The sequence below is a fragment of the Rutilus rutilus genome, assembly GCF_951802725.1.
Source record: "Rutilus rutilus genome assembly, chromosome: 2".
Taxonomy (NCBI): Eukaryota; Metazoa; Chordata; class Actinopteri; order Cypriniformes; family Leuciscidae; genus Rutilus; species Rutilus rutilus.
Window position 1 is genome coordinate 50,606,771 of NC_140210.1, and position 56,360 is coordinate 50,663,130.

The 56,360-nt window shown below is 37.3% G+C and overlaps 1 protein-coding gene and 1 long non-coding RNA gene across 3 annotated transcripts; one reads left to right on the forward strand and one right to left on the reverse strand.

Annotated features, from left to right (window-relative positions):
- Nucleotides 1-16,569: 16,569 nt before the first annotated feature.
- LOC311283704 (cadherin-related family member 2-like) lies at nucleotides 16,570-23,707 on the reverse strand. The gene is made up of 11 exons (XM_084398305.1): nucleotides 21,679-23,707; nucleotides 21,525-21,593; nucleotides 20,903-21,066; nucleotides 20,765-20,806; nucleotides 20,563-20,652; nucleotides 20,383-20,472; nucleotides 19,984-20,088; nucleotides 18,054-18,167; nucleotides 17,875-17,968; nucleotides 17,645-17,757; nucleotides 16,570-17,531 (listed from the first exon to the last, which is right to left on the reverse strand). The coding sequence occupies exons 1-11, from the start codon at nucleotides 21,752-21,754 to the stop codon at nucleotides 17,412-17,414; spliced, it is 1,077 nt and encodes a 358-aa protein (XP_084254431.1). The 5' UTR covers nucleotides 21,755-23,707; the 3' UTR covers nucleotides 16,570-17,411.
- A 13,079-nt stretch (nucleotides 23,708-36,786) lies between these two features.
- Nucleotides 36,787-40,199, forward strand: LOC311283870. Of its 2 annotated transcripts, none has more exons than XR_014626130.1 (3): nucleotides 36,787-36,845; nucleotides 36,913-37,276; nucleotides 39,877-40,199. It is a non-coding gene; the product is annotated as an uncharacterized lncRNA (long non-coding RNA). The 2 variants fall into 2 exon arrangements; XR_014626131.1 differs by lacking the exon at nucleotides 36,787-36,845 and having other exon boundaries at nucleotides 36,856-37,047; nucleotides 37,174-37,276.
- Nucleotides 40,200-56,360: the final 16,161 nt, after the last annotated feature.

Sequence of the window (56,360 nt, forward strand, 5' to 3'; positions counted from 1 at the left end):
CACAGAGTCCAAATTAAAACATCGTCCAAATTAAACAATTCCCCATCGTAAGTACACATTGATGGCCTAAGACACGAAACGAGCGGTTTGTGTGAGAAAACGAACAGTATTTATATCGTTTTTTACCTCTTATACACAGCCACGTCCAAGTGATCTGAGGGCAGGAGCGCATCCTGGTGTGTGACGTGTGCGCAGACTGGTGCATAGATATATACACTAGATGTCGCCTTGGCTACGGCAGTTCATTGGAACGAATGCCGTAGGCAAGGCGACATCTATTCTAGTATATATACATCTATGCCCTCAGATCACTTGGACGTGGCTGTGTACAAGAGTTAAAAACGATAGAAATACTGGTCGTTTTCTCACACAAACCGCTCGTTTCGTGTCTTAGGCCATCAATGTGTACTTACAATGGGGAATTGTTTCATTTGGACGATGGGGAATTGTTTAATTTGAACGATGGGAAATTGTTTAATTTGGACGATGGGAAATTGTTTAATTTGGACTCTGTGCATGCTCTTTGAGACAGTGACCACAGACCTGCATTCATAGGACTATCAGACAAGAACGGTTTGACCTAAAAATATAAAAATTCAAACTACTGCGGAAAAAAAGACACCTACATCTTGGATGGCCTTGAGGTAAGCTAAAACATACCAAAATTTAGTTTCAAAGTGAGCTATCCCTTTAAGGGATAATTCCAGTATTTAGCACTTTGAGTCTCTTTTCTGGTTCGTTTTGGATGAACTAGAGTGGTGGACAAATCGCCTTTGACAGCTTCAGAGTCGCTGGCTACCGGCATGCACGAACATGTCCTTAAAACAACCCTCAACGCTCATTTCCAAAACTGTGCAACTCACCGAGTGGCTATGGTGTTCGTTGATGTTCCAAAACAAGTAGCGTAGCGAAATACAGTTTCTGTCGTGTTTTATTTGACATTTTGTAAAATCCCATTGATTTCTGTTGGAGGACTCATTGCTCGTTGATATTACTGTGCTTCAGACTCAAATATCGAGCGGAAGTTTATACGCAGTCGTGAGTTATCTGAATAAATAGTTCCACTATAGCAAATAACACGGATTGAAATCATACATTGTGCCGATATATTTGTTTTTAATCATCAACGAACACCACTCTGTGAGTTGCACAGTTTTGAAAACTAACGTTAAAGGTTGTTTTAAGGACATGTTCGTGCATGCCCGTAGCCAGCCACTCTGAAGCGGACAAAGGCGATTCTAAACGAGTCAAAAAGTCGAGACAGGACCCATCGTCAACATTTCTGTGTCCACCACTCTAGTTCATCCAAAACAAACCAGAAAAGAGACTCAAAAGTGCTAAATACCGGAATTATCCTTTAAAAGGATTAGTTCACCCCTAAATGAAAATTTCCCAATAATTTACTCACCCCAATGCCTTCCAAGATATCTATGTCTTTCTATCCTCAGTGGGAGAGAAATTATGTTTTTCGAGGAAAACATTTCTGGATTTTTCTTCTAACAACAGACTTCATTGGTGACCATCGTTTTTAAGTCCAAATCAATGCAGTTTCAAAAGTCTTTGAAGTGTTTAAACGGGCTGTACGCGATCACAGCTGAAGAAGAGGTTGTTATCTAGCGAAACGATAGGGCGTTTTCAATTTTTTTTTATAATTTATAGACTTTTTACCTTCAATAGTTCGGATTGAGCTGATCAACAAACGGACAGGGAACTACGTCATCACGTTGAAAGGTCACGCCGGCACCGGCAGAAGTATCGCCCCACTGTTTACAATGCGACCGTACGTAGGAGGATAGTTCAAATAGTATTGTTTGCAATTATATATAGTAATAGTATTCACTGAATATGAATAGTATATGAATAACATTCTGCTGAATATGAAAAGTAGTTCAAATAGTATTGCCGGCGTGACCTTTCAACGTGATGACGTAGTTCCCTGTCCGTTTGTTGATCATCTCAATCCGAACTATTGAAGGTAAAAAGTCTATAAATTATAAAAAAAAATTGAAAACGCCCTATCGTTTCGCTAGATAACAACCTCTTCTTCAGCTGTGATCGCGTACAGCCCGTTTAAACACTTAAAAGACTTTTGAAACTGCATTGATTTGGACTTAAAAACGATGGTAACCAATGAAGTCTGTTGTTAGAAGAAAAATCCAGAAATGTTTTCCTCGAAATACATAATTTCTCTCCCACTGAGGATAGAAAGACATAGATATCTTGGAAGGCATTGGGGTGAGTAAATTATTAGGAAATTTTCATTTAGGGGTGAACTAATCCTTTAAGGGGTTGGAACAACATGAGGGTGTATAATTACTGACAGAATATACATTTTTGGGTGAACTAACCCTTAAATATAAGTAGTGTGGGGGTGCCAAACTAGCACTGTGGTCCAGTCTCTTCATGCTGTGGTCCAGTCTCTTCATGCCCCGTCTATAAAGTGAACAGATTGACTGATGTTACTAATGGTGATTTATTGTTTCATAAACATTTAATAATAACATTGTGACTACTCAATAAATGTTAACCCTTAAGTTATTTAGGCTGTGCTTTGAGTCCTATAAATATTAAACCACACAAGATTAAAATGTAGCTTACAAATGTTATACAATGGAAAGGTTCAATAACACATTGTAAAGGATTAGCTACACCTGAAAATGAAAACTATCATTGAGGGGAAAATAAGATAACGTGCATCAAAATTCTGTACCTGCTAAACTTTTCTAATTTGTACTAATTTGCCATACTATATGGAAGTAGGAATATAATACTTTCATTGTATGACAATAGCAGCATTGAGAAAGGTCTTCTGAAGCTAACGTTATTATAATAAAATTATAAAAATGTATAAACCAGGGGTCAGTTGCATAAACATAACCACTATGTTAAGACTGTGTCTTAAGAACTAGTATGATCAACTAGAAGTTAATTAGGGGTAATAATCAGTCTTACTGTTCGGTGTCAAATTAGACCAATCTATTATGTTACTGACTTTAAAAAGTTATTAACAGTTTTAAAGAATAAAATTGGATGACTAACTTGTAAGACTAGTCTTAACAGTTTATGCAACTGGCCACAGGGCTTGGCATTAACCCTGGTCTTGTAAGTTACTTGTCCTTTGGACAAATAAATCGTTCATTCACTTGTAAAAAAAAAAAAGTAGCTTGTCCAGGAATATATCTTTTTTTTTTAAGTAAGGTTATTAATCTGTGTGTAACGTATGTGTGTGTGTGCGGCTGTATGCTTAAATTAAAAGAGCACATTAATAATATAAAACGGTGATTCAACTGACTTGAAACTTGACTTGAAACGGTTGCATGTTAATACTAGGGATAAATGGCATTATAAAACCCCAATTTGCCCTCCAGGTGGGCATTCCGTCACGTGAAAACTATGAATTAACGGTCCAGTGAATACTTTTAAGTTAATTACTTTTAAGATAATTTAGTTTACTTCCATTCACATTGAAAAAATGCCAGCAAAACCTTTACAAAACCTCTGATTAAAAGCCTAAAGCCTAAACTTAGCAGCTAAAGTCTAATCAACCTAACCTTACCTTGACGTTAGCCTAAAAGTTGAGATGCTAACGGACTTTTCCCGAAGACACTAAAACCATTTCTATAAAGTAAATATTCAACGGAAGCGTATCATTTACATGAAAGAATGTGTCAGAAACATTTTTATGTACAATTTGTTTAATTTTGGTGACTAAACTTACCTGAAATTAGCGAAGAGACAACAGTGAGAGACGGAGTTGCTGCTTGTCGTCAGCATAGACTGTGGTGTGGTCGTCAGTTGAGCTCCCCGCCCGTTTCCATGGTAACTCCAGTTCAAATCTGGTTCAAATCCAACTCGAGTGCGCGCGCTAATTAAAAGACGTAGAAGTCACGCTCACGCAGCATTTAATATAAAAGAAGAATTGATGGAGGGAATTATTTGATAATCATATAAAATATCCTGAAATGTGAGGTTAACATTATTAAGTGTATGGCTAGTGGCCATCACCAAACTGTAAACGGAATGAGTATATGAAGTATGAGTGTAAAACAATGTTTACAAAATCATTTATATAATAGGTTAATAGGCTATATATAGTTATATATTATAATATAATGTAATATATTATATAGCTTTATAAATGGTTAACGTGGTGTAGAAATAAAATTGCAAAAACATTTATTAAAAACTAAACATGATAAAAGGCATGAATATATTTTGTGAAATATACACAATATGTACACATATTTAAAGATGTAACATGAGGAACAATTTAAAAGGTTTATGTTCAATGTATTTTTGAAATAATATATTTTCAAAATGTATTTCAATATATTTAACAGTGCTTCACATATTTGAATAGCATATCTATCTATCTATCTGTACATCTATCCAAATTATAGGAAGGTCTGTCTGTCTGTCTGTTAACAACATTTTCAAACTTGACAGGTTTTTTGCTACGGGCACAAGTAAGTGCAGTCAGTGTAAAGTTTGACGTTGTTTGGATTAGAAATGCAAAAGATATTGTTAAATATATCGGTAAAAGAAGGTAATTGTCTAAAAATTAACATTCTGGCATAAACACTCTGTCAGCTACACTGTTTACTTCTGAATATTGTATTTTATTCACAGCTTTTCTCAGAGTTCACTGTAGCCTGCTCCCTGAATCGTATATAGTCAAATTTTACTTGGTGCTTTCTTCCATGCATAAATAAAAATGTCACTGAACTTTTGCTGTGTAATTGTAACAATGAGCACTCAAACACACCAAAACAACAATTATTAAAAACACACAAAAAAACTGATTTTGCACGGGCACTTTCCCATCATTTGTAGTAGCTATTCACACACTGTTTGCTCAAGGGTAGCGTTTCCTCTGAGTTCACTGTGTAGCCAGCTCCCTGAATCATCACGCTTACTCATTAGTGGATGTTAACTGAATCTGTAAGTCAGCTATGCTGTTAACTTCTGAATATTTTATTTCATTCTGGTGTGCTTAACGTTATCACTACTATGTAATAGTAGCTTATGCTATTAACCAACAAAACATATCCTATTCAATGCATTCACAATCTCTTTCATGGGCATCATTTGTAGTAGCCTATTCACAAACTGTTTTTACTCAAGCGTAGCGTTTTCTCTGAGTTCACTGTGTAGTCTGCTCCCTGCATCATGTAGTTCAATTTTTTACCTTTATTTATGTCATTATTTCAGGATCAGTACTTGCTTTCTACCATTCACAAATAAAAATGTCACTGAACTTTTGCTGTGTAATTGTAACATCAATGAGCACTCAAACACACCAAAACAACAATTACTAAAAACACTCAAAATATGATAGCCTATGATAGCCTATGATAGCCTAAATATAACATTCAGAAAATACTAATAACATTATAAGGACGTTCTGAGAATGTTGTTCTAAGAACGTTTTCTATCAACGTTATGAGAACTTTCATCAATCACAAATAACGTCATAAAGACGTTCCAAGAACCTTGTTCTAAGAACGTTTTCTATCAACGTTATGAGAACTTTCATCAATCACAAATAATGTCAAAAAGATGTTCCAAGAACTTTGTTCTAAGAACGTTTTCTATCAACATTATGAGAATGTTCATCCATCACAAATAACGTCATAAAGACGTTCCAAGAACCTTGTTCTAAGAGCGTTTTCTATCAACGTTATGAGAACTTTCATCAATCACAAATAATGTCAAAAAGACGTTCCAAGAACCTTGTTCTAAGAACGTTTTCTATCAACATTATGAGAATGTTCATCCATCACAATATAACGTCAAAAAGACGTTCCAAGAACCTTGTTCTAAGAACGTTTTCTATCAACGTTATGAGAACTTTCATCAATCACAAATAATGTCAAAAAAACGTTCCAAGAACCTTGTTCTAAGAACGTTTTCTATCAACATTATGAGAACGTTCATCCATCACAACATAACGTCAAAAAGACGTTCCAAGAACCTTGTTCTAAGAATGTTTTCTAACAACGTTATGAGAACGTTCATCAATCACAAATAACGTCAAAAAGACGTTCCAAGAACCTTGTTCTAAGAACGTTTTCTATCAACATTATGAGAACTTTCATCCATCACAACATAACGTCATAAAGACGTTCCAAGAACCTTGTTCTAAGAACGTTTCCTATCAACATTATGAGAACTTTCATCAATCACAAATAACGTCAAAAAGACGTTCCAAGAACCTTGTTCTAAGAATGTTTTCTATCAACATTATGAGAACTTTCATCAATCACAAATAACGTCAAAAAGACGTTCCAAGAACCTTGTTCTAAGAACGTTTTCTATCAACATTATGAGAACGTTCATCAATCACAAATAACGTCAAAAAGATGTTCCAAGAACCTTGTTCTAAGAACGTTTTCTATCAACATTATGAGAACTTTCATCCATCACAACATAACGTCATAAAGACGTTCCAAGAACCTTGTTCTAAGAACGTTTCCTATCAACATTATGAGAACTTTCATCAATCACAAATAACGTCAAAAAGACGTTCCAAGAACCTTGTTCTAAGAACGTTTTCTATCAACATTATGAGAACTTTCATCAATCACAAATAATGTCAAAAAGACGTTCCAAGAACCTTGTTCTAAGAACGTTTTCTATCAACATTATGAGAACGTTCATCAATCACAACATAACGTCATAAAGACGTTCCAAGAACCTTGTTCTAAGAACGTTTTCTATCAACTTTATGAGAACTTTCATCAATCACAAATAACGTCAAAAAGACGTTCCAAGAACCTTGTTCTAAGAACGTTTTCTATCAACGTTATGAGAACGTTCATCAATCACAAATAACGTCAAAAAGACATTCCAAGAACCTTGTTCTAAGAACGTTTTCTATCAACGTTATGAGAACGTTCATCAATCACAACATAACGTCATAAAGACGTTCCAAGAACCTTGTTCTAAGAACGTTTTCTATCAACTTTATGAGAACTTTCATCAATCACAAATAACGTCAAAAAGACGTTCCAAGAACCTTGTTCTAAGAACGTTTTCTATCAACGTTATGAGAACGTTCATCAATCACAAATAACGTCAAAAAGACATTCCAAGAACCTTGTTCTAAGAACGTTTTCTATCAACATTATGAGAACTTTCATCAATCACAAATAACGTCAAAAAGACATTCCAAGAACCTTGTTCTAAGAACGTTTTCTATCAACGTTATGAGAACGTTCATCCATCACAACATAATGTCATAAAGACGTTCCAAGAACCTTGTTCTAAGAATGTTTTATATCAACATTATGATAATGTTCATCCATCACAACATAACGTCTTAAAGACGTTCCAAGAACCTTGTTCTAAGAACGTTTTCTATCAACGTTATGAGAACGTTCATCCATCACAACATAATGTCATAAAGACGTTCCAAAAACCTTGTTCTAAGAACGTTTTCTATCAACATTATGAGAACTTTCATCAATCATAAATAACGTCATAAAGACGTTCCAAGAACCTTGTTCTAAGAATGTTTTCTATCAACGTTATGAGAACGTTCATCCATCACAACATAATGTCATAAAGATGTTCCAAGAACCTTGTTCTAAGAACGTTTTCTATCAACGTTATGAGAACTTTCATCAATCATAAATAACGTCATAAAGACGTTCCAAGAACCTTGTTCTAAGAACGTTTTCTATCAACGTTATGAGAACGTTCATCAATCACAAATAACGTCAAAAAGACGTTCCAAGAACCTTGTTCTAAGAACGTTTTCTATCAACATTATGAGAACGTTCATCCATCACAACATAACGTCATAAAGACGTTCCAAGAACCTTGTTCTAAGAACATTTTCTATCAACATTATGAGACCGTTCATCAATCACAAATAACGTCAAAAAGACGTTCCAAGAACCTTGTTCTAAGAACGTTTTCTATCAACGTTATGAGAACGTTAATCAAATCAAAAATAACATCAAAAAGACGTTCCAAGAACCTTGTTCTAAGAACGTTTTCTATCAACGTTATGAGAACTTTCATCAATCACAAATAACGTCATAAAAACGTTCCAAGAACCTTGTTCTAAGAACGTTTTCTATCAATGTTATGAGAACGTTCATCAATCACAAATAACGTCAAAAAGACATTCCAAGAACCTTGTTCTAAGAACGTTTTCTATCAACGTTATGAGAACTTTCATCAATCATAAATAACGTCATAAAGACGTTCCAAGAACCTTGTTCTAAGAACGTTTTCTATCAACGTTATGAGAACTTTCATCAATCATAAATAACGTCATAAAGACGTTCCAAGAACCTTGTTCTAAGAACGTTTTCTATCAACATTATGAGAACGTTCATCCATCACAACATAACGTCATAAAGACGTTCCAAGAACCTTGTTCTAAGAACATTTTCTATCAACATTATGAGAACGTTCATCAAATCAAAAATAACATCAAAAAGACGTTCCAAGAACCTTGTTCTAAGAACGTTTTCTATCAACGTTATGAGAACGTTAATCAAATCAAAAATAACATCAAAAAGACGTTCCAAGAACCTTGTTCTAAGAACGTTTTCTATCAACGTTATGAGAACTTTCATCAATCACAAATAACGTCATAAAGACGTTCCAAGAACCTTGTTCTAAGAACGTTTTCTATCAACGTTTTCTGCTTCTGCCAAGGGCTGGGGGGCCACGTACAAAGGGCATGCAGTCTCGGGTCTGTGGACGGGGCCCCAGCTGCATTGGCACATCAATTGCTTAGAGTTGCAAGCAGTACGCTTAGCCTTGTGTCGCCTCAAGGGCCATCTCAAACACAAGCACGTACTGGTCCGTACGGACAGCACTGCGACCGTTGCGTACATCAACCGACAAGGTGGTCTACGCTCCCGTCGTATGTCGCGACTCGCCTCCCACCTCCTCCTGTGGAGTCAGAAGCATCTGAGGTCGCTTCGTGCCGTTCATGTCCCCGGGGAGCTCAATCGTGTGGCCGACGAGCTTTCGCGTCAGCCCCCCCCTTCCGGGAGAGTGGCGACTCCATCCCCAGGTGATCCAGCTGATTTGGCGAATCTTCGGAGCTGCACAGGTAGACCTGTTTGCCTCTCCGGACACGACCCATTGCCAGTGGTTTTACTCCCTGACCGAGGGAACTCTCGGAACGGATGCCCTGGCACACAGCTGGCCCCGGGATCTACGCAAATATGCGTTTCCCCCAGTGAGCCTTCTTGCACAGACCCTGTGCAAGGTCAGGGAGGACGAGGAGCAGGTCCTTTTGGTGGCCCCGTATTGGCCAACCCGGACTTGGTTCCCAGAACTCATGCTCCTCGCGACAGCCCCTCCTTGGCCGATTCCTCTGAGGAAGGACCTACTTTCTCAGAGAAGGGGCACCCTAGTGCACCCGCGTCCAGACCTTTGGAAACTCCATGTCTGGTCCCTGGACGGGACGCGGAGTTTCTAGATGGCCTGCCACAGGCAGTGGTAGATACCATCTCTTCAGCTAGAGCCCCCTCTACGAGGCGCCTCTATGTTCTGAAGTGGAACCTGTTCGTCGGCTGGTGTTCTTCCCACGGGGAGAACCCATGAACTTGCCCGATCAGAGTCGTGCTCTCCTTCCTACAGGAGGGGTTGGAGCGAAGGCTGTCTCCCTCCACCCTCAAAGTGTATGTTGCCGCAATAGCCGCACATCACGATGTAGTTGAAGGTAAGTCCGTGGGGAAGCACGACCTGGTCGTCAGATTCCTCAAGGGTGCCAGGAGGCTAAATCCACCTCGCAATTTGCACCCTGTACCCTCTTGGGACTTAACTTTAGTGCTTAGAGCACTCCAAAGTCCTCTTTTTGAGCCTTTGACGACAGTTGAGCTTAATATCCTGTCCATTAAGACAGCGCTCCTGTTAGCATTGGCTTCCTTCAAGAGGGTAGGGGATCTGCAGGCTTTTTCGGTCGACGAATCGTGCCTAGAGTTCGGGCCTGGCCTGTTTCATGTTATATTGAGACCCCGGCTCGGATATGTGCCCAAGGTTCCTACCACTCCCTTCGCGGACCAGGTAGTGAATCTGCAAGCGCTGCCCCAGGAGGAGGCAGACCCAGCCCTAGCTTTTCTCTGTCCCGTCCGGGCCCTCCGGGTTTATATAGACAGAACGCAAAGCTTCAGGACCTCAGATCAGCTCTTTGTTTGTTATGGAGGCCAGCGGAAGGGGAAGGCTGTCTCCAAGCAGAGGTTAGCCCACTGGCTAGTGGATGCTATCACCAGGGCTTATGAGTCCCAGGGTGAGCCCTGCCCACCCAGGTTACGGGCTCACTCCACTAGGAGTGTTGCCGCTTCCTGGGCTCTGGCACAAGGCGCCTCGCTAACAGACATTTGTAGAGCTGCGGGCTGGGCGACACCGAACACGTTCGCTAGGTTTTATAGCCTACGTGTGGAACCTGTTTCCTCCCGAGTACTTGCTACGGCCAGTAATTAGAGGGAATAGGTGTGTCGGCTTGCGACGCCATTCTGTGACCGGATACGTGCGTCTTTTTGCTCCGTTGGTTACCCAACAAACGGCTAACCTCGTGAGTTCCTCCATCACCCCCTCCGGTGCCAGGCGTTGCGGACCGCCCGGCACCAGGTCTGCTACCTTCAGTAAGGAGTTGCTAGTAGACTGAGTGCCTTTTCCAGTGGTCCCTGCGGCGACCCATGATTGCCACGTGCAGTTCAGCCGTGTCTTCCCCTTGACAGACTCGTTCTGTCGTCCCTGTTGAGTACGCTCCTCACTCCTCCGGATTGGGACTACCTTCAAGGACTGACATATGTTTCACTACCCTACGTGGTTAGTATATGTGTTTATTGAGGGCCTTCCTCTAAGCTGCCTCAGCTTCCGCAGCGTCCCCCCCCCCCCCCCCCCCCCCCCTTATTATTTTCCTTGGGGTCGGGCACGCTTTCCCAGTGTTATCCACTGATTGGGTCTTGCGGAACAGCAGTGTGATTCCCTAGCTAGCTCCCGCAAATTTTCTGGAAACTGCTGCAGGGTAGCTTAGCTGGGCGCTGGAAGGGGCCAGCACCATGGCGTTTTGGTAGGGATCCCAATTCGTCAGGGGAACTCCCCCGACGAGGCGTTACGTATGGTAACCCTCGTTCCCTGAGTCCAGGGAACGGAGACGCCTCGTCCCGTCGCCATGTTGCTGTACCTTCGCGGAGGACTGGACACTGTTCGGCTCCTCAGCGAAAAGTATTGCGCAATGTTTACTTCCGCCTTTTATACCCGCGCTGGTAGGCGGGCCGCGGAATGCAAATATTGCATGCCAATTCAGTTTCTCTTTCATTGGCTCGTTGTTAACTCTCTCGAAGGCAATTGGCTCCCTAGCGTGATCCCAATTTGTCAGGGGAACTCCCCCGACGAGGTGTCTCCGTTCCCTGGACTCAGGGAACGAGGGTTACCATACGTAACCGAGACGTTTTATAAACACATAGTTAGAATAGAATAGAATAGAATAGAATAGAATAGAATAGAATAGAATAGAATAGAATAAATCTTTATTGTCCACCGAGGTGGAAATTTTTCTTTGGCTCACAGCAGCGTACAAGACAGATAAACATACAAATAATGTGTCAGACATAATAATAAAAACGATATATCTAGCTAAACAGAACAAGATACAATATAAAATATCATATTGAGAATAAATATACTTAAATACAATAAAATAGCAGCTCATTTATGGTAGTTACTTTGTTTGGTTAAGGATACTAATGGCGTTTGGAATGAAAGATTTTTTAAAATAACTTTTTGCCAGAGGCACTCTGAAGCGCCTCCCAGACTTCAGTAGTTAAAACTCACTAGAGAGAGGGTGAGTACTATCTACAGTGATTTTCCTAGCCTTATTCTTCGTTCTATCAATGTATATTTGGCACAGTGGTTTTTGTGGTTTTCCCACTATTTTGCTGGCCATCAAGACTATCCTATTGAGCTTTTTCTTAAGCTTGCAGTTTAGATAATCAAACCAAGCAGAGAGATGAAAAGTTAAAACACTTTCAATATGTGTAATATACACTAGCTCGATAATCTGAGCACTGACACCCAGGCAACTCAGTCTTCTAAGAAGACTGAGTCGTTGTGAGCATTTCTTGAAGATAAGTTCTGTATTATCGGTAAAACTCAGGTGGATATCCAGAACCGTACCTAGATATTTAAAAGTTTCCACAGTTTCAACTACTTGATTATTAATTAAAGCTGGCTCTGTTATGTCCTGTTTTTTGCAAAAAATTAGCTCATTTGTCTTTGCCACATTAATTTCTAGCTCGCTATCTTTGCACCATGCTTCAAGGGCCTTTACATGTGCAAGATAAGAGGCTTCATCCAAGGAATTCTTTTTTTGTAAAAGTCCTACTAAGGCCATATCATCTGCATATTTTATCAATTTAAAATTGCTATTATTTATATTAAAATCATTTGTAAATAAGGAAAAAAGCATAGGTGAAAGAACGCTGCCTTGTGGACAGCCTGTACTGATGGTACGCACTCCAGACAAAAAACTATTTACACTTACCCTCTGAGGGCGACAGGAGAGAAAGTCTCTGATCCAGAGAATCAGGCTGTTATCTATATTAATGTTAACTAGTCTTTGCAGGAGAATGTGTAACTTCATAGAATTAAATGCTGCACTAAAATCTATAAATAAAACTCTAGCATACCCTTTAGAGAGTGCAAGCTGTTTTGAAATGGAGCCTAAAAGGACCAACACAGCATCATCGGTCCCTCTATTACTTCTATAAGCAAATTGCAGCGGATCTATCACACTGGTTACTTGGGAGGTCAAGAGATCTACCAGAACTCTCTCCATTGTTTTGCATAATATGGAGGTGATGGCTATAGGTCGAAAATCTTCAGGCTTACTTGCACCAGGCTTTTTAGGTATCGGCCTTATTAGAGAAAATTTCCAAGATGTGGGTACACCTGCAACTAGAAGAAAGTTAAAAAGCCTTGAGAGAACACCTTTTAATTGTGGGGCACAGTCTTTAAGTAAGCGGGCTTTTAGGCCATCAGGGCCGGTGGCCTTATTCGGTTTTAATTTAATGAGGCTTTTAGCAACATCATCTTCTGTGATAAGTATTGGTGAGCCTATGGAAAGATTTTTACAGATGTCATCACACTCATCCTTATCATCCACGGTGTCAAACCGGCAGAAGAACATATTCATTTCATCTACAAGACTTTGACTACAAACTACAGAACTGTTGCTTTTATTGCAACTTTTTCCCATTAAAATGTTTAAGCCTTCCCAAGCCTGTTTTATATTCCCGCTAAAAAATTTACTCTCTATTGTGTTTTTATATTCAATTTTTGCCTTAAGGATATCTGCCCTTAATTGTTTCCTTTTTTCCTGCACTAATTCCATGTTGCCTGAACAAAAGGCAATTTTTCTTTCATTAAGGCAGGTTTTTAATTGTTTGGAAACCCAGGGTTTGTTATTTGGGAATATTCTAATAGTCTTTGTTTCAGATACACAATCCTCACAAAACTTAATGTATGATGTTAAAGTGTCTGTAAGTTCGTTCCCATCCTGGCAGGATTCAAAGAAGGTGTCCCAGTTTGTGTTGTCAAAACAGTCCCTGAGTTGATCTTTATTTGTTCCAGACCACGTCTTTATCTGCTTGATAACTGGTTTCGTCCTTTTTAGCATAGCTTTATATTTAGGCAAAAGGTGAATTATATTGTGATCGGAATTGCCCAGGGGTGGTCTACACACTGCTTTATATGCCTCAGGGATATTTCCATAACAGCGGTCAAGGGTCCGATTTAACCGTGTAGGACAGTCAACATATTGATGAACAGTGGGCAGATGTGTAGACAAGTTACATGAGTTGAAATCCCTAAGGACAAAGACAGGCTGATCTGTAGAGCGGGCGAGTGCATCATTATAGCTCTCTGTTATTTTTTCACCCGCTGCTGCGTCATTCGGTCCGGGCACATACACAAGAATAATAGTAATTTGACCGAACTCTCGCGGGAGATAGAATGGTCGGAAAGTTACAGTCAGTAATTCATAGTCCGGTGTGCACACTTGCTCCCGAACGCAATACTGTGTAGCCCAGCGATTGTCAACAAATAAACACAGCCCTCCTCCAATTGACTTGCGTGAGCTACGCTCATTTCTGTCTGCTCTTATGGTAGTGTACCCGGGCAGGGTTGGAGTGTCATGATAGTCTTTAAGCCATGATTCGGTCAGACACACAAGGTTGCTCTGCCTAAATTCACAATCATGTTCTGCTCTCAATGCCAGTTCATCAAGTTTGTTGCTTACCGATCGGACGTTGGTCAGAGTAATGACGGGCAATGGGAATCTATTGCCGCGTCTCCAAAGTCTGTGCCTCACACCTCCTCTTGAGCCTCGCTTTTTCTTTACTTTCTTCCTCCTCTCTGGCCATTTGGCAGGCCAACAGATTTCCATACAGTCGACAGGAAGAGTTGGTGGAGCTTCACCGATTGCTCGTAGAGAGAGCAGGTGCTCACGGGTGTAAGTGAGATAGTATTGACGGCCTGATAAACAATCCCCAGTTCCAAATGCCCATAAGCAAAGTAGTATCCATAGTAAAGCGATTTTCATGACGATAATATCCATAGCGAGATGCTATTTCGAGATTATATTTAAGATACCGTTCAAGATGCTATTCTAGCATGTAAAAAACTAGTCACAGACAGACAAACAAACAAACGGTGAGCACAGGGTCGACAGCAGGCCGCGCCCCCGGAAGCCGTTAAAGCAGTCAGAGAAAATCTAAAGTTAGAAAGTCAAGAGCCCAATTAAAGCAAACACTGATCTCCATAATGGTGACTTCAAACTCTATTATTTTCAATAAAACATCAACTTCTAAACCTCTGCTAATTCTATATAATAACTTTTATGACAAATTGGTTTGTAATACAATATTTTTAAATTACAGGAAACCACTTTTTTATTTTTTTTTTAAGTTTTTTTATGAGATCTAATATTGCTGGATCTCATGCTGCAGTAACACAGGGTTTGTGATGTGAATATATTAATGGATCAACACAATTGTTATATTCCAAAGACATCAGTGAATCAGGTTATTTTATGATGATTATAAGACCATCAACAGGTAACCATCATCACCTGATCTCATTTCACTTCAGCTTTCTTTGCTGCAGCAAATTATTTTGACAAACACACAGTCACAGCAGCCAGACAAAGACAATAGATATAACAATAGTTAAGAGCCCAACTAATGGAAACACTAATCACTGTTATGGTGACTTCAAATGAGTTAAACCTCTGTTAATTCTCAATAAAACTTCTGTAGACGTCTGACAGAAATAAAGTCAGTCTGGTTAGTAATAACTTAAACAAATACAACATCAAAACTCATCGGCTTAGACTGCATTTGAAGAAAAATAAACACAACAGTTTTCTGTAGCCTTGTGCGAACTTATTCAATAGAATTAGACTTCTAGAATGTTCTTTCCAGTGCAAAAAATAATATTTTTAGTTTAATTAGACAACATTTTAAGGAAGTGTAGTGCAAAAATCTTTATATAATTATACTTCCCTTATAGTTAACTTTCTTTCTAGTGCAAAACAAAAATACATAAAAAAACAGCTAATAAAGAAAATAGAAAATATTGCACTCAAATACTGCATTCAAGCAATACAACACCTCTATGTATGCACATACAATGGAAATCTCCTTTTCTCGAGAATATTGAAGCCTTTATTTTAAAACGCATTGCAGCTGCACAGCGAGAGCATCATAGCTCGTCTGAGCGAGCTGATTGGCTGTGCTGCGGCAACTGCATGAACCTATGGCGAGTTAGCAGTGGCGTGCGGTCCTATGGGAGCGCTTTGGTGCCCTGCCAACCTCGAGCGCGCCAATTTGGACGCGGCTGGAGAGTATAAATTCAGAGAAAACTCGCCAAAGGACTTTAGGTAATTGACTGAAGCGAAGTACCTGATATGAGGGAAATAGCAAATGTCTTCGTTCATAGTCTGACATATATTAGAAGCTATGTGTCTGTCATGGATTTGCACTGAATTGATTCTCAAAAATACGGAACAAAGTGCATTCCGTATCAGTTCAATACGGAACAAGACTTTTATGTGTCAAATACGGGACGATTCCGTATTATACGGAACGGTTGGCAACCCTAGTTGTAGTTCTTGTGTTGCTGCTTGTCTCTTTTTCTGTTCTCTTCTTTCTTCAGTGATTCTGCTTGTTAACTTATTAAGGCTGAGATTACTCCATATTTACTATACACAGACTTTGTGGCTCAGATAAGGTCCAGTTCTGGTTTATTTCTTTGCTCTTGGCTGACATGTGACATTGCTATGGCCTGCTTGTGGCCCAGATCTGGCAAACAGGAGTGAGCCGCCCAAGTGCCATCATTCCACGCTGCATGTGGGCCAGATCATCTTTCCATGGGTTCCAGATGTGGGCCGGATCTGGGCCGAAACAATGTTGCTATATTGCTCTATGGTGAAGTTACCCTGACGAAGGCACAAAGGCGAACTCCTGGGTCCATGGTTTAGCTTTCTTTCTGAAAGTAAATCCAATGATGGCAAGTTTGAAGATATCAAGTGTAGTTTTATTGGCATGTAGTATACAGGGAACAAAGTAAACATGAGGTCTATTTATACACAGAATAATGACTAAAAAGACACACGTGAACAATCAAGACAATAAACCAATGACAAAACAGAACTGAGAACACATGACTAAAACAACCAATCAGAACATGACATTCACAAGACAAGCACATGGCAAGATACATGAGGGCAAGGGAATCACATGACAAACAGGAAGCAAGACTATTAAAATTACACAATAAAAGACATGAAAACAAGAACATAAAACATAAACCAAAACCATGTGACATATTTATTTGTGAAGGAATAATTATCTCCTCATTTTATTGCAGTCAAACACACATGACATATAGTTTGTCTGAGCTGTGCATTAATTTTAACTTTAAGCTTTTATGCATAGCAAGAGAAGCAGACTCGCTTCTCAAATCTCAAAATACTTTTATGATGCACAATTAATTAAATTTATACACAGCTATGTCTTAAAGGATTTATAAACTTGAATTAATGCTGTCAAATTAAATGAACTGATAATTACAACACTTTTGACATGCAAAAATGCAAAATGTAAAAATACTAAAAATGGTGGTAATCGGTAAATGGTTACACATTTTATTTGTCTATTATAACTTGATCTTAATTATATGATGTTATTATGTTGCTGTCTGGCTGCCAGCCAATCACTGCATTACTGATCATGGTTTCTAGTATCGATATATATATATATATATATATATATAGTAATCTCAGACAACTTAATCCAGATATTTTAATTAAGATATAAATTGTTTGAAGAACCAAATTAGCCATAAAACATCTGTCATCTGTCAAATAATCTCATGTATTAAGCCAGGTGCGAAGAACTGACCCCCTGGTCAAATTCCGGCAGGTTGTCTTTCACATCCACAATGGTGACGAGGACCACAGCACCAGCTGTCTTACTGGCATCATCCTGCTGAGTTGCCTGTTTTAACAAGGAAACACTTTTTAGAAAATATATACAAAGTACATGATTTATTTTAGATTGATAAGATCAGCCTAATGGTTTTCATTTATGTCTTGAGAGGCTTCTGCTACCTGAACGAAAACAGCAATCTTCTCCATTCCCTCTCTGTCTAGAGCTGTCGTCACAGAGATGACCCCACTGTTTCGGTCAATTTTAAAGTTGTTCTGAAATTCATTTGGAATGACTGGAACAAAAATGACAATATATGCTTTGTTATTATCAGAAACTTACCAGATTGTGAGTGTATTTCATTATTATTTATTGTTTAGATTAGGACGTATAAGTGTGTCGTTGAGGGTACCGTTTGTTATGCTGTAAACTACAGGCTCGTTGATGCCTGTGTCTCCATCTTGAGCTTTTATGGCCTTAGGAGTGATGTCTGAGAAGCGTCCTACCTGTGCATGGACAGAAAGAGGGTTTTATGGCTGTGTGTCCTCAGACATGCGTTTAAAGTATCAATCTTGTCCTGACGTCATTTACCTGTTTTTCCTCAATTAATGCCTTGTAGAGACGGTGATCAAAGTAAGGGTTTAGGTTGTCAAAATCCTCAATTGTTATTGTAACTGTTGCTGTGTCATTGAGTCCTCCTATATCCTGCAAGAAAACAAACTCACTTACATTACTTATTTTGTAAAACAAATAGATACTTTGTATATACCAAATCTTTTTTGATATAAAAATAATAACATATATATATATATATATGGTCCCACTCTACAGAGTGTTAAAGTAACACTGAAGCAGTGGTTAATGAGCTAATTAAGTGACAATTGGGCATTAGTGATGAACACCTGCTATTAACAAGCAGAATCTCTGAAGGAAAGAGAAACACACGAACTACAACTGACTTCAGCCACAGCCTTAAGGCGGGCATACACTGTGCGATGACTGTGCGATTTCAGCAAGGTACCTACTCACACTGAACAACTAGATCGCATGCGATGTAAAGCCAAAGTAAAGGGTTTCTGTGCTCACAATATACGGTCCGAACGTCGAGCTGCGACTTCACTGCTCACACTATACGTGTGAAATATTCACGAATCAGCGCGATAAACCCCAGTGCCGGGTTGTGCCTATAGACGATATCATGTATCCAGAGATATTGTCAAAACAAGCATCAGTTATCAATATCAAGATGATTTATCATTTCCAATTTATGTATTAAATTATTATTAGTATTATTGTATTATTATTATTAATATTAGGGAAGGTCTAGGCTACTTTTATAATTAAATTGATAGGCTATTATAATTAAATTGCCACGCAATAATTTCATAGCGCATCACGGCATAACCAACACGCTGTGAGGATAATAAAATATTACATAGAAGCTTACTCCTCCTCATTGAAAATTGTCTAAAACATTTAGGTCAATTACAATAAATTATAGGCATATACCTAATTATTAACAGTCTATATGTCCGAACACTGCAATAATTCATCAATGCAAATTAAAAACAGCTTTATTCAAAAACATTGTTTAACAAATTAATAAAAGAGGCAAAGTGTACATCGCAGGTGGAAGAAGTGGGTAATGGTTAATCCATTTTGCAACACGAACTGGAGGTAAGCAACCGAAATTTGTATCTAGTTTGAACTACAGAACTTAAAGATCTCCCTCTTTTCATTTTTTATATATATTTTTTTGCTGCAGATGAAACTTCTATTTTCGCGCAGGAGCAGTGAGGGAAAAAAACACTGAGTTTAGGGCAATCGGTTCGTAGCTCTGCTTCAACTGTGCGATATAGTCACGAGGAGCGACCAAAATTTCTAACATGCCAGAAATTCATCCGACCATCCGATTGCGGGTCGGGAGAGGTTTATCGCCTCTCGTTTCCCCCTGTATACTTCACGAACACTGCACGACAAACGACGCACGACAAAGCTATAAATCGGCCCGACCCGAAAAAGAGTCGCATGAGTCAGAATTCAGCTCAAAATCGGATGAAAATCGCAGTGTATGCCCGCCTTTAGGGGCTGTTAACACAACACTGTTTTCAACCAAAAACATAAACCTTTTATGTGTTTTGGCCATTCTTTTACACAACAATGGCGTTTTGGGTGCCTGAAAACGCAAACTTCATCATAAAGTAGAATCATAAAGTAGAGTAGTTCATTAATTTTATCCCTGATTAAAACAGGTTATTTGTTATTAATATAATATATTTGCCAACAATACTTTCTTGCTACAGATCATCCAAAATTTAGATTTTTAAATACATTGTGGGAGAATAAAAAAATCTTAAAACAAACACAGCCATCAAGAGTCAGCAAATTAATACTAACAATGTTGACATGCTTCAACTTCCCACAATGTATTTAAAGTTGACATTAACATTGATTTAACATTATTTCAATGGTTTTTGCTATCTGGGGTATACTGGTAGGATGTCAGAGGGTTTGTATTTACTCTAGCTAACACAGTGAAGATATACTGTGTAGCATTGTAGTTCAGATGTTTGATCAATATGATGCCCCCGTTCCCTACAATTGTGAAGACAGCTGGTACCGGAGGCTGTTAACAGAGAAGAAGGAAGGAATTAAAATGGGACATGCATAAATTCATATAGACAAACTGAATTTTTTTTGTAAAAATAAACTTTAGGTTTTTTGTTTATAATCAAAGTGCAGAATTTCCAACACAAGAACCCTCTAGCATCTGTAAGGTACAACAGTTGGGGCTTGAACATTGTCAATTCAAATGTAGGAAGCCATTTCACACATTTAGTCTATGTAGGACTTTCGCATTCAACAGTTTTGTGGAAGCTTATTGTGTATATAAAATATTTAAAAATTGTTCATGACTCACCAGTATAGAATATGAAACTCTATTGTTTCCTTCAGTAATATCTTTATCAATAGCCGTCACCTTGAGCACTTCTGAACCCTGAATCGTCGACTAGAATGAAAGACACAGTTTACTAGAGATGTGAGGGCCTTCAGAGGCCAAACACACTACATCTGTATAAAGATGTGACATTATACACACCTTTAACAGTGTGATGTTGTATGTTTTGCTCTGGAAGATTGGAGGGTTGTCATTGACATCCATAACATTTACTATACGGGAGTTTTTCGGCTGAAATGGAAAATGAAGACTTTATAGAAAAGGTTTATTTGCTGAATCCTTATTTCTATAATACTTTGTCTTATTAATTTATTTTATGATGTTATTGTTTAAATAAACATACCCCATTGAAGCAGGTGACATGATAAGTCAAATATGTGTAATCCTAGAAGGAACAAAACATACAAAGAGACACTATATGAAAAAATCAAATGCAATAATATCTATCTATCGACAGTGGATCAGTGAGGGTGGAACAGACCATCTTTATTTCTTCAGCATCCAGTGGTCTGATGGTGCGTACAGTAGCGTTCGAGTCTCCCGCAGAGTAAACCAGCTCTAACATTGACAGAACATTGAAAGACATATGTGGCTCCAGATACAGACGATCATAGGGTCCGATATTAGTGATAATCTCTACATCTCCTGTAAACCAGATCAAATACACATTAAAATACATTTTCTAACACACAATCTAAAACATAAATACTCGATAATGCCAGTATTATTTCGCATTACTTGTGATACTCTTTAATTACCAAGGTCCATTTAAGGTCCTTTATCTAAATATTTACAACAAATTAAAATTAATAAAACATTATTTTTATATGAATTATTGTAATTAAAAACAAATAATTATATTCAGAGGTGGAGAGTCCAGGGGTCAGAAAGTAAAAGTCCTGCCATATATTTATTCCACCCATGAACTCGTTCATGGGTGGAATAAACATATGGCAGGACTTTTACTTTCTGACCCCTGGAATCTCCACCTCTGATTATATTATATGATGTTGTATTATATTATATTATATTATATTATATTATATTATATTATATTATATTATATTATATTATATTATATTATAAATGTGGGCATATCTCACCTTCATATCCCTCCGAGATCAATCCTACAACGATATTACTTCCACTTGCACAGTTTATCTCTGTGGAACCTTGAACAACAAGCCATTAGTTTCAGGATTAAATGATTAAATGTAATAGATAGATAGATAGATAGATCGAATAAATTTGACTTACCAATAGCGCTCCTAACACTGTGGACATGCAGACAAGCTAAAATAATTAAAACAGAGAATAAGGCCATCTTTTCCATAATTCACTGACGGTGCAGCTTGTATTTTGAAGCCTGGCAATGAAGAGAATGACTATATATTCTCTGTTATTTATTGTATACCATAAACAGTTATGGCCTCTGCTGTAAGCACGTATCAAAGGTGCTTCATATAGGCCGATAATGCAAGATTGACAGCAAATGGGACGGAGTGACTGGAAAGAGTATCAGATTACAAGTTCATTTATGGATATCTGACATTTTAAACCTTTGTAACTATTGGGACATTCTACCAGAAATGTACATTATCTGTCCTTGAATTGTTACAGTGAATAAAAAAGTATTTCATCCAAAAATTTCTAAAACGGGCTCATAGTTGATTTCTGTTAGGTTCTCAGATATTTTTTTCTTTATTAAAAACACTTTTGAAAATTACAAATCCTGTCCATGTCCTTGTCCTCAGCCAAATTGGAGCTACAGCTTTCATAGTTTTGTTATGCTAAAAACTGTTATTTAGAAAAAAAAACTCATCAATAACAAGTTTAAGCTGTTATCATTCACATCAACTGATCAAAAACATAAAATTATATATAAATTCTACAAATAAATTCTATTTTACAACTGTCCCCATGTTTTGGTCAGTCCTGTCACGTTTACATAAAACTCTACATAAAATGTGTGAAATACACCTTTAAGGGAATCACTCAGAGGAAGTGACATCATTTGACCCAGGTGAAGCTTACATTGATTAAGGCTGAATTCTTGCATTGAATTGTATGATTTTAAGCTTGTTTTTGTATGTTTTTTTTTTAGGAAGACGAGCTAAAGGGTCAGGCCCTGTCACGGTTAAACATTCCAGAAAATAATGAAAATGTTTTAAATCCAAAACATGTCTAAAAAGGTTATTGAAATTCCTTGCTTGCATGTTAACAGTTTTTATGCTAGCATGCTAGCAGGCTGAGTAATGGCAGTTTACAATAGGGCTGGGCGATTTAAATCGCGATATTGTTATGCGCATCTCGTCAGTAAAGCCGGTTCCTTGATTTAGTAGTAAATCTCCATCACCTGCTTTCAGATGGAGCGGCATTTAGGGCTTAGAAGATAATTAAGTGATTCATTTAGTGATGATTGAGCATTATTGAAGACACCTGATGTTAACAAGCAGAATCACTGAAGAAGAAAAGCACAAATTGTAAGTTACCATTAAGGTGATGGGTGTTTGCTTTAGTTGGGCTCTAGACCATTATATGTTTACTTTAATATTTACTGTTGTTTGTCTGCTGTTATTGATTTATAACAGTTAAATGAACAAAGTAAAATGTTATCTTATAGTGTTGGTTATGTTTTGACATAATCATACTGTGATCTGAAAAGTGAAACATATTAAGATAGTTTGGTTTAACTTGTTAGCAGCAGTTTTGTGATTCTTCAGCCTATGATTATCAGGACTTTACTTATAATTCAAAATATTTAATAAACATTGCTCTAATCAAAAAGACGTTCAGACATCAATAATCAGCCTGTGAATCTCAACAATGGTGGTGACAATAATAAAGCATGTTGCAGTGGTTGCCACCAATCACAACTCATTAATGGCTCCCATCATGCATTGCGGTATGAATAAATTATGATCTGAATTGTCTATGTAATTTACTTTTCCTAATTGAATATTCTGCTCCTCACCATTGTTGAGATGCATAGACTGAATCTTGACATCTGTGTGTGCCTAAAAGAATGATTTTTTTTTTTTTAAACAAGTTTTAAGAAATCCTTTATATCAAAAATTCTGGCCATTTATTCAGATTCACAGTTATGGTGTAACCAACAACATAAATCGAAGTCAGAAAGAAGGATCTTAATGAGCTCAGTGATCAAGTTCAAATGATGATTGTCATAATATAACCAACAAAGATCACTTTTTTTTCTTTGTTCAACTGGCAGTTTTAACTCAGATACAACCGCCAAACAAAATCTATAGTGCACATGAAAGGGTCAGAGCCCAACTAAAGCAACTACCCATCACAATAATGGTAACTTACAATTTGTGATTTTCTCCTTCAGCGATTCTACTTGTTAACATCAGGTGTCTTCAATAATGCTCAATCATCACTAAATTAATCACTTAGTTATCTCATTAAAGGAGAACTCCGGTCAATTTTAACATTGAGCTCATTTTTTTGTACATTTGGAGTGCTGTCAATACAGAGAACAACGACAAAAATCGGTGTTGCCTACACCGAGTTATTCTATTTTTAAAATTTGCACCCTATTGACTTCAATGGGGCAAGTAGTAAGCCTGCTTTTTAGCCTCTTAACATCCTTTAAGTGTCATTACAAGTGCACAGAAAATGTGAGTGATTCCTTCCGAGTGAACACGAGTGGATCTGACTGCAGTAGATGTTAGAGATATTAATAAAAATGAAGTTAATTCAGCCAGCGCTCATACCTTTGTTTACGTCCTGTTTTCGGTGGAAGGCCATAGTAATCGATTGTCGAGTTCACGCGCGTGATCATAGGTACTAAACCTATGCGCGTGAACTCGACAATCGATTACTATGGCCTTCCACCGAAAACAGGACGTAAACAAAGGTATGAGCGCTGGCTGAATTAACTTCATTTTTATTAATATCTCTAACATCTACTGCAGTCAGATCCACTCGTGTTCACTCGGAAGGAATCACTCACATTTTCTGTGCACTTGTAATGACACTTAAAGGATGTTAAGAGGCTAAAAAGCAGGCTTACTACTTGCCCCATTGAAGTCAATAGGGTGCAAATTTTAAAAATAGAATAACTCGGTGTAGGCAACACCGATTTTTGTCGTTGTTCTCTGTATTGACAGCACTCCAAATGTACAAAAAAATTAGCTCAATGTTAAAATTGACCGGAGTTCTCCTTTAACGTAAACACTCTTGAGTGTGGACTCATACTCTCCCAGGGGTGTTAATTTAACACTGGAGATTTTGCTGTATACAAAGAGCCGTAGTTAACTGACAAGCTGAGCCATATCGCATTAAATATCGTTGGCGATACGTCCGCGATATTGATGTGATTTGGCTCAGCTTGTCAGTTAACTACGGCTCTTTGTAGTAAATGCCGCTTCATCTGAAAGCAGGTGATGGCGATTTACTACTAATCAAGGAACCGGCATTACTGATGAGATGCGCATAACAATATCGCGATTTAAATCGTCCAGCCCTAGTTTACAATGGCCAACCGCCAGGCCCTGTCACATCAGGCCCTGTCACATTCCTGTGTGACACGGCCTTACAAATTAATGTTATTGTTCTTTTTTATTACATTTATTGCATATGTTATGTATTTAACGCATGCAATAGTAAAATGAAGGCCCAGGTGCTTGATTTTTATACAACTGTGGCCATGGAAGTGATTTAAACACCTGAATTCAATTATTTGGAGGGCTGTCCCAATACTTTTGGCAATATTATGTATGTCCTTGGCTGAATTTTACCATAGTCTAATAATACTTTAACATTAAAATTATAATAATAATTTAAAAAAGAAATGCCAATCAAAACCTAAATAAAGAACACAAAACATAACTTTTTCTGCATCATCAAAATCCATAAAGTCAGTCCTGTCACAGTACCGTCAGTCCTGTCACGCCATGGTCAGTCCTGTCACACAGGAAATATGACAAAAGTGTACTATTTGAGGAAATATTAATTAATTAATCTCTTTAACTGTGTAGATGAAGGTGGGGGTATATATCCACTACTATGTTTTTATAAAAATCTCCTATGTAAAGGTAGTTATTTTACAACTATATGAGTGCCTGGCGGGTATTCTGTGATTTTGTGTACTACAGTTGACCGAAAAGTTACTTATATTTCTTAAAGGAATTATAAAACCATGTTAGATACAATCAGGGACATGTGATCAATAAGAAAATGCTATCTGTATCAAAGAAATTCATTAGGAAACCATTCTAACATATACAAATTTGTCTGTGACAGGGCCTGACATTTTAGGGGTGAAATGCGTATAAAAATGTATTTTATTTAATCATAAAAACATGCTGAGATGGCATGATATGTGTTTCTCATAGTTTAACATGTCCTCCATATGTCTCAACGTTCAGATTTAAGAAAAATATATTTTTTTCCCCAAGATTTTTTAAAGTGGAAATGTACGTTTCTGGTAGAATGTCCCCTTTACTTAATCTTCTTCTGTTACTCATTAAATGGTTTTAATAGCTATGTTTCCATCCAAAGTTGCAAATTTAACTTATGCACAAAATTGAAATATCGCATAAAACATTTGCAAAAAGTAGGAGAAGCCGCTGTATATAATAATTTCCGTGTATGATAAATTACTTGCACCTCAACACAATAAACGTGTTATCTTGGTTTCGGAGGCGGATGCTGCTGTTTTTCGTGTAAGAGAGTTCTGGGAGGTGATTATACTAAACCACTTTGACGACAGACTTTGCAAGTCGCACGGGTATATTTGTGGCAATAGCCAACAATACGTTGTTTGGGTAAAAATTATCGATTTTTTTTTTATGCCAAAAATGATTGGGATATTAATTCTTAACCAGCAGCGGCCCGCCGGCGGGCCGGATGGGGCGTGGCTAAACTTTTATTAATTTTTTATGCTTTGTTTTATAACAAATATTCAACTGACAATCATAAACTATGCATCATTTGAAAGCTAAAACACTCAAGAATCATGTTCTAAACTTGTTTTTGCAATCAATACACCAGAGAGGAAAGGGTTAAATTAAATGCAAGAGGACTGGTTATGAAAAAATAAGCAAAATGAACCGCTATACTCATCTTTCATCTCGTATGGTTCATATCAGTTCGGACGAATCCAAGAAACAACAGCATACATTACACTGTAAGGGTCCACTCTTCAAAATGCATCCCACTTTTTAATCCAAAACAATGACAAAATAGGGAAAAAAATGAAATATCCTCCTTTGTTTGCATGAGCGTTTTCGAGATAGAGTTCGCATCACGTTCATTTTCAAAGAAATATCGATTCTAATCCGTATTCCAACACTCAAAAGCCATCTCACCCCCGTACTTTACACTCTTCCGGATAAAATGAGACATTCCACAGGTCTCTCCTTCAATCACAGGCTTTGTTACTGACCAAAACAGTAAGAGACCGACTGACAGGCTGAGCGCGCTGTCAATCTCGCACCTGGGGTTTCGACTGGATAAAAGCCTGGATAAAGCCGGCCAATGTCCAGTCGGCAAAGTTTTGATTGATGGGAGTATTAGCCAACTAAAATCGATTGCAGTGATAGTCAGTTTATGCAAGCATATTCGTCAAATTCAAGTGCTCAATGTTTTCATTCACATGCGCGCTTTCGCCACACGCGCGGCTCGCAGACACGCACACACATAATGCACCGACCATAGACTGTAAACAAACACACACACGCAACGTTTTGACACATGAAGCTTGCATAAATGCACGGATTTACTCCAAAGCATGTTTCTGATCATCTCGATCATGGATCGTCGACTACAGAAGAGATTTGAACGTGTTATTGATGAAGATGAAGATGAAGAGGAGCCGCGACGAAGAGCAGCAGAAAGTAATAGGATATTCATTATAATTATCAGTTTATTGCAATTTATTTGAGTAAAAACCACGTTTGTAATTACAAAATATTCTAAAACATTTATTGTTTTCTTTTTATGTATGTTATACATTAGTTTGAAAACGATCACTGCTGGAATGTCTATAGATGTAGTGAGAAATCACTGTTTTTGCTATTAGAATTGTTCAAAATAAAGGGAATTTTGTTCAAATGTTCAAATGTTGTGCTGAAATCGTTTTTTTTCTTGTGTGGTTTGAAGGGCAGAACAGTTCTGAATTGATATACATGTATGTAGTAGGCCTATGTAGTGTTTACTCCTTATGTCAAGGTGTTGGGTGCCAGGTGTACATTTGGAGTCTCCAAATTGCATTTTGGAAAGGACGCCTATACTTTTCTTGAATAAAAGCTTACAGAAACTACATTTTTGGGAGTATCATCCTCAAATTTGAATCTAAACATGGTCAGACATTCAGTTTTATCTGTATGGTGTTTTCAGGCCCTTAACATAAAAGTCTGATACATTTTTCCCTAAGTGAAGTTAATTCAAAGAAATCGTGAGTCACTTTCATGTAAATTTGACCTTGTTTTATTCTGTTCCTATGCTAATTTGAGTTATAATGACTCTTGAGTAACTAAGTTTCAAGTGTCTAGATTAAAAAAAGATCAGAGTTATGAATGTGGACCATAGGGTTTAAGAGCTACAGACATTTGTATTTGGGTATGTCATTTTCTGAAAATTCTCAAAAATAGGGGCGCTGGTTAAGAGGTTTTAAGTAAAGATCATGTTCCATGAAGATATTTTGTAAATTTCCTACCATAAATATATAAAACATTTTTTTTTTTTTTGTGAATAAATGCAGCACAATCGCAAACATAAATGTACAACTTTAAAGGTGATTTTCTTAATGTTTCGATTTTTTTTTGCACCCTCAGATTCCAGATATTCAAATAGTTATATCTCGGCCAAATACTGTCATATCCCAACAAACCATACATCAATGGAAAGAATTTTTATACAGCTTTCAGAGGATGTAGAAATCAATAATAAAAAAATAAATAAAAAAATACTCATGTGACTGGTTTTGTGGTTCAGGATCATAATTGTTAGATTCCCAATGCAGCCAAAAATGACTAATGCACAATAAGAGTTAACAGTCCAACTAATGGAAATACTAGTCACTGTTATGGTGACTTCAAATGAAACACATTAGAGTTAAAACTCTAGAGTTATAGAGTTAACTAGAGTTATAACAGAAATAAAGTCAGTCTGGTTAGTAATAAGTGAAGCTGGTAATGCTGTTTGTGGAGTTGTTTAATCCTCCTCTGCTGAGATCTTCACAGATTTAATGTCTTCTTTTCTCTTCAGTTGATTTCATCTAAGACTGTGTCTGAAGTCAGTTGTACACTGTAAAATTAAATGCAAAAAAAAAATTATGCAAATCGATTGCCATAAAAAACACAAGTGAAATAGGAATAGAATGTTGTACTGACAAATGCTTAGTAAATATTGTTCACTTACACATGAGTTCTAGTAACTAAAAAATAACTGAGTACTTGATAATGTACTGTAGATTTACTCTTGATTTACTATAGCTAGCATTGTTGTGTTTCACATGCTGAATGTTGAAGTCTGTGTGTCACTCAAGCTGGTCAATTGTGAGATGTTGTCACAAATATAGAGGGATTTTATCAACCCAATACATTTTTTGCAAGGTGTTAAATGACACAAGTGTTAGCACACATAAAAAAATAAAATAAAATAAAAAACAGTAAAAACAAATTAAACGACATGAGATAAGTAATAAATAGTTTGCTTTTAAAAGGTAACTTTACTCAAACTAAATCAGTCATAATAGAGTTAGTTAGAAGTTAAAAGTAACCTATTTATTACTTATCTTACTTTGAAAACAAATAACTGTGATTTCTTGTTGCATCGCTGCATCCATATGAAGAGATTTACAAACATGTAAATTAAGTTATAAGTGCCCAACTAACGGGACACTGATCACCATAATGGTGAGTTCAAACAAAAACATTTTAGGAAAATCAACATCAATTTATAAAGTCAGCTTATGATGTTCTCTAAAAGAATTTTTTTTTTGTATTTACAATTCAACTTTCATGATGACTTTGGACAATGAGTGACTGCAACTATGAAAGATAACTGCGTAAGTGGAGGAAATAAGTAAAAAAGTATCTTAAAATTGATAAAAACATACAAAAGAGTGTCGGGACAATGATAGACTGTGCATGTGCGTTTATCAAATCTTTACTAGCGAGATATTGGCTTGCTTTATCCAGCTCATAGTCCTGACTTTAGCAGTGACTGAGGCAATAAAATAATCTTTTCAGATTATATTTGAGGAAACTGATTACAATTTACGATATAAGTGATAACGCAAGAGCTCCCACGAAACTTACTGATCATTTATTAGTGTTATGTAGTCTTAAACTGCTATCTTTTCAAAGACAAAGAGGAAAGGTCAATCTGCTCTCACACATGACATTGAGTGCCATCTGTTAATTCTCAATAAAACTTCTGTAGACGTGTGACAGAAATAAAGTCAGTCTGGTTAGTAATAAGTGAAGCTGGATATGCTGTTTGTGGAGTTGTTTAATCCTCCTCTGCTGAGATCTTCACAGATTTAATGTCTTCTTTTCTCTTCAGTTGATTTCATCTTAGGCTGTGTCTGAAGTCAGTCGTAGTTTTTGTGTTTCTGCTCGTCTCTTCTCTTTTTTTTCTATTTTTATCTCTTTTTATCTCTGCTTCAACACATACGCCGTCAGATCTGGGAAAATGTGCACCTTTTTTCCTTTATACTCCAGAGATTTCTCTCTGGCCAGCTTCATTATTAACTCCTTCGTTTGGTAATGATGTATCCTGATAATAAATGCTCTTGGACGATCGTCTCTCGGTCTGTGCAGCGTACTGTGTGCCTGGTCGATCACGATAGGTTTGGTGAAATGTTCCGCTCCCAGCTGTTTTGGAAGTAACTCTGCAATAAATTCGGTACGTCTGCCGTTTTCTTCCTTCTCTGCAACGCCTACCAGCCGGATGTTATTGCGTCTGGAGCGAGACTCAAGATCATTACATTTATCTCTAAGTTTCTTACATTCTTCCATCAGTTCCACACACTGCTTTTCAACACTAGTCAGAGTTTCCTGATTCGTAGTAGCGTCTTCAATTGCCGTGACTCTTTCTGCGATGTCTGTCAGTGTAACTCATAGTATCAGTGTAACTCATAGTTCAGTAACTGTTTGCGTGAACGTGTTGAATTTTTGGCTAAAGGAAGCATTTAAAGCTGTTATCGCATCCATGATGTCTTGATTACTAGGATAAGTTGCACTACCAGTAGCGCTAATTAGCCCCGACTCCCCCGTAGCATTTTCCGCGGCCTTGCCCTGGTTGTCGGTCTCTTCATTTTGTTTGTCTTTTTTTTCTGGATGTTTTGGCATTGTTTTAGTTGATTCCTGACTCAAGATTGAACAAATTTAAGGGTTAAATGTCTAATTACAGATTATTTTATCGTGAAATTATTGGAGGATTTGCGGAGCTTAGACAAGAGCAGCTCTCTTCATGCAAACCAAAACCAGAAGTCCTGCATGATGTGTTTAATAAAAAAAAAATCATCATTGTACATTGTACATCATTTCATGTGGTGGTAGTGAAACACTTTTGATACAGAATTGAACTCTGAGTAATATTAGTGAATGAACAGGCTATATGGTAATTTTGTCTTTTTTTTTCTCTTTGCGTTTCCAAAAAAAAAAAAAAAGGAAAAAGCATTAACGTGCAACAAGTAGGCTACGCACTGAAATAAATTACTCATCATTAAAGTCATTTTGGCTTCATACTTTTGGCATAAAGTTATTAAATATTTGTCATACCTGACCAGAAGATGATCAAATAAATGTCACATTAGACAAGGAAGTTGTAGGTTGTGTTTGAATCATTACATATCTTATTTAGCTGAGGTAAATTAAACGCAATTCTCACGTATGGATTGCTCGATGAAGAATGAGAGATGGCCCAATGGTCAGTTGAAATTTAAAAGGCTGATTTTCACGCTTCAGGGCAGTGACGAGTACATATGTCGTCCAGTGGTTGTCTAGCCACCCTTGGCACAAACTTAAGCAATGGCCCTGAACGGTGGTTTAATGTCAACATTGTGACAACGTAGTTATAGCAATCTTTTGGCCATGTTGTTAAAACGTTGTTAGAAGGTTGGGTACGTTGTGCCAACATTCTGTGTTTGCTGGGTGTGGCTTTAAGTCAGTTGTAATTGTGTTTCATTTTCTGAGAGTGCAAACATGTTGTTGAATCAACATCACATTGTAACATTGATTCAACGCCATTACCATTGATTTATGGATGAAAAAAAAAAATTTTTTTTTTTTTTTTTTAAATTAATTACTGGAGCAAAAGAGATGTTGATTCAATACAGTTAACATTGACACATTAACATTATTTTGATGGTTGCTGTCTATCTGGGACCCTAATCAAACACACCTGAACCAGCTAAGCAATGTCTTCAGGATTACTAGAAAGCTACAAACAGGAGAGTTTATCAGGGTTGGAGCTAAACTCTGGAGGACAGTGGCCTTCCAGGACTGAGTTTGCCTGTCCCTGTTCTATAGCATGTGATTCATCAGTGTTGTGATAATCTGAAGAATTATAAAAACATTTTGCACAACCAAGGTTTAAACTACTGTATCTTTCAGACACACACAGACATCAAGAATCAGCATATGCATCTCAGTGCATGATGGGATCCATCAATCAAAACTCATAAATATCTCCTATCATGCATTGTAGCATGAATAAATTATGCTGATTTGCCTTAGTATTTTCTTTTATTATTACTATCTGCTTTTATTTTTGCTGTTGTTTTTGTTGCAACTTTTTAGTAGCTTGGTTTGTGATATTTAGAGTTTTATCTGTTGATTGTCACCGTTGTTGAGATTCATACGCTGATTCTTGATGTCTGTTTAGGTCTAAAGTGTAAAGTAGTTAGAAACCTTTTTTTGTACACTATGTTTTTTTTTAAAGTTCTTCAGATTATGCTGGCTCGCATGCGGTAGGATCACAGAGCTATTATACTCAAAAACATGAAATATGTTAATATTAAACATTTTTCATACAATGAAAGATCAGACTCTTTATTAGATCAGTGAATCAGGCCACTATGTCATCATCAATAATTCATGCCGTAATGAATGCTTTATAAGCACACAGTTAAAAAAGTCAGAGAAAATCTGACATTAGAAAGTCAAGGGTCAAGAGCCCAACTAAAGCAAACACTGATCTCCATAATGGTGACTTCAAACTTGATTATTTTCAATAAAACATCAACGTCTAAACCTCTTGTAATTCTCAATAATAAATGTTATGACAAATTAGTTTGTAAAATAATATTTTTAAATTACAGGCAACCACAACTGCCTTTTTTCTATATATACCTGTATAACATTAACTGAAGTAGGGCTGGGCGATATATCGCACGATATTGTTATGCGCATCTCATCAGTAAAGCCGGTTCCTTGATTAGTAGTAAATCGCCATCACCTGCTTTCAGATGGAGCGGTGTTAAATTAACACTCCTGGGGCTGGGAGTGTATATGAGTCCACACTCAAGAGTGTAAAGTGTTAAAATATGAGCGTTAAATTAACACTCAAGAGTGTTAAAGTTAATGAGATAATTAAGTGATTAATTTAGTGATTATTGAGCATTATTGAAGACACTTGATGTTAACAAGCAGAATCACTGAAGGAGAAAATCACAAATTGTAAGTTACCATTATGGTGATGGGTGTTTGCTTTAGTTGGGCTCTTGGACCTTATATGTTTATTTCAATTTTTACTGTTATTTCGTATGCTGTTATTGATTTATAACAGTTAAATGAACAAAGTAAAATGTGATCTGATAGTGTTGGTTATGTTTTGACATAATCATGTTGTGATCTGAAAAATGAAACTTATTCAGATAGTTTAGTTTAACTTGTTAGCAGCAGGATTGTGGTTCTTCAGCCTATGATTATCAGTACATATAATTTCAAAAATATTTAATAAACATTGTTCTGATCAAAAGACTTTCAACTAATTTCATTTAAAACACAGACATCAATAATCAGCCTGTGAATCTCAGCAATGGGGACAATAATAAAGCTTGTTGCTGTGGCTGCAACGAATCACAACTCATTAATGGCTCCCATCATGCATTGCGGTATGAATAAATTATGATTTGAATTGTCTATGTAATTTACTTTTCCTAATTGAATATTCTGCTCGTCACCATTGTTGAGATGCATGGACTGAATCTTGACATCTGTGTGTGCCTAAAAGAATGATTTTTTTTAAACAACTTTTAAGAAATCCTTTATATTATATCAAAAATTCTGGGCATTTATGCAGATTCACAGTTATGCTGTAACCAACAACATAAATCAAAGTCAGAAAGAAGGATCTTAATGAGTTCAGTGATCAAGTTCAAATGATGAATGTCATAATATATGTCTTTTTTTCTTCATTCATCTGGCAGATATAACTCAGATACCTCAGACAAACAAAATCTAAAATTAATAAGATAAGGGTCAAGAGCCCAACTAAAGCAAACATTGACCGCCATAACGGTGGCTTACAATTTGTGATTTTCTCCTTCAGTGATTCTGCTTGTTAACATCAGGTGTCTTCAATAATGTTCAATCATCACTAAATTAATCACTTAATTATCTCATTAACTTCAACACGTGGACTCATACACTCCCAGGAGTGTTAATTTAACACTGGAGTTTTTGCTGTGTACAAAGAGCCGTAGTTAACTGACAAGCTGAGCCATATCGCATTAATTATCGCTGGCGATACGTCCGCGATATTAATGCGATATGGCTCAGCTTGTCAGTTAACTACGGCTCTTTGTAGTAAATGCCGCTTCATCTGAAAGCAGGTGATGGTGATTTACTACTAATCAAGGAACCGGCTTTACTGATGAGATGCGCATAACAATATCGTGCGATATATCGCCCAGCCCTAAACTGAAGTTCAATGCCGTAAAACCTAAAATATTACTACCGTATATTTTACGGTAAAGCACTTGCAACCAGCTGCCAGTTTGTTACCATAAACTTTAGTTCAGTGCCGTAAAAACAAAAATATTTCTATGTATTGTTTATGGTAAAGTACTGGCAACCACAGCTGCCAGTTTTTTACCGTAATCTTTAGATCACTGCCGTAAAACCTAAAATATTACTACCAGATTTTTTACGGTCAATCACTTGCAACCAGCTGCCAGTTTTTACTATAAACTTTAGTTCAATGCCGTAAATATAAATATATCTACCGTAACTAGAGATGCGCGGATGGGCTATTATTTCATCCGCAACCGCAAAACAAAACTCATCATCCGTCCGCCATCCATCCGCACCAACGTTTTTGACCAATTTTCAAAACTGCACCCGCCCGCCATCCGCTGATTGCTGTATACATAATATTTTTCATTTGATTGGTTCAACCGCCCGCCCGCCACCCGCCCGAATTGAATTAAAATATTATTTTTCGTCACGTCATCCGCCCGATCCGCGGTTTATCCGTGGAGTCCGCGGCTGTAACTGCCAACCACGCATCTCTAACCGTAACCACAGTTGGCAACCACAGCTGGCAGTTTTTTTTACCGTAAATTTTTGTTCAATGATGTAAAACCTAAAAATTGCTACCGTATTTTTTAAAATCTGTACACTTAACATTTAACAGTGTTTTACTGTAAAATGACATGAAATGTCCCGTGAGAGCTATTGCAGTTTTTCACTGTAGTAAGGGTACATAATGTTAAGCAACTGACATGTATTTTCCATTGTTTTTTTTTTTTTTTTTTTTTTTTTTTTACAGTGTATATTTTATATATATATATATATTAGGGTGGGGAACCGAAAACCGGTTCTTATCCAGAATCCAGAAAGTGTTTTTTGAAAAATACCGGAACCGTGCGAAATTCCTAAGTTTCAGTTTCCAAATCCGGTTTAAATGTTTAAATTCGGTTTAAAATCCTTTAATAGCGACGTCTCACAATCACCTCATGAATATTAAAATAGTAACGAAAGCACTCGCGCTACTCATATAAGTTCATACTGTCTATGTATAAGTTACGTTTTTTGAGAGAGAGAGAGCACTGTAAAAAATCCAACTTGCAAATTGTTAACTCAGTTTAAAATTTTAAGTTGAGTGGGCAAATTTTTTACTGCAATGTTGAGTTTACTTATAAAAACTATTTAACTGCAAGTGCACTACTATTTTGTCCAATGAACACAAACAATTAAGTTGAGAAAACTTAATATTTTGATTTCATAGTTCGAACGTTTAACTTCCCGTCATCGCGCATGCGCAGTCTGTCTCGCTGTACGTTACCTTGGGGTTTCCTCCTCCAACCACGCTATCGAAGGGACTGGATTTCATCTGATTGCGGTAAGTTTTCTTTAAGCTTTATGAATGAAAATAGGCTATAAATTGCACACATATGTTGATAAAATATAGTATTATGTTAAAAGATATATTTCGTGGTGACGATAAGTTTCTATTGTTAGAGATTATCCACGTAGCACATTGCTACTTAACGTGCTAACGTTACCCAGACTAACGTTAGAGTGAGGAAACATGCTTGAAAAAGAAGGACAAGGACGTGCATGGTGTTTAAAAGATGTTAAAAATGTTAAGCTCAGTAAGTCGTGAATAAAGACTTAAATGCGGTGCTTGCGCTGATTGAGAGACAGAAAGCCGCTTCTCTCGGACTCGGACAGAATCTGAGTGCGAATTCAGCTATCTTTCGTGGCGTATTGCGATTTAATAATGACATACACATACAATTATGTCAATAACAAAAAACAAAACAAAAAAAGTATTCAAGTAAACACAGTCGGCAATGTCTTAAGTGAACATAACCAATTTGGTGAAACCTAGATGTTTCAGTATTAGATCCATGAGCTCTTAAAGTGACCGCAGTCCGTTCAATTAATTTCAAGTTTATTTGTCACGTATACAAATTTCAGTTACAATTTGTACATGCTTAGGTTGAGGCTCAGTCATTCTACAGTAGTGCAATATAATTAAATACAATACAATTTAGAGGAAAAATTTAATAATAGAAGCCTATGCAAAACTAATGTGTTATGTTAAAAATATGTATGTTAGCTTTGCATATCAAATAATAGAATGGGTAGTATGTGTGCGGTATGTTTTAAAGTGAATAGGATAAAAATATTGTGTATCCTTAAACAAATATTAGGCTAAATCCTTAATGTTAATCAATTAACAAAAGACAAAATCGCTGTAAATACAGTAAAAACTATGCATTGATTCTTTTTCACATTTGATTATTCATTTTCTGTATTATTTTTGCTACATGTTAAATTAACCTACTCTAACTGATGTTTTTGTTGTTGTTTTGTTTAATAAAATTATGTATCTTTGTTCTGTTGTATTTGTCTTTTTTAGACTAAAGAACATCAGTACAGTGACTAGATCCTTGGATGTGCTAAAACAGTGGCCTTTATTTTTTAAAAGATCAGGTGAGTTGAACTGAATTTACTTACTGTTTCTTAATGTTTCAACAATGTTTTTTTTTTTTTTTTTCAGGGTCTCTGCTCTCTGCTGAGTATTACAGTATCACACAAACTGATCCGAAGAGCACCTTTTTCTCTTAGTTAAATGAATACACATCTAGTTGTACAGAGCAAGTGGTGGAGATGAAGATCCTCACTTGATCATCAAGTAATTATTTTGCATGTGATCATATCTCTCTGGTTAAAGGCTGAATGGTGCCATCTCTTTTTCAAGGTAATTCCCATGCTTCACTTTGTATATAACTTGTTCCGTATTTGTTTTTCTGTCTTTCAGACACAGAAACTCCAATGTGCTTCCTCAAAGAAAGTCTACAACTCTTAAAGGTCTGCCTTTGTTTATGAGGGAAAAGTCTGGAAACATCCTGAAGACTTGCCTGGTAAGAAGATCATCAGCATATACACTCACACCTGATATATTTCACCTATGTACCAGATGCTGTTAAGAGATAGGTTTTGTGTGATATACAAAACTTATCATCAACAGACAAACCCAGCCAGCACAGCCATGTGGGGCCCAAATGGGTTTGACCTGGGCTATCTAACTGGGACCCAGCCAGTTTTGTCCTCGGTTTCCATGTAGGCCCCACATGGGTTTGCCCAGATGAAATGAACACTGCTTAGTGTGCACAGTACAGGCTGTTTAATGTAACACTGAATCAGTGTTGGAGGTAATGAGATAATTAAGTGATTGAATAATGATTGTGCATTATTGACGAACACCTGCTGTTAACAAGCAGAATCACTGAAGGAAAGAGAAACACAAGAACTACTTCCAGCCACAACCTTGGATGAAATCAACTGAAGATAAAATACATTACATCTCTCAAGATCTGATTAAACAACTCCACAAACAGCATTACCAGCTTCACTTATTACTAACCAGACTGACTTTATTTATGTCAGACATCTACAGAAAATAATTAAGAAGAGGTTTAGATGTTGATTACTTATTTGAAAGTAATAGTTTGAGTTGATGTTACCATTGTGGCGATCAGTGTGTGCTTTAGTCAGGCTCTTGACTTTTTAACATTAGTTTTTCTCTGGCAGCTGTGTCTGTTTGTTATGGCGAGAACAGCAAGAGAAAATATAATCAGATGCTGTAAGTTGATTGATGATAAGAGTATAATCATCATATAGTGGCTTAGCTCATTGATTATGTGTGAGGTTTATACGGGTAGTATGTTATTCATTTTGTTTATTGTTGTGATTCTACAGCAAAAAAATAATAGAATTTAATCAGAACATCAAATGATTTTTAAAACCCCATTTACACATGTTGGACTACTGAAAATTCTACTTGCACACAGACATCAAGAATCAGCATATGAATCTCAACAATGGTGACATGCTTCATGGTGCATGCTGCAATGCATTCTGAGTGCATCATACGAAACTTATCCATGGCTCCCAGAATGCATTGCACCATGAAGCATGTCACCATTGTTGAGATTCATATGCTGATTCTTGATGTCTGTGTGCAAGTAGAATTTTCAGTAGTCCAACATGTGTAAATGGGGTTTTAAAAATCATTTGATGTTCTGATTAAATTCTATTATTTTTTTGCTGTAGAATCACAACAATAAATAAAATGAATAACATACTAACCGTATAATCCTCACACATAATATCAGTGAGTTAAGCCACTATATGATGATTATGTTCTTATCATCAATCAGCTTACAGCATCTGATTATATTTTCTCTTGCTGTTCTCGCCATAACAAACAGACACAGCTGCCTGAGAAAAACTAATGTTAAAAAGTCAAGAGCCTGACTAAAGCACACACTGATCGCCACAGTGGTAACATCAAATCAAACTATTACTTTCAAATAAGTAATCAACATCTAAACCTCTTCTTAATTATTTTCTGTAGATGTCTGACATAAATAAAGTCAGTCTGGTTAGTAATAAGTGAAGCTGGTAATGCTGTTTGTGGAGTTGTTCAATCAAATCTTGAGAGATGTAATGTATTTTATCTTCAGTTGATTTCATCCAAGGTTGTGGCTGGAAGTAGTTCTTGTGTTTCTCTTTCCTTCAGTGATTCTGCTTGTTAACAGCAGGTGTTCGTCAATAATACACAATCATTATTCATTCACTTAATTATCTCATTACCTCCAACACTGATTCAGTGTTACATTAAACAGCCTGTACTGTGCACACTAAGCAGTGTTCATTTCATCTGGGCAAACCCATGTGGGGCCTACATGGAAACCGAGGACAAAACTGGCTGGGTCCCAGTTAGATAGCCCAGGTCAAACCCATTTGGGCCCCACATGGCTGTGCTGGCTGGGAAGTCATGGTAAAAATTACTTTATTAAATAATTGTAGTTGAAACTTTCTCAGTGATCAGTTTGACTTCATCTGATAGCACAAATTCAACAAGTTGTTATTTTACCAAAGCAAAGACAGTGGAAAAGTACTGCTTCACAACACTGTCCGGAGACATTCCCTCCGATATCTAACCTGTTAAAACAATACAGTGCACAATCATAAGGTTAAACAGTAATGTAGCAATAGCAGAGTAAATAAAATTAATATAATATGAATATAGGAGATATAAACAAGAAAAGGCAGCATGAAAGTAATCCATGTGACTCTAGTGATTTAAACCAATCTTCACTGATGCAATATGACCAGTTTTGGGTGATAAACAGAATGTGTGCCTTAATACATGTACGATTTTGGGTGACCTAAAATAACTAAACTAAAACTAAAAAAAGCATTAAATCAGAATGGCCGTGGATTCTGCTGTGGATCACATCAATGCTGATATGGCATTGTTTGGAGTTGGGAAAATGTTTTCCGTTTATCAGTTTTAGCTCTATGGCTGAATTTGAACATGCTTAAAAAACATGACCACCTTTACTTTTCAAGTGAAGTTACATGAGCAGACCTTTAGGAACACTCTGTGGTCTAACATAATTCAATAAAATAAAAAAATGACCCTAATTTTATGCTGATTTATTTTCTACTGCAGGACACAGAGCCAGAAGACATTCACAAGGGGAGAAGATGAGGACCTTAACTATCGTTGAAGATGATGTTGCCACTATCCACTCAAACCCAAATATAAGGTGCCTCTCTGTAGTACTATAAGAGCAGTTTGGGCCAGATAATGTGCAAGACCTTTGCCACAGTTGTTACTCTCCTCTTTGGCTTGATTTATGGCCCCAATGTCAACTATTCTAAAGCATTAAAATACACCAGTAGTAACTGGTTAAGAAAAAAATTGTTTAGTTTGTTTAGAAAAAAAAACGTTTATTTATCTTGACCTAAAGTGCTCCGCAAGGCTGATTTTTTTTTTTTTGCATAGTCCTTCAAAAGATTGTCCAAGTAGCTGCAATCCATATGGATAATTGTAAGGTTGAGCATTTATTTATTCCAGTTTGTACTCTAATTTTGTGCAGTCTTTTTTTTTTTTTTTTTTTTTTTTAATAAATCTTGAAGAGTGGAATAGAACTTCATCACCTTAAAATATGTGTACCTAATGCAAATAGAAAATGTGTTGTTTTGCAGAATATTTGTCAATAAATAAGTTCTGTAATGATAGCAATGTCTTTTGTATTGTGTTGTATTTACAGTATGGTTTACTCCCTGCATTTGGATTCTTAATGTGAAGGCTATACAAGTATCTGGGTGAGATATTTGAAAAAGTTGAATCAACTTAAAAAAGTAAAAAAGTTGAATCAACTTAAAAAAGTAAAAAATTGAATCAACTTAAAAAAGTGAAGCAACCAGCTGCAAAGCTTTTTTGAGTTTACTGAACTTCAGGACCTCTGTAGTTGTGCTTACTCGTTTCTTTGAGTTGGACTGGTAGTTGGATGAACTTCGACCACTGAAGTTGAGTAAACTCAAAAATGCTTTGCAGCTGGTTGCTTCACTTTTTTAAGTTTACTCAACTTTTTATTTTTTACAGTGAGAGAGAGAGAGAGAGAGAGAGAGAGAGAGAGAGAGAGAGAGAGAGAGAGACGATCTCGATTCAAACACCCATGCGATCTTAATGACAAAAACATCACAATGGAACATTCAAATCTGTTTGCGCTGTCGCTGAGAGAGCAGTTGTCAATATGAAACAGCTTTCACAATCTTTTCAACAACACAGTAGCAGTATTTCGGTGTTACAAATATTCAAACGATCACAGAAGTACTGAAATAAAAGTTTATAGTTCGAGAATAAACACTGATGTCTACGGTAGCAACCAAAACAGAGTAAATCACCTTTTGAAAGTCGTTTCAAATAATGAAAATTCGCTCCAGAATTTACTAAATGTATATAATGAGCGAGTACATCATGAATGCCTTTTTTCAAGATTTAACTGCTAGAGCGCTGATTCATCCAGTAATGAAGTGAAGTCTTATGTTTCACCTGTCTGGATCTTATGTGTGTTCAAGCATATTCTACCCATTCTGAGAGGGTATTCTCCACTGCTGGAGATACAATAAGCTATAGGAGAGGTCCCAAATTATCCTAGAGAATGCAGAAATATTTATTTTCCTTCAGAAAAATTAATTATTTTTGCAAAAATTGCTAAATAATATGTTGAATTTGTTGACATTACCAGTCTGTTAAACTCATTTGACAAGTATAAGAAATAAACACAAAAAGGATTGTGCATATTCCACTTTTTTTTGCACATTTAAAAAAAAGAATTATTAGTTGTTTTAATAATTTGTATTGAATGGGAACCGGAACCGCAATCGTTTGGGGGAACCAGAATCGGAACCGGAACCGGAAAATGTCTTACAATTCCCAACCCTAATATATATACACAGTAAATTCCCCGGTGTTAAATTAACACCGCTCGGTGTTCATATGGGAACCACAAGCAGGGTGTTAAAAGTAACACTGAAGCAGTGTTAGAGTTAATCAGATAATTAAATAATTAATTGAGTGATGATTGTTCGATTATTGAAGACACCTGATGATAACAAGCAGAATCGCTGAAGAAAAGAGAAACAAAAGAACTACAACTGACTTCCAGACACAGCTTTAGATGAAATCAACTGAAAAGACATGAAATCGCTCTTATTACAAACCAGTTTGACCTTTTTTCTGTCATTCATCTACATAAGTTCTTTTTGAGAATGAACACATTTTTAGATCAAAAATGTTTGGTCACCATTATGGTGATCAGTGTTTCCTCTAGTTGGGTGGTTTGACAATTTAATTATTTTTTATGTTAGTTGTTGGCTTTGTAACAGTGTTCACTGAAACATTATTTATTGCAAAGGAAACCAGAAACTAAGATATAATATATATATATTTCATCATCATAAAAAAGAATGTTTGACAAATGACAAAAGATGTAACTTATTATTAACAGAATTTTACCATCAATTTTTTTTTTTTTTTCAAAGATCAAACATTCTGAATTTCAACTTCTAAATACATTGCGAGAAAATAAACCGAAGACACACACACACACACACTAACATCAAGAATCAGCTTATGAATCACAACAATGGTGACATGCTTCATGCTGCAATGCATGCTGGGAGCCATTAGTTTTAGAATATGGTGGCTCCCAGCATGCATTGCTGCCGGAAGCATGTCACCATTGTTGAGATTCATATGCTAATTCTTGATGTCTGTGTGTGTCTTAAATAATTTGCTCCACAATGTTCACAAAAAATAAATCATAATTCAGAATGTCTGTTCTGTGGCAAAAAATTACCATTGGTGAAAAAATATATTTTTTTAATAACAAATGACCATTTTTGGCAATTTATGAGATTAGTGAATCATTCTACTTCATGATGGTTAAAAATACATCACTTGATCATCTGTGTTTTTGGCATGCTTTGCAACAAATTATGTGTTTTGGTAAACACTGTTACAAACCCCACAAACTTGCATAACAAAGCCAAGAGTCAAACTGCCCAACTAAAGCAAACACTGATCACCATAATGGTGAATTTACAAAAACATATTATTTCCAATAAAACATCAACAGCTACACCTCTATTAATTCTCAATAACTAGTTGGTAATAAGTGAAGCTGGTAATGCTGTTTGTGGAGTTGTTTAATCCTCCTCTGCTGAGATCTTCAGAGATTTAATGTTGTCTTTTCTCTTCAGTTGATTTCATCTCCGGAAGTCAGTTGTAGTTCTTGTGTTTCTCTTTTCTTCAGTGATTCTGCTTGTTATCATCAGGTGTCTTCAATGCTCAATCATCGCTCAATTAATCACTTAATTATCTAATTAACTGCTTCAGTGTTACTTTTAACACCCTGCTGGTGTTTCCCATATAAACACCGAGCGGTGTTGAATTTAACACCCGGGAATTTACTGTGTATATATATATACTGTATAACAGTATTATATATATATACTGTATATAACTCAAACAGATAAAAATAATTAAAACAAATACACAAACACTTAAAAATACGCTTTTCTGAAAAGAAAGGTTTTCAGTTCTTTTTTAAAAACATCCGTGGTCTTAGGAGCTCTGAGTTTTTCTGGAAGGGCATTCCACAGACGAGGAGCGGATGCTTTAAAAGCCCTGTCGCCCATAGTCTTGAGCCGTGTCCTAGGTGTAACCAAGAGGTGCCGTTCGCCTGCTCTGGTCCGGGTGGAGGTGTGTGGGGAAAGGAGATCAGTGAGGTATGTGGGTGCTGCACCGTGTAGACAGTGATGGGTGTGCAGAAGGATCTTATATTCTATGCGGAGGTGAACAGGGAGCCAGTGAAGGGATTTTAGGATAGGGGTAATGTGCTCATGTTTCCGCACCCTCATTAGGACCCTGGCAGCACTATTCTGCACAAACTGGAGCTTTTGGAGGCTCTTGCCAGGGATTCCCAACAGGAGTGCGTTACAGTAATCCAGCCTGGAGGAGACAAAGGCATGGACGAGCTTCTCTGCAGCTGAAAGGGAAAGAGAGGAACGCAGTTTGGAAATGTTACGGAGGTGAAAAAACGAGGTTTTACAAATTGAGGTGACATGATTGTCAAAAGAAAGGTAGGGGTCAAACTTGACCCCAAGGTTAGTAACGGAGGGAGAGAGGGAAATAGTATTACCAAAAAATGAAACAAGTGTGATGGGAGACGAACGTAGTTGATGAGGTGTTCCGATTTGGATGGCTTCTGTTTTAGAGCCATTCAGCTGCAGAAAATTTTGATTCATCCATGCCCCGATCTCCTCCAGGCAGGAGCTAAGGCGGGAAATGGTGGCAGAGGGGGAGCCGGAGGGAGTGATATGAAGATAAAGTTGTGTGTCGTCAGCATAGCAATGGTAGTGAATTCCATGCCTGCTGACGACACGACCAAGGGGAAGCGTGTAAATTGTAAAAAGGGTTGGACCGAGTACGGAGCCCTGGGGGACCCCACAGGTAACAATGTGTGGTGAGGATTTTGCCTCCCCCAAGGCTACATACTCGGTCCTATCTGTGAGGTAGGAGCGAAACCATTTTAGGGAAGTGTCGGAGAGACCAATATAGTGCTGAAGTCTGTGAAGGAGGATACGATGATCAACAGTATCAAACGCAGCAGAGAGGTCGAGAAGAATAAGCAGAGAAGTGGAGCCAGAGTCAGAGGCCATAAGGAGGTCACTGGTCACTCTGAGGAGGGCTGTCTCTGTGCTGTATTGAGAGCGAAAACCAGATTGATATTTATCATACAGACCTTTGGAACTGAGATGGGTATGGAGCTGGGAGGAAACCACTTTTTCTAGCATTTTTGAGATGAATGGGAGGTTAGAGATAGGTCTGTAATTTGACAGAGGTTCAAGATCTAGGGAGGGTTTTTTAAGAAGAGGTTTAATAATAGCTGTTTTTAGGGCTGTTGGAACATTTCCTGTTTGCAGTGAAAGATTTATCAGTTTAGTTATAAGAGGGCTAATGGAAAGATGGTGGGTTTTGAGCAGAGCAGTGGGGAGTGGATCAAGAGAGCAAGTGGATGGTTTAGATTTACGGATGATATTCTCGACCTCTTGCTGCGTTGTAGACGAAAAATGTGACAGTTTTTGCGTGATCAGTACTGTAGGGATGTCGGGAGTGGAACATGTGAGAGGGGAGAGAGCTGAGTGGATACAGTCTATTTTGGAAGTGAAAAAATGCATAAATTTATTACAATTTGAGTCGGTATGGCTGAAAAATGAGGCAGTCTGTGGTTTGAGAATGTGGTGAATTGTGGAGAACAATTTTTTGGAGTCACCTGCATTGTTGTTAATCAGCATGGAATAATGCTGTAACCTAGCCTTTGAGAAAGCTCTAGCATAGGCCCTACGGTGCTCTCGGTAGGCCAATTTATGCACCATCAAGCCAGATTTTTTATAGGTGCGCTCCAGGACACGACCAGACTGCTTCATCTCTCTAAGTTCTCCTGTGAACCAGGGTGCGGACCTAGAGAAAGTGACAGTCCGGCTTTTAACTGGAGCATGACTGTCCAGAATGGAGCTAAGGCTGGTGTTGTAAAAATTCACAAGTTCATCCATTGACAAATCTGGGGAAGGGGAGAGAAGATGTAAATCCTGACTAAAAGAGATGAAGTCGATGTTCTTAATATTTCGGAAAGTCATCTGACGTTTAGGTTTATGAAAAGAAGATGACAGTGGGATTTTGAATAATGTTGCCAGATGGTCAGAGACGCCAACATCATACACCTCAAGGCCAGTAACTGTAAGAGAGTCAGTAATCACTAAATCCAGTATATGGCCTTTAGTATGTGTTGGGACATCAACAAGTTGATGGAGATTAATACAGTCTAATGTGTATTTGAAGTCAGACGCCAGTCGGCAGGTCTGGGAGTCCATATGTACATTAAAGTCACCAATAACTAAAATGTTGGAGTATATTGTACAAAGGGAAATAAGAAAACTGTGTATGTCAGAGATGAATGTTGGATGTGGTTTAGGCGGGCGATAAATAAGAGCTATTGTTGCAGAAAACGGATGTTTACAATTAAAAACAAGACTTTCAAATGTGTCCGTATTGGGAATGGCCACGGGGGATAGCACCAGATTGCTGCGATGTATTACAGCAAGCCCCCCACCCCGGCCAGTTGTACGAGGCTTAGAAAGGTAGCAATACCCAGGTGGGCAGGCCTCATTAAGAGAGGAATAGACATCAGGCTGCTGCCAGGTCTCACTTAGGCAGAGAATATCTATCCCTTTGTCCAAAATGTGATCGTGTATGAGTCCAGATTTATTTGACAATGACTGCACATTGAATTGTTCAATAATAATGTGAGTTTTAAGGTCCAGTTTGTTACAACAAGGACGTAAGACGCTGTGATCCACTCCGGGTTTTCTGTTATACCAATCGGAGTTAAATGTTCCTCCAGTGGCGGCGCTCTGATGACGTAATCCAGGTGCGGCGTATGGAAGGCATTTTCTGCCAAATTTAAATAAATAAATTAAATGATTAAAATGAAAATGAAAACCAGATTAACGATTTCATTACAGAAATCTGTACGCAAAATATGTGACACAATTGAGAATTAAAATTAAATGATTTCATTTTCACGGTGACAGTGCATCATCCCTGTCAAATTGAAAAATAAAATGCAATTGGTGATTTTACATTTCATTTTCACTACAGTCTCGAGGCAAGACTGCCAATATTAAAATGAAAAACCAAACGTGAAAAAGAAACTACAAATACAGTTTTTACAAAGCTCTTTATTAATGCTCACGCAATAATAGTGACACAATTCAAATTCAAATGTAAATTTTCGTTTTCATTTTACTTCCTCTTTTATTTCACAGTTTTCATTTTCGTTTTCATTTTCAAAGACAACCTGCATGCAAATTCTATGTTAATGAGTGGGTGTGGCTTGTAACGGCGCTAGAGGCACGCCTTCTGTAAAGCGAAGTCACCGACGTCCCTGTTGCTGCATAAGTTGAATGTGTGAAACGAAATGATTTAAATGTGATTATATTGTAATTGAGACGACGAGATATGGCGAAATCTGTTAGTGAGCTTTTGCAGGAAGCTGCCGCAGCATTAGTGGAAACAACCAGCCTGACCAGCATACTTCAAACCCTCGGCGCACTGCAGTTCGCACTGAGTCGCGGGCATCTTCAGTTGCCAGAGAAACTGTTCAAACAAAGTATCCGCTAGTAAGGCCATTATGATGTTAGACTAGATCATAATCGATGAGGTTCATTCATGTATTAGGCTGTTTTGGAAATTCAACTATTTGGGTGTACAAAAGTCTTAGTAACACAATTTCTACAACAATTATAGCCAGACGGCCTGCATTTACAGTAGGCTAGATATATATATTATAGCATTTTCCTTCAGGTCAGTCCTATATTCATAATAAAAAATCCGTTTGAGGGGCGCTAGAGGGACCTCGCCGATGATGGCCGCATAATCTGTTAGCTCCGAGCCAGTTCCCTTTTTTTCTAAGTTATCTTTCAGCTAATTCGACGCAAACTTGAAGTCTATCGCTCTTACATTAAGCATCAATGTCCGAGATTAAAGAATCACGAGATTTTCCGCTCTTCGCGCCCTCTCGGCCTTCCAGAGCTGCAAAGAAAAAACAGGCTGAGACGGAGGAGGCCTCGTCAGATCAATCTGACGCCATGCTGACAGAAATTCGCTCGTTGGGAGCCAGCCTGGGCAATATCGATGGCAGACTGAGTGCAATCGACAGCCGCTTGGACAATATTTCTACATCAGTTGTCGCAATACAGGAATCCCTCTCTAATTTAACCGGTAGAGTGGCGTCGAACGAGTCACGACTAACCGAGGCAGAAGCAAGAATTTCCGCCGCTGAAGATGGCATGCTAACGCAGGAAAGAAGAATCACGTCTCGGGACAAAGAACTATCATTACTTCGAGCCAAAATAGACGACTTGGAGAACCGAGGCAGGCGGAAAAATCTGAGGATAGTCGGCCTCCCTGAGAAAGCCGAAGGATCTGACCCTATCGCGCAATATCTAACAAGGATGTTGCCGAAATGGCTGGACCTTACTCCTGAAACACGCTTTGAGATTGAAAGAGCTCACAGGTCTCTTGGCCCCGGTGCCGGGAGCAAACCATGCTCCACGAAGTGTTTTGGTGCGTTTCTTACGTTATGTGGACAAGGAGTTGATACTGCAAGCAGCGCGGAAAAAACGGAACATCAGCCATGAAGGGATTCATTTGCGATTTTTCCAAGACGTATCCGCCGAGGTGCTAAAGAAACGCCGGGAGTTCGACGATGTCAGAAAAAAACTGTCTGCTTGTGACATGTTCAGAGGCTTTGCCTATCCTGCCAAACTTCGCTGCCTCCACGGAACTCGGATACATCTGTTTTCCTCCCCAGCCGAAGTCATGGAGTTTATGAAAACATTGGAAGATAAGTAATGCCAGAAGGATATAATAGAGACAAGTATATCAAACTGAAAGTTGTTGGTTCTTTTATAGACTTTGTTTATGGTGTTGACTTTTAACAATAATCTGAGGACAATTTATTTGAAAAATGGATACGTGGCCAGGATATAGATAATTTTATTATCTTTTTATTTTTTCTTCTCTCTTCCCTTCTTTTTGTTTTTTTATATTATAATCGTTGTGAAAGAAAAGAGATATATTATTTTATTTTATTTATATTTTTTTATTTTTTTTGTGGAACGATCGCTGGTCAAACGTCGAATCCTCAGATATTGGGTTTATGAGAAGGGAACTGGTCTGTAGCACTTGCGCGCCCCCTATGGGGATAACTCTGTATTACTACTTGGTATGGGCTGTTACTATCTTATGCTCGGTACCGGTCGGGTACAGTAACCTAAGTTTTGTCTCTCGGGGTGTGCCTCGTCGTTTGGGGACGAGGCCGGAGGGCAGGGGGAGGGGGTTTTGGGTTCAATATGTTATGTTTCGTGTTCCAAAATACAAAAATCTTTCTCGTCGGTTTTATATATGTCTTTGGTTTGATGCAGTCTTGAACTTACAGCTTTTTTTGTTTTTACTTTTCTCTGTTTCATGACTACGTACAATACGACCAGGGTTATTACATGGAACGTTAAAGGGCTGGGACATGTGATTAAGAGGAAAAAAATATTAACCTATCTGAAAAAACAAAGAACTACTATTGCTATGCTACAAGAGACTCATTTATCTGACTCAGAACACTTAAAATTAAAACGGGATTGGGTTGGACAGGTATTCTTCTCATCGTGTAAAGCAAACACCAGGAAGAGAGGTACAATTATTTTAATCAGTAGGCATTTCCCTTTAATTCTAGAACATCAGATTAACGACCCAGATGGAAGATATGTGTTAATTACAGGCACAGTATATGGGCAACCTATCACTATACTTAATGTTTACGCTCCAAACGAGGATTCCCCTGAATTTATATCTAAAGTTATACTTTTGTTTAATCAGTACCGCAAGGGCTTGGGACTGTGTGCTGGTGACTTTAACTGCGTCATGGATCAAAAAATGGATAAATCCTCTTCAGAAACACTCACCCACCCTAGAGCATCCCTAGTCCTCAAGGAACTTTGTAACGAGTCTGGAATCTCTGATGTTTGGAGAGAATTTAATGGGGGAAGTAAAGAATACACCTTTTACTCTAATCCTCATGGCTCGTATTCTAGATTAGATTACATTTTGATCCCCATTCAATATCTTCATGCAGTATCTGCATGCCAGATCGGCTCAATTGTTTTGTCCGATCATGCTCCAGTCTACATAGACATGACGCTAAACGTACACAGGTCCACAAGGGTCTGGAGATTTAATTCTTCCATGTTGAATGATCTATTGTTTTGTGATTCAATTAGGGAAGGGCTAAAAAATTATTGGACAGATAATGAAAATTCGCCAGTATCATCGGCAACTATTTGGGATGCTGCTAAAGCTACAATTAGAGGCCATATCATATCTTATACCTCTGCATACAAACGAATTTGGTCTAGAAAAAGGCAGGAGTTAGAAAAGGAAGTAAAGAGACTGGAATGTTTACATAGTACAGCCCCTACTCAAGCAAACTGGGCTCAACTATGTCGAGCCAGAGCGGAACTTAATCTGGACCACACAAACCACATTAAAAAACTTATTTTTTTTTCAAAACAAACGTACCATGAATACGCAAATAAACCTAATAGATTATTGGCCCATCTAATTAAAAAAACACAGAATGAGAGAACAATTAAATCAATGAAGACTCCAGATGCGTCAATTACATATGATGCCGCCTCAATTAACAAATTATTTAGAAACTTTTACGAAACATTATATAAATCACAAGTTACTGCGGGGCAATCTGACATTACTGAATTCTTAGATAGAATTCCTCTTTCAACTATTTCTGATAAAGATAGGACATTTTTAGATTCACCTTTGTCACCAGAAGAAGTTCTTAGCGCAATCCATTCTATGCCGTCAAATAAATCTCCAGGCCCGGACGGGTTCCCTTGTGAATTTTATAAAAAATTCTGGCCAGAACTTTCTCCTATTTTAATACCCGCCCTCCAAAATGCATTAGATCGCGGAGTAGCTCCTGAGTCATGGAAAACAGCATCTATTTGTTTAATCCCTAAAAAAGACAAAGATCTTCAAGACTGTGCCTCTTACAGACCAATAAGTCTCCTGAATACCGATTACAAAATACTTGCCAAAATACTTGCTCGCAGACTTGAAACTGTGTTACCACAGGTTATTAAGCCAGACCAGACAGGATTCATAAAATCACGTTTTGGCACAGACAACATTCGTCGACTTTTAAATGTTATAAATTCAATACAAGCACGTAAAACTCCATCCCTTATTATTTCCCTTGACGCAGAAAAAGCCTTCGACCGAGTCGAATGGAAGTTTCTGTTTGCCACCCTTAAGAGATTTAATCTAGGTCCCAAATTCATTGACCTGATAAAACTGCTTTATGCTAGCCCTCTAGCTACTGTGACTACAAATGGCCTAACCTCAAAACCTTTTGACATAGAAAGAGGTACAAGACAGGGGTGTCCTCTCTCACCCCTGCTCTTTGCCCTTGTAATTGAGCCACTAGCTGAATCTATAAGGCAATGCCAACATCTTTGTGGAATAACTGTAGGGGACGAAGAACATCGGATTTCTTTATATGCAGACGATGTGCTGCTGTATATTTCTGAAGCAGATAGGTCAATCCCAGCGATATTAAAATGTATTTCAGATTATAGTATTTTATCCGGATATAAAATTAACCTGTCAAAATCTATGGCACTCTCTTTCCATATCCCTAATCTACTTGATCTTTCATCCCTTTCACCCTTTAAAATTACTTCTGTTGGTTTTAAATATCTTGGCATATTTATTACACCAATACTTAAGGATTTATTTAAAGAAAATTATGCCCCTCTTTTTGAAGTTATTAAAAAAGACCTTAACATTTGGAGGACACTTCCTATTTCTTTTTTGGGTAGGATTAATGTGATTAGAATGAATATTCTCCCTAAATTTTTATATTTATTTCAATCGCTTCCTTGTTACTTACCTAATACTTTTTTTAAAGATATTAATAAGCACTTTTCTAAATTTATATGGAACCATAAAATGCCAAGAATTAACCTTAATAAATTAATGAAACCAAAAGAAATGGGAGGAGTCGCTTTACCAAATTTACGCATTTACTTTTGGTCAGCACAGGTGAAACATATGGTTAGCTGGTACAGCGAAAGGACAGACTCTAAATGGTTCAATATGGAGGCAACAGCCTGTGCTCCTCTCCCAATAAAATTCTTGCCTTTTATTATAAATATTAAAAAACTTGAATGTGTTTCAACAAATTTCATCATCTCAAACACTCTTTTGACTTGGGGAGACATAAAAAAGTATTTTAAAATTCCAGCTAATATCACTTTGTTTTCGCCTATTGCTTTTAATCCTGATTTCCCTGTATCTTTACAAAATATTGGCTTTTCAGATTGGTCTAAATTAGGGATTTTAAAGTTATCGTGCCTCTTTACAGGCAGTACACTAAAATCTTTCCAAGAAATTTCCAACCAGTATAACATACCGCAATCCAATTTTTTTAAATACCTTCAGCTGCGTCATTTCATAAAATCCTTGTTTGATAAGGGTAAATTGAGATTTGAACTTGCTGCCATAGAGGAAATTGTAACGAGCAGTTTTTCCAAGGGGTTAATATCCAAAATATACAAAGCTCTATCTTACTCATGTACATCTTCTTTTGAGAGTTTAAAGAATGTGTGGGAAAAAGATTTAGGTCACGAAATTGAAGATACAGATTGGTCTGAAATATGTAACAATTTGTACTCTAAATGTACTTCATTGGGTATTCATGAACTCAATTATAAATTCATTAACAGAGTCTATCTCACACCTTTACGTCTGAAAAAGATTTACAAAAACTCCTCTGATCTTTGTTTTAACTGTAAAAAATGCAAAGGAACATTCCTTCACTGTTTTTGGTATTGCGACAAAATCATTTCTTTTTGGAAGAAAGTACATAATTTTCTACAAAGGCTTTTTAAGTTAAAATTGTGTTTTTTTCTGGAATTTTATTTATTATATAGAGGAGTAGAGAATGCGTTGGACTTCCACACCAAACACTTGTTTCTAATTTTGGTTTATCTGGCAAAGAAATGCATACTTTTATTGTGGTCATCTCCTCAGGTACCATCTTTTAAAATGTGGTTGTCTCAAGCATGTACATTATTTCCTCTCGAGAAACTCACCTATGATATACATCAAAAGTCAGATGATTTTTGGCTGTTATGGACACCTTTTTGGTGCTACATTAATAATTTCTCTTGACTCTCTATTTTATGGCGCATATTTAGTCCCTAGCCCGATTATGTTAATTTGTTTACTTGTTTGTATATTTCCCATTATTTCTTACTGTATAAGCTGAGACTGTATTTGTATGTGCATGTGTATTAAAATAACCGACGTTTAATAAAAAAAAAAAAAAAAAAAAAAAAAAAAATCAGTTTGAATGTCCGCTGTGATATTTTGTACTTTTAACAGTTAAGGGGTTGTCCGTGCCTATTCTTGTCAGTTGCGTCTTTCTTCTCCGTGATCACAAGTTTGAGTCATTTCAAAAGTCTTCTCTACTGACTGACTCACTCATTAAGACAGTCTTTGTCTCCATCTAATGGAGAAATAATGTAAGTTCTCCTGTTGCTTTATGGTCAGGGACTTTTTTTTTTTTTTCCAGCGGAATGAATTGGCTTTTAGTGATTTTACTTCATGAAAGTTGCATATATAGGCTACATATTTTTCGGGTTTAATATTTGTATTGTGTGGTAACCGTTTTATAAAAGCAATAAGGTACTCTAGGCTAGTGCTGAAGGGCGTTGTTATATGGAAGGCATGACGCGAATATGAAACATTGGCCGAGGTCCTCGGTTAAAGCTAGTGATCAAGACTTGACTTGACTAACAGTTTCTCTGGCAACTGAAGATGCCCGCGACTCAGGCCGAGGAACTGCAGTGCGCCGAGGGTTTGAAGTATGCTGGTCAGGCTGGTTGTTTCCACTAATGCTGCGGCAGCTTCCTGCAAAAGCTCACTAACAGATTTCGCCATATCTCGTCGTCTCGATTACAATATAATCACATTTAAATAATTTCGTTTCACACATTCAACTTATGCAGCAACAGGGACGTCGGTGACTTCGCTTTACAGAAGGCGTGCCTCTAGCGCCGTTACAAGCCACACCCACTCATTAACATAGAATTTGCATGCAGGTTGTCTTTGAAAATGAAAACGAAAATGAAAACTGTGAAATAAAAGAGGAATTAAAATGAAAACGAAAATTTACATTTGAATTTGAATTGTGTCACTATTATTGCGTGAGCATTAATAAAGAGCTTTGTAAAAACTGTATTTGTAGTTTCTTTTTCACGTTTGGCTTTTCATTTTAATATTGGCAGTCTTGCCTCGAGACTGTAGTGAAAATGAAATGTAAAATCACCAATTGCATTTTATTTTTCAATTTGACAGGGATGATGCACTGTCACCGTGAAAATTAAATCATTTAATTTTAATTCTCAATTTTGTCACATATTTTGCGTACAGATTTCTGTAATGAAATCTTTAATCTGGTTTTCATTTTCATTTTAATCATTAAATTTATTTATTTAAATTTGGCAGAAAATGCCTTCCATAGCGGCGTGGCGTGAGGCCATCCAGAGAGATGCGATGTTGCTGTGGTCACCGTGCTTGGACACAACAAACCGGCGACCCGACCCTCTATGGATATACCGGGTTCGGCGTGGAAGATCCAGTTGTGAATGGATTCCAGTGCTGCTGGAAATCCTGTGTTGTTCCATTGGGATGTCGGTCGTCAACACAGTGCCGGGTTGGGCACCGCTGCTCGCGGTTAGCCAAGATCCAGAAGGGCAGTGAGGTATAATAGTCACACACACAACCAAGATGATCCACAGCATAATCCACGGCGTCAGGAGGAATATTATTTCTTTGCAGATATCCGTTTAAAGGCAGAGGTATTGCAGGAACCAAAGAGCTCGAGAAAGCCTCATCACTATTATAGCCTCGCCATAGTAAGGTGGCAGGTAGGCATCAAAACTTCATGGCAGTCCAAATAATATAAACTGGTATACTTACAGTCCATTAATTACTATAGTGGACACATCCAGTATGTAAAAGGCACTCAATTGAAACAGATAACTGGGAAAAGCGTCAAAAACCGGGAGAAGCGGCGAACAATCAGCGCCAGCGTCCTCTCCCATCAAACAAACAAATCATGTAGTGACCTGATTCACTGATGTCATTCAGAGTCTAAATCTTTGACTATATGCTTGACGTCTCGTTTTAGTATTGGTGATTGTAGCTCTGAGATTCTACAGTTTGAGATCCAACAGCAATATGAAAAAATTTGAAAATACTTTGTGCAAAGAAGTTATTGTGTTAAAACACACAGACATCAAGAATCAGCATATGAATCTCAACAATGGTGACAATAAACAAACTAGTGATGAACAGATCAACTCTGAACATTACAAAACAAGATACTAAAGTCAGAACAAAACAATAGCAAAATAAAAGAAATCAGAAAAAACAATGAAAATTACAGGACAATTCAGCTGCATAATTTATTCATGCTGCAATGCATGATGACGCCATTGATGCGTTCTGATTGGTGGCTCCCATCATGCACTGCAACATTAAGCATTTGTTTGATTGTCACCATTGTTGAGATTCATATGTAGATTCTTGATGTCTGTGTGTGATTTTAAAACTTTCAGATCATTAAAATATTGCTTGAAGTAACTACTGTAGTGAAAAATTAAAGCATTTGGATAATCAGCTTATAATGATGGATACCAACATTGAATTAGGTCACTAGTAATTTCATCATCAAATCATAACCAGGGCTGCATTTCCAAAAGCATCTTAAGCCTTACTTGATTGCAGACCAACTGCAACAAATGGTCTGTACAATCAAATTAGGCTTGAAATGCTTTCAGGAAACACAGCCCAGATCATAGTTTCTCTGGCCACAACACATGTGCTTTATAAACACAGAGTTGGAGCAGCCATAGAAATACTAATGTTAAAAAGTAAAGGGTCAAGAGCCCAACTAAAGCAAACACTGACCACCATAATGGTGACGTGAAACGAAACATTCCATAAAACATTACCATCTAAACTTCTGTTAAATCTGAATAAGACCGTGTGTAGATGTATGACAGAAATAAAGTCAAACTGGTAAAATAATAAGTGCAATAATGGTTCAAAGTCAATAGTTCTTGTGTTTCTCTTTCCTTCAGTGATTCTGCTTGTTATCATCAGGTGTCACCACTAATGGCCAATCATCACTTAATTAATCACTTAATTATCTCATTAACTTCAACACTGCTTCAGTGTTAATTTTAACACTCTGTAGAGTGGGACCATATGTACTCTGAGCAGTGTTGATTTAACACTGGGGTTTTTACTGTGTAGTATATGTAAAAAAAATATATATATAGAAATAGATATAGAATAGAAGATAAAGTGTTAGTATTAATGGATCAAGTGCTTCTTCAGCCGTTTCTTCTTATAGTGTATGCAAAGATGATAAAATTTACTGCAACCTTAGGTAACTTGTTGATTTGTTTAGGGTCACCAGACGGCTTTAGTGTTGGTAACTCAATTTGACAAGTTCTGCCAACAATACAGTTTACTTACAAATCTTACAAATTCCTAAAACATTAAAAAAATTCCATGAGGAAACTGATTTTTAGAAAATAAAAAGATTGATGTCCCTTTTCTGATATCATGTAATTCTAGATTTACCTGGTCAAATAGAAAAACTTGTAGGGTTGAACATACACAAAGACATTTGCTTTCCTGTCTCAAACAGTAACTAAGGCCCTGTTTACTCCTTATATTAAGATGCGTTTTGGTCGATCAGATCACAAGTAGACGAGGGAGACAAATTCCTGTTTACACCTGGTGTTTTATTCCATCTCTTTTGTCCACTTCCATCCACTTCTGTCCTGATTTCTTCGAGGGGAGGGTCTATGAGCGAGTGTAGGGGCTTTTTTCAGATCTTTTGGTCTAATAGGCAGACATGGGGACTT

What these genes read in the sequence shown, in the direction of transcription:
- LOC311283704 (XM_084398305.1), bottom strand. Translation starts at nt 21,754, where the DNA reads ATGGAAAAGATGGCCTTATTCTCTGTTTTAATTATTTTAGCTTGTCTG. An exon ending in GATCTCGGAGGGATATGAAG is followed by an intron (nt 21,067 to 21,524) that starts GTGAGATATGCC and finishes TCTGGTTTACAG; the next exon opens with GAGATGTAGAGATTATCACT. An exon ending in CATTAATTGAGGAAAAACAG is followed by an intron (nt 17,969 to 18,053) that starts GTAAATGACGTC and finishes GTCCATGCACAG; the next exon opens with GTAGGACGCTTCTCAGACAT.